Source organism: Cibotium barometz, chromosome 3, assembly GCF_041138505.1.
Source record: "Cibotium barometz isolate CiBa-2024 chromosome 3, ASM4113850v1, whole genome shotgun sequence".
In the NCBI taxonomy this organism is placed as follows: Eukaryota; Viridiplantae; Streptophyta; class Polypodiopsida; order Cyatheales; family Cibotiaceae; genus Cibotium; species Cibotium barometz.
This window is the reverse complement of record NC_141048.1, coordinates 33,624,179-33,696,267: the sequence shown is the minus strand read 5'-3', so window position 1 is coordinate 33,696,267 and position 72,089 is coordinate 33,624,179. Positions and strand designations below refer to the sequence as shown.

Sequence of the window (72,089 nt, the reverse complement as noted above, 5' to 3'; positions counted from 1 at the left end):
AATCCTCCAGGGCCACAACCTGCTCCTGATCCTAATCCTTTGGTGCCACATCTTGCTCCTGACCCTCCTCTTGACCCTCCTGCTGTGGATCCTCCTCCTCATCTAAAGGTGCCCTTGCGAGGGACTATATGACGGAGCAAGCGAGCCAAGTGACGGTAGCCTCTAGCTCATCAATTCTTAATACAAAATAATCTACCATGTCCTCTTCTATCTCGGATCTACTCAAACCGAGAGTTTGCAATAGTCTCTTGATGGCTATCAAGAGACCTGACTTCTCAAAGTATGCAAAAAGTAAGCTGAAGTGACCTAAAAATGGTCGAAAATTGACCAAACTGATCTCAAAAATTATAGAATCAGTTTGCTTGGTTAGAGGCTCACTTTTTCCTATAAATAGAAGCCTCCCCCCTTTGTATAAGCTTAATGGTGTTTATACACTATTACTCTACTCTCCTGTCCTAAGCCATCTACATTGAATTTCTTAATAATTCAATTGTTTTTGGCCTAATCCTCTCCAAAGTGAATTGGTAGACACTCTTGCTTCAAAAACAAGAGTAGAATCTCAATCCCTCAAGCCAAAGGAGAGTTTACAGGCTCCATGTAAGCTAATTTTCTTACTTATTTATAATTTTTAAATCTATGGTTTTCTTGATTTTTATGTTTTACAGTTGATTGAATTAAATTCAAATGCTATGCCTTTGATAAAAAGGCCACCCCTTCAGTTCTTTATATTCCAACCTTTCTCAATCGTAAAAAGATTAACTAAGGGATTAATTAAACTCTTCTTATTGTTTACCCTCTTAAATTTAGAAAATTGTGTAAATAAGAGTTCTATGAATCTAAATTGGGTTAAATTAAGTTAAATTAGAATGATAAAAATGAGAAATGTTTAGCCATACAAAGCAGGTTATGGCAAAATTTTCCAGAATTTTGTGGAAAAGAAAGTTTTTTTAATGTTATTCCAAAAGAGTAAATCCCACCATTTTTGCATCTAATTTTTTTAATTATAAAAGTGTTATTCTTATTAAATTTGATTTCTATGCATAGAAATATACACAATGAAAAGTATTTTATTATAAAAGTGTTATTCTTATTAAATTTGATTTTTATGCATAGAAAGATGCATAAAGGAGTTTTTTTAATTTTAAAAGTGTTATTCCTATTAAATTGATTTTATGCATAAATAGATGCATAAAAGGATTTTCTTTTATATAAAAGATTTATTCCCATTGAAGTTGATTTTTATGCATAAATGGATGCATAAAGAATTTTTATATCAAAATTAGAATTCTCTTAAATTCTATGTTGAAATTCTATGAGTATTTGATAAATGAATAATTAAATACTCTTAGAGAGAAATTTCTATCGTTTTATATTCATACGAAAAAATAAAATTCAGGAAATCTATCGAGATCAAAATATTCAAATAAATGATTATTTTATTCCTCATTGGAATTCGTAACTAATTTAGAAATCAGTTAAGTGTATATTCAAAGAAAGAAATTCGGTAAAATAGTAACTGAATTATCAAATCTTTTCGAGAAAGATAGTTTAGGAAAAATCTTATCTGACTCGAACCTTGAATCAGACTATGACCAAGACCAAACTCTTTTGTCAATTTCGAGGAAAGAAGGTGTGACCAGTTTAGAAAAATACTCTCAATACTCTCGCCAAATCTGAAACTAAGTTTGAGACCCTTCGAAATGATCTGTAGATCAAGGTTATAGAATTCGAGGAATTCTAGTATGAAATTCAGAATTGCGATCAAGAAGTTTTGGGCATACTGATTCAAGAAATACTCATTGTATTCAAAAGAAACCTTGCCCTGCACGCAGCAAGAGGAAGCTACTTCTGCTGCTACTAGCAACTGGGAATCCGGTGCGCGGAGGGGGCAGAGGGGTCTCACAATCGTGATATAGGTAAGATGTCCAAGGACAAAGGACCCCTGCTAAAGTCGTATGACACTTTTGCATTATTTCACTTATTCAAACAATGTTCAGATGTAAATCCATTGCATTTTTAATTACTTGGCATCAAAACACTAGATCCACAAATGATGTTATGCGTATGCCTAGTGAATCTTCAGCATAAAGACATATCAAAGAGAGAAGTGGGTGGAATTTGGGGAAGAGCCTTGTCATATTCGTCTCGGACTAGAAATGGATGGAGTCAATCCATTTATCTTAGGAAGTTCATCATGGAGTACATGACCCGTTTGCTTAGTGAATTATAACCTACCACCATGGTTAGCAATAAACAAGGGGCACCTTTTACTTTCCTTAATAGAGTTCCAAGAAAGTACAAGGTTAAGAACATGGACGCCTACTTGTTGGATCCATTTGTTGACGAGCTACGTACATTATGGGATGGTATCAAAGTTCATGATGCATCTAAGCAGTTTGGAGAAAGGGTTGCAACAATGTGAGGAATACTTGTGTGAACCATGGGCATAATTGACTGGGCTATGAAGAGTGCTCTGGTAAGTTAATTATTCTAAGATGACTTGATTTGATTTAATTTCATGATTTTGGTATTTTTGTATTATTTGCATATCTCATCACAATGATTAGCATTTTTGCGAGGGCTTTCAATATCTGTGGTTATAATGCATGCCCTATATGTGGGCCTATATTAGAGGCTCGATACGCAACAATTTTGAAGAAGGTTGTCTACAAAGGCCACAAAAAGTATCTCCCTGACAATCATGATTTGCGAGAGAGATTTCCTCCTCATGTGCTAAAGCCAAGTGGTTGGAGGAGGGCATGGAAAGTGGATCCAAGTTGTTCACCTTCTAGAATGAAGCGGCTATCCATCTTCCATCTACACCCATATTGGACTGATCTTCTACTCAATCATCTTCTTAACCCTATGCACATTTTTAAGAACATAGCCGATATGATTTGGAAAACCATCACAGGTGCTAAAGAGAGCAAGGCACAAAGGGATAATCTATAAGAGGTGGATCATATGCAACACTTATGGGCACAGAGTAAACTTGATCGGAAGGTGATTCTCCCTAGAGCACCTTGTTGGGTCTTAACCAAAGAAGAGCAGTGGTGTATACAGAAGTACATCAGTGAGTCTTGTACTCCCACAAATTGTATGCATTACTTGAAGGGAGAATTCACAAAGGATGAAGAGCTTAGTGACTTGAAGTCTCATGACTGGCACAAAGTCTTACACTTTGTGCTGCCAATAGCCATTAAGGCTTACCTCAACGAAGACATAAGAGAGACAATAAGAGAGACAATATACAAGATTAGTGTAGTGGTATGATGGATATAAAAGAAGGAGATAAAAATAAATACGTTGGAAGCATCTCGTCTAAACTCCATTGAAGTAGTTACAATGGCCGAGAAATTCTTTGCAACAAGTTTCGTGACCATTCAATTGCACCTTCTTGTTCATGTGGTTGACGAGATTGCTATAGCAGGTGTTGTTCATCGTCGATGAATGTTTTTACTCGAGAGATTTACGAAGACACTAAAAGGTTTTGTTCGTTTCAAAAATCTCTCCTTGAAGGTAGTATGGCAATGGGATGGCTTGTTCAAGAATCTCTTGTATACATAAGATACTTTCTTAGTATGTCAGACCCAAATATGCCACGATTATTTATACAAGAAGAGGATGATCGGCTCATTGGGAAAGATCGTCAACAACAAGGGCTTCAGAGAACAATAGATATGGCATTGCGAGAGAAGGTTAATAAATTTTGCATCCTCAACTCAAGTTCTATGGGGAGAAAAGAGGGAAAGAGAGCAAGATCATTTGAATTTTAGAAGATTAATAAATTTTGCATCCTCAACTCAAGTGCTATGGAGAAATAGATCAAGAGGTATAACCTAGCAAAGAGGGAAAGAGAGCAAGATCATTTGAATTTTATAAAGAGTCAAACAACTAGAACATCGCCATACCCAGATTCGCTTGCTCAACTTCAATGATACCCAACATGCTATCACACATGTTGGGTATGGAAGTGTACCATTGGTTATGCACAATGGTGAGACAAAGTCTATGGCAGATGTCTTGTATGTGCCTTCTATTACAAAAAGTTTGGCCTCAGTTGGTCAAATGGTTGAACAGGGTTTACAGGTTTGTTTCAACGAGCATGGTTGCTTCATTGAGGATTTCAAAAATGGATGTAGAGTCATTGGCCAAAGGCAAGAAAGAAGGCAGGTTATTTAAGTTGGATGCTTGGATTCCTGAGTTGAAATCAGCCATGTTCTCTCGAAAAGCCGAAATGTGGTATAGGACATTGACATGTGGCATAAAAGGATTGGACATGTGAACATACAAAGGTTAAAGAACATGCAAAGGTTAAAGAACATGCAGACAAGAGGCATTGTTAGTGGGCTTTCTAGACTCTAGTATGATGGGAATATGCATGTCTGTGATTCTTGCCGGTTTGGAAAGCAAGCAAGGTTGCCGTTTCCTAAAGAAGGCAACATGAGTAGCAGGCCACTTGAGATAGTTTATAGTGATGTATGGGGTCCTGCACAAAACCCATCCATTAAAGGCAGCTTGTATTACGTGACATTCATTGATGATTTTAATGACTTGGATTTACTTTATGACTCGAGAGAAAAGTGAAGTGTTGGGAAAGTTTATGGACGTCAAAACTTTTGCAGAGAAGCAATATGGATTTTGGATAAAATGTTAGGACAAATGGAGGTGGTGAATACACCTCACATGCTTCTGAGAGTTTCTTGAGAAAGCATGGCATAAGAAGGCAGTTAACTTGCAGGTACACACCTTAGCAAAAGGGTGTTGTTGAGAGGAACAAATAGAGTCATTTGTGATGTGGCCAAGGCCATGCTCAATGAAAAGAGCATGCCAGACTATTATGGGGCAGAAGCGTGTGCCACAGCGGTGTATGTACTTAATAAGACACACCCACAGAAGCAGCCATACATGGAAGTACGCTGCCAGAGATGCGTTATAGGTTTTAGGCCAGACATTGGACACCTCAAAGTGTTTGGTTACATAGCTTATGAGCATGTACTTGAGGGAGAAAGTTGGATCCTAAGGCAGAAAAGTGCATGTTTGTTGGGTATGCATGTTGAAATGTCAAGCTCGTATACAGCTGGAGGATAGCACATGGGTGCTGTGACAGGGTGACAGTATGGTAGATAGATATCATGTGGTGTGTTTATGACCGCGTCCAGCTGGTCATGTGTGGTGTGGACATTACATTAGGTTTACTTTGTAGTGTGGACATAACACTATGTTGTGTTCTCCTTTGTGTGTGTGAGAGAGATGGTGACTATGGCTACTCTCCTTCTTTATGATTGATGGATATGGATTAGGGTTTGATTCTCTTGTGTGTGTTTCATCCTGCTTCTGTTTTTTATCATGGTATCAGAGCCAAGAGCTCATTAGCTGTGTTGTGAGAGTGAGTGAGAGAAGAGGGAAGAAGAAGAAAAAGCTGTGAAGGGAGCCATTGGAGCTTGGAGCAAAGGAGAAGCTGTGGAGCACACATCGGCATCAGATCTGAGAGCTAAGGACCATTGGTGAGTGTAGCAAGACCCCCTCTGTGGATTGCAGGTATCAAAGAGCAAGTTCAGTGAAGATTGAAGTGCATAAAACAAGCAAAAAATTTTTGGTTTTGAAGCTTTCATGGAAAGCTTGTGAAGGAATGTATTTTGTCAAAAGTATTGGGAAAAATACAAAGGAAACACAGAGGTTCTCATGTATTGTGAAAGGGTACATGTATTAGCAACACTGGAGCAAACCATTGCATGAAACATTGATGTATTTTAGGTGATTTGTGAAAGAAAAATTCTGGTTTTTTTGACTCTTGCAAACCAGAGAACATATGCCCCGTGGAGGATCAAATGTGGCAATTCTACTCAAAATTGGAGCTAGCCCTTCATACCCATGATAGATTAGGTCATTGCTAAGAGATCTATCAACTCAATAGTGATAACCCCTCTCTCCTAGAGCTCCAGGAGCAGGCGGCGCATTCTGGAGCAGAATTGAAGATAGTTTGAATAGAATTCATGCCATTCACTCATTACTAGTCCATTTGATGCCATTCAAAGCTTGGGGAGTTTAGCAAAGACATTGCTAAGGCCTTATGATGCCTGGTTGCAGCTCATTTGATGTATTTGGAGCTCATTGAAGTCATTTATCAGAGGTGTGCAGGTTTGCAGAAAGTCTGTCCAGAAACAGAGCATTTTTAATCAAGGCATTAATCCTTGTCTATATCAAATTGGGGGTGGTTGCAAGATCAGGGTGCCCAGTTTTGTCCACTCAGGTACCTTGTAAACAGTAAAAAAACAGGCATTACCTTTAGTGGCTAATCTCTCCTAGTAAATGAAGGAATTTTGTTTCAAGTTCTTTTGTTGGAACATCATATTCAAAGTTGGAAATATAGTTGCATAATTTGATTAAGCATTAGATAGTCAAAAATCCTCATTTTCTTAGGTACAAAGTCAATGTGAGATCCCTGTTCCCACCGAGCAACGGATTCGGGGTACTAGCAGCGGAAGTAGCACTTCTCGCGCGGGATAGGGGTCCCACACTCGGGGCCTCGCCCACGGATATCCGGACAAGAGACTAATCCGTCGGTTTGTCCAAAACCGAAACCGGAAAAATTTCCTTTACCCAGAAAGCACGGGTGATTCCACCAGGATAACTCTTTACTCTAACGTAGTCAAGATCATTACTGATCAAACTGATCTGACTGCACCTTTAACGGTACTTGGTCAAATCAAGGAAGAACTTGCACTTGGATCATTGGGATCAACGCTTTTTTCCCCATCAAGAGGCACAGCCGTTGATTCCTATCCATAGAACAATTTCTATCTGGGATTTACTTCATCTATCGTAATAATAGAAATTAAATCTCGATTTACGGATCCATCAGTCCAGCCTAACCCCATCCGATCCCATGGGTTAGCCAACCGCCCAACCACTGTAGTGATGGGATCCAATTTGAAATTTGGTTAGGTTTTGTCCCGGGTACCAAGGAAAAGAGTTCCAAGGCCCCCTAGCCGGAAATTCATGCAAACATAAAACTAGCCACACCACTTACACACCCAATATGAAAATTACCTTTTTCTTAGCATCAGCTAACTTTAAAACAATCCTTTAATGAAACCATAGTACCATTGATCACAATCTTCCAATTTATTCAGTTGATTCATAATTTCCCATCATTCCTTCATCAGAGTATCTATGGCATCATTGGCAAACTAGAACGCTCACCACCTGTCCACACAGAGGCCGTTTCCATAGTTCCTAGCCCATAATACTCGGCAATATAATCATTTATCAAGATGGACTCTCGTTGAAGATCAGCAAGATCAACCAACAGATCCATATAAAAGAGCCATGGACTCATCCGTTGAGGACCAGCAAGGTCAGTCAACCAGATCCATGCCCGGTTTCACAAAACAACTCTTACTCCTTGTTCCAATATCTTCCTCGACGCACGCGTGGGTATCCTAGGCGACCCAGAGCCCGAGCACCGTATGGTCAGCACCCTCTAGGATCCTTCGCAGGTGACCTAGCGCTTCACTCATAGGCCGCTTCCTTGGTCCCTCATCCACCGTACCGGAAGCTCACCATTTTAATCGCACCGAGGCTGGTCAAGACCTCGGCCGACCTTGCTACGCGAGACGTCCTTCATTGACTCTCCGTCAGCAGTTGCAACTTTATCAGTTAGGTCCACAACCTTAATCACAAGACGGTCAAAATGCTCCCCCAGCATTCTTGACATAAAACAGTCATTTACAAACAGCATTTACAAACAGTTTACAAAACAGTTTCTATATTAACTCTCATTTTTTCACATTATCCCTCATTAATCCACATTAATGAGGGATAACTGTTTGTAAACAGTTTGTAAACAGTTTACAAAACAGTTTCTATATTAACTCTCATTTTTTCACATTATCCCTCATTAATCCACATTACTTATTCCACATTCCATTTATATATGTACTCATCCAATCACATCATTTTCCATCTCTTCACTTCAGATTCCTTCACATCACATATCATATATTCACATCCATATCCACATCCACATCCATATCCATATCCACATCCATTTATATATGTACTCATCTAATCACATCATTTTCCATCTCTTCACTTCAGATTCCTTTACATCACATATCATATACTCACATCTATACATCCACATCTACATCCACATTCACATACATCCACATCCACATTTCCATACATCTACATCCACATTCGCATACATCCACATCCATATTCCCATTCACATCTATACATCCACATCCACATTCCCATTCACATCTATACATCCACATCTACATCCACATACATACATACATCCACATCCACATCCACATTCCTATTCACATCTATACATCCGCATCCACATTCCCATTCACATCTATACATCCACATCTACATCCACATACATACATACATCCACATCCACATCCACATTCCTATTCACATCTATACATCCACATCTACATCCACATACATACATACATCCACATCCACATCCACATTCCCATTCACATCTATACATCCACATTCATACATACATCCACATCCACATTCCACATTCACATCTATACATCCACATCTACATCCACATTCACATACATCCACATCCACATTCCCATTCACATCTATACATCCACATTCACATCTATGCATATACATTCTCATGCATACATCCACATTCACATTCACACATCCACACTCCCATCTCCACATCCACACATCCACATACGTACATCCATTTCCACATTCCCATTCATATAACCCCATATGCCTTCACATCTAATCTTTTACATCACATCCATTCTCGCCCTATCACAACCCTTATCCTATCACATACACTTCTTACCTCATCCCATACACATCTTAATTCATCTTATCACCTCCTAACTTATTTCATAAGCATCTTATCACCTCTTATCACATCTTATACACTTCTTATCACATCCTATCACCTCTTATTTCTATTTATAGAATACAAGAGAATTCTTATATTTGATATAAGATTTCTTTACACATTTATTTATGCATAAATTCCATTTAAGGAGATTAATACTTTCGAAGTAAGAATCAATCTTTTATGCATCTTCCTATGCATAAATTCATTTTAAATGAAAATGACACTTTTGAATTAAAATTCAATCTTTCATGCATCTCCCTATGCATGAATTCAATTTAGATGAGAATGACACTTTTGAATCTATCTTTTATGCATCTTCCTATGCATAAATTCAATTTGGTAGGAATTACACTTTTAGAATAAAAGAATTTCTCTTATGCATCTAAGTTATGCATAAAATCCCTTTATGATGAAAATCACACTTTTAGTATAAAAAGAATATCTTTTATGCATACTTCTATGCATGAAATCCAAATATGATAAAAGTAACACTTTTATAATAAAATAATCAACTCTTATGCATACTTCTATGCATGAATTTCAATTGTGATATAAGTAACACTTTTATAATAAAATAATCAACTTTTATGCATACCTCTATGCATGAAATCCAATATGATAAAAGTAACACTTTTGATATAAAATTTTTTCCTTTATGCATACTTCTATGTATGAAAATTAAAAATGATAAAAGTAACACTTTTGATATAAAAATTTTCCTTTATACATACTTCTATGCATGAAAATTAAAAATGATAAAAGTAACACTTTTGATATAAAAAATTTTCCTTTATGCATACTTCTATGTATGAAAATTAAAAATGATAAAAGTAACACTTTTGATATAAAAATTTTTCTTTATGCATACTTCTATGCATGAAAATTAAAAATGATAAAAGTAACACTTTTAATATAAAAAAAATTTCTTTTATGCATATTTCTATGCATGAAAATTAAAAATGATAAAAGTAACACTTTTGATATAAAAATTTTTCCTTTATGCATACTTCTATACATGAAAATTAAAAATGATAAAAGTAACACTTTTGATATAAAAATTTTCCTTTATGCATAATATTGAAATTCAATTTCTCCATGATTGTAATGAAATTCTTTCAATTAATCTAGGATGATAATTCCTATAATATGGTAGGAAGTCCTCTTTTTATGTTTTGAATGAAATTATTTTATGCATAATTTTTATAAAAATTTTGCCATAGCTCCGCTGCTATGACTGATAAATCTCAATTTTTCTAAGGGATAAAGCTTATCATTAAGAAAATAATTAAAATGATCTCTAATTGGATTATCAATCCATAATGGATTGAATCATTAATATACATAAACTAAAAGCATAGAAAAAAGCCATTAATTTGGCCTCAAGCATAGCTTAATCTTGGGTTAAGGAAAAGCTTTATGAAAAGCTTGATTTGGATTGAGAACGGTTCATGAGTATGACCATTTCTTGAGTGAGAGAGAGAATTTACATAAAAATCATTATAATTTAAACATAAATGAAAATTAACTTCAATAGCATTATGTAACTCTTCACTACTATTCAAACTTCAATAGTATTTAAAAAAAAACCATACCAATTAAACTTCTCAAGCTTGAGAGGGGTTGAGAAGAGAGAAACATTGAGAAATTATAGAAAGATCAATATTCACTAATTACCTTACAACTTGCTTGATTCTTTGTTCACGGTAGAGGCCCCCAACCAATCAATTGGTTAAGTATGTTGATGGAGCCACTAATAGGGATTGAAGAAAGAGGGAAGCTCCAAAAACTAGTGAATTATTAAATGAATTCACAGTTCTTGGCTTAGGTGGAGTAGAGTAACGATGCATAAACACTATATATTTTTCAACAAGGGGGAGGCTTCTATTTATAGGAAAAATTGAGCTCCTAACCAAACAAACTGATTCTAGAATTTTCTAAATCAGTTTGGTCAATATTTGACCATTTTTAGGTCAGTTAAGCTAACTTTTTGGAACTAGACTTAAATGAGGAGAGAGGAGAGATGAAATATCTCAATTTTTATGAGTTTAAAACTCATTCAAGCATGTGAAATATGCACCTCCTTTAAAGAACTCCTCTTCCTTACATATGTGTCATAATGGAATCATTTTAATATTGCTCATAGTTTTTTTTTACTAATAATCCTTGTACATTTTCAACTCTTCACCTTATGTGAAATATGCACCTCCTTTAAAGAACTCCCCTTCCTTACATATGTCATACTTTTAATATTGCTCATAATTTTTTACTAATAAACCTTGTACATTTTCAACTCTTCATCTTATGTGAGCATTTACTCATTTTTGGGTATCTTCTTTTTCAAATTGGATTTATCTCCTCCCTACACATGGATTGATGCTATTGGCCCATAGGAACCTTAATTGGACCATAATCCAAAAATTTCTGAAAATCTAGACCCTTAGACTAAGGTCCTTTATACACATTTCTAATTAATTCCAATTGCACATTGGAAAGTTCTTTTTAAATTTCTGTTTCAGGGGAACTCATCTGAATTATAAGAGATATTTTTCTATCCAAAAATATTCAAAATCTAAATATTCTCTCTCTAGAATATTTTCTCTCTCTAGGTTAAAACAGTCACAAACAAGATCTCTTATATTTCAGAAAAGGAATTGATTACATGGGAATATACTAGACATCAAAAAGGGGTTGGGAGAGGAATCTTACATTCTACCCCACTTAAAAAACGCGAGATGTCCTCATCTCGCAACTTGTGATAATTTCGCAAGATTCACGAATATGAGACTTAGAGAAAAAAAAATTTAATCAAGATTAACCACCAAGATAAGTCTTAAAGAGAGCAAGATTCAAAATACGAACAAGATTTAAACTTTATTCATTCTCGGAACTTATACAGTAAAGATAGAGGAACTCTTTACACTTCCATAAGCCCGTCCATCATATGGTCACAAAAGCAGTCCTCACAAGCTGCACAAGTATAAGGTAACTCATCTATGGGAATGATTCTGTGGGTTATTGCTGCGCCTATCTCAGTGGTATGAGGTGTTCTAACAAAAGGACCTCTGAGAGGCAAGCTAAAAACGGGGTAAAGGCATATCTTCTCATGAGGAAGAAAACACGCCAGTAAGAAGACCCGCTCAGAAAACCCAGGATGCCTTGATCTCATGACGCAGTAGTATCGGGGACCCAAACCCAAAGCTTCAATAACCATGGCCAAGCAGACATTGTTACGAAAGTGCTGCTGACCCCAGGGTGTTACCCTAGTTATGTTTTGATAGGTCCGCCATTTGGTTTGCGCTACAGAAGTTCCCAAGTGAGGGAAAAGTGAGCGCTCATACTGCTCTATAAAATCCTTCTTCACAGATTCACTTGCGTCTTGAAGGTGAGGAATCATTATGGATAAAACTAGTTCTTGTTGCCAAGCCATGAAGGAGATTAAGAAAGAAAGGAGATCGATGGAAGTAAGATTACTGTGAGCGACAAGTAAAAGTTACGACTTATATAAAGGAAGGAGCTAGCGTAACTTAGAAGCCAACGGTAACTTGCCACTGAAGTTTTCCCGTCTTTCCATGATTTGGGTTTGACACATTTTTCTATAGAAGGCATTAAGAATTTTGAGATGAAGAGATAAAAGAAGCTTGTAGGCTAAGTCACCTACTTTCATTGAATTCAGATATAAGGCTCACAATATTTGGGGGATAACTTCTTAAACTCCCCAATAGATAAAGAACTTCTTTTGGGCCGTACTCGAATGAAAACCAAAACCTTGGTATCCAAAACACCGATTTTCACTTCTGAACTCATTGTTCTGAATCCTTAAAATAGGCGTGACTCCTGAGAAGTATTCTAGGAAAAGGGTCTTCCTTTTTTAAACAGAAACTTTCTTTTATTTTAGAGAGGGAATAATTATAAGATCAGAAAGGGAGATTCTTACTCCTGTATACCTCGAAGATTGGGGAGGAATCTTACATTCTACCCCACTTAAAAAGTGCGAGATGTCCTCATCTCGCAAGGTAGAGGACAGCTCTTTTTCTTAAGATCCAATTTTATTCTGGGGTTCCTTATATTCTTGTCAACCCAACAGAACACTAGGATAAATATCCCTTATATAGAACTCATCATTAAATAACAATTCATTCAGATTATATCATTCATATCTTTAACATGATAATGGTCCATTAGACTGAAAAGTTTCCTTCGGAACATTCCTCCACGGAAATTCAGTCAAGCAAGTCCTCAATTTGACATCCCTTAACTTGATCTACCGATCAAGTATTAACAGCAGCAATCTGACAGCACAACCCACTAATCTCATAGTGATTTGCTGAATTCATTATCATCATTCTAGTTATGAATATCATCACAGGGACTCGTCCCATTCCCCCTCATTGTGGTTTCATTATATTTCAACTAATTTTTAAAAATCATCATTTTTCAATCAGAATTTTCAATCAGAATCCAAATCAATTCATCCATTCTCAAACAGAATTAAAAATCATATCAATCACATTCGAAATCATCATCTAGATAGCATTAACGCTTATAATTTCAAGTCTTAGATTTACTCGTATATACTGTCAGTAAAGAGCTGCAGTATACTCTCGGTATATACGGGTAGTCACGGCCCTTGGAATTATAAGGTAACTACTATCATGTCTAGGCCTCAAGGAAGTCAAGGATTCTATATAATTGCGGTACTTCCATCTGAAGACCCAACTACCAAATTACGAATTTCAGTTTGAATATCAAATTGTATGAATTATCTCACACAATTATAACCTTTTTGTGTTTCTTCATAAATTTTTGATATATTTGTCTTCTCAGTTGATCTTTATTAACCCAAATGCTCTGATACCAACTGTGAGATCCCTGTTCCCACCGAGCAACGGATTCGGGGTACTAGCAGCGGAAGTAGCACTTCTCGCGCGGGATAGGGGTCCCACACTCGGGGCCTCGCCCACGGATATCCGGACAAGAGACTAATCCGTCGGTTTGTCCAAAACCGAAACCGGAAAAATTTCCTTTACCCAGAAAGCACGGGTGATTCCACCAGGATAACTCTTTACTCTAACGTAGTCAAGATCATTACTGATCAAACTGATCTGACTGCACCTTTAACGGTACTTGGTCAAATCAAGGAAGAACTTGCACTTGGATCATTGGGATCAACGCTTTTTTCCCCATCAAGAGGCACAGCCGTTGATTCCTATCCATAGAACAATTTCTATCTGGGATTTACTTCATCTATCGTAATAATAGAAATTAAATCTCGATTTACGGATCCATCAGTCCAGCCTAACCCCATCCGATCCCATGGGTTAGCCAACCGCCCAACCACTGTAGTGATGGGATCCAATTTGAAATTTGGTTAGGTTTTGTCCCGGGTACCAAGGAAAAGAGTTCCAAGGCCCCCTAGCCGGAAATTCATGCAAACATAAAACTAGCCACACCACTTACACACCCAATATGAAAATTACCTTTTTCTTAGCATCAGCTAACTTTAAAACAATCCTTTAATGAAACCATAGTACCATTGATCACAATCTTCCAATTTATTCAGTTGATTCATAATTTCCCATCATTCCTTCATCAGAGTATCTATGGCATCATTGGCAAACTAGAACGCTCACCACCTGTCCACACAGAGGCCGTTTCCATAGTTCCTAGCCCATAATACTCGGCAATATAATCATTTATCAAGATGGACTCTCGTTGAAGATCAGCAAGATCAACCAACAGATCCATATAAAAGAGCCATGGACTCATCCGTTGAGGACCAGCAAGGTCAGTCAACCAGATCCATGCCCGGTTTCACAAAACAACTCTTACTCCTTGTTCCAATATCTTCCTCGACGCACGCGTGGGTATCCTAGGCGACCCAGAGCCCGAGCACCGTATGGTCAGCACCCTCTAGGATCCTTCGCAGGTGACCTAGCGCTTCACTCATAGGCCGCTTCCTTGGTCCCTCATCCACCGTACCGGAAGCTCACCATTTTAATCGCACCGAGGCTGGTCAAGACCTCGGCCGACCTTGCTACGCGAGACGTCCTTCATTGACTCTCCGTCAGCAGTTGCAACTTTATCAGTTAGGTCCACAACCTTAATCACAAGACGGTCAAAATGCTCCCCCAGCATTCTTGACATAAAACAGTCATTTACAAACAGCATTTACAAACAGTTTACAAAACAGTTTCTATATTAACTCTCATTTTTTCACATTATCCCTCATTAATCCACATTAATGAGGGATAACTGTTTGTAAACAGTTTGTAAACAGTTTACAAAACAGTTTCTATATTAACTCTCATTTTTTCACATTATCCCTCATTAATCCACATTACTTATTCCACATTCCATTTATATATGTACTCATCCAATCACATCATTTTCCATCTCTTCACTTCAGATTCCTTCACATCACATATCATATATTCACATCCATATCCACATCCACATCCATATCCATATCCACATCCATTTATATATGTACTCATCTAATCACATCATTTTCCATCTCTTCACTTCAGATTCCTTTACATCACATATCATATACTCACATCTATACATCCACATCTACATCCACATTCACATACATCCACATCCACATTTCCATACATCTACATCCACATTCGCATACATCCACATCCATATTCCCATTCACATCTATACATCCACATCCACATTCCCATTCACATCTATACATCCACATCTACATCCACATACATACATACATCCACATCCACATCCACATTCCTATTCACATCTATACATCCGCATCCACATTCCCATTCACATCTATACATCCACATCTACATCCACATACATACATACATCCACATCCACATCCACATTCCTATTCACATCTATACATCCACATCTACATCCACATACATACATACATCCACATCCACATCCACATTCCCATTCACATCTATACATCCACATTCATACATACATCCACATCCACATTCCACATTCACATCTATACATCCACATCTACATCCACATTCACATACATCCACATCCACATTCCCATTCACATCTATACATCCACATTCACATCTATGCATATACATTCTCATGCATACATCCACATTCACATTCACACATCCACACTCCCATCTCCACATCCACACATCCACATACGTACATCCATTTCCACATTCCCATTCATATAACCCCATATGCCTTCACATCTAATCTTTTACATCACATCCATTCTCGCCCTATCACAACCCTTATCCTATCACATACACTTCTTACCTCATCCCATACACATCTTAATTCATCTTATCACCTCCTAACTTATTTCATAAGCATCTTATCACCTCTTATCACATCTTATACACTTCTTATCACATCCTATCACCTCTTATTTCTATTTATAGAATACAAGAGAATTCTTATATTTGATATAAGATTTCTTTACACATTTATTTATGCATAAATTCCATTTAAGGAGATTAATACTTTCGAAGTAAGAATCAATCTTTTATGCATCTTCCTATGCATAAATTCATTTTAAATGAAAATGACACTTTTGAATTAAAATTCAATCTTTCATGCATCTCCCTATGCATGAATTCAATTTAGATGAGAATGACACTTTTGAATCTATCTTTTATGCATCTTCCTATGCATAAATTCAATTTGGTAGGAATTACACTTTTAGAATAAAAGAATTTCTCTTATGCATCTAAGTTATGCATAAAATCCCTTTATGATGAAAATCACACTTTTAGTATAAAAAGAATATCTTTTATGCATACTTCTATGCATGAAATCCAAATATGATAAAAGTAACACTTTTATAATAAAATAATCAACTCTTATGCATACTTCTATGCATGAATTTCAATTGTGATATAAGTAACACTTTTATAATAAAATAATCAACTTTTATGCATACCTCTATGCATGAAATCCAATATGATAAAAGTAACACTTTTGATATAAAAATTTTTCCTTTATGCATACTTCTATGTATGAAAATTAAAAATGATAAAAGTAACACTTTTGATATAAAAATTTTCCTTTATACATACTTCTATGCATGAAAATTAAAAATGATAAAAGTAACACTTTTGATATAAAAAATTTTCCTTTATGCATACTTCTATGTATGAAAATTAAAAATGATAAAAGTAACACTTTTGATATAAAAATTTTCCTTTATGCATACTTCTATGCATGAAAATTAAAAATAATAAAAGTAACACTTTTAATATAAAAAAAATTTCTTTTATGCATATTTCTATGCATGAAAATTAAAAATGATAAAAGTAACACTTTTGATATAAAAATTTTTCCTTTATGCATACTTCTATACATGAAAATTAAAAATGATAAAAGTAACACTTTTGATATAAAAATTTTCCTTTATGCATAATATTGAAATTCAATTTCTCCATGATTGTAATGAAATTCTTTCAATTAATCTAGGATGATAATTCCTATAATATGGTAGGAAGTCCTCTTTTTATGTTTTGAATGAAATTATTTTATGCATAATTTTTATAAAAATTTTGCCATAGCTCCGCTGCTATGACTGATAAATCTCAATTTTTCTAAGGGATAAAGCTTATCATTAAGAAAATAATTAAAATGATCTCTAATTGGATTATCAATCCATAATGGATTGAATCATTAATATACATAAACTAATAGCATAGAAAAAAGCCATTAATTTGGCCTCAAGCATAGCTTAATCTTGGGTTAAGGAAAAGCTTTATGAAAAGCTTGATTTGAATTGAGAACGGTTCATGAGTATGACCATTTCTTGAGTGAGAGAGAGAATTTACATAAAAATCATTAGAATTTAAACATAAATGAAAATTAACTTCAATAGCATTATGTAACTCTTCACTACTATTCAAACTTCAATAGTATTTAAAAAAAAACCATACCAATTAAACTTCTCAAGCTTGAGAGGGGTTGAGAAGAGAGAAACATTGAGAAATTATAGAAAGATCAATATTCACTAATTACCTTACAACTTGCTTGATTCTTTGTTCACGGTAGAGGCCCCCAACCAATCAATTGGTTAAGTATGTTGATGGAGCCACTAATAGGGATTGAAGAAAGAGGGAAGCTCCAAAAACTAGTGAATTATTAAATGAATTCACAGTTCTTGGCTTAGGTGGAGTAGAGTAACGATGCATAAACACTATATATTTTTCAACAAGGGGGAGGCTTCTATTTATAGGAAAAATTGAGCTCCTAACCAAACAAACTGATTCTAGAATTTTCTAAATCAGTTTGGTCAATATTTGACCATTTTTAGGTCAGTTAAGCTAACTTTTTGGAACTAGACTTAAATGAGGAGAGAGGAGAGATGAAATATCTCAATTTTTATGAGTTTAAAACTCATTCAAGCATGTGAAATATGCACCTCCTTTAAAGAACTCCTCTTCCTTACATATGTGTCATAATGGAATCATTTTAATATTGCTCATAGTTTTTTTTTACTAATAATCCTTGTACATTTTCAACTCTTCACCTTATGTGAAATATGCACCTCCTTTAAAGAACTCCCCTTCCTTACATATGTCATACTTTTAATATTGCTCATAATTTTTTACTAATAAACCTTGTACATTTTCAACTCTTCATCTTATGTGAGCATTTACTCATTTTTGGGTATCTTCTTTTTCAAATTGGATTTATCTCCTCCCTACACATGGATTGATGCTATTGGCCCATAGGAACCTTAATTGGACCATAATCCAAAAATTTCTGAAAATCTAGACCCTTAGACTAAGGTCCTTTATACACATTTCCAATTAATTCCAATTGCACATTGGAAAGTTCTTTTTAAATTTCTGTTTCAGGGGAACTCATCTGAATTATAAGAGATATTTTTCTATCCAAAAATATTCAAAATCTAAATATTCTCTCTCTAGAATATTTTCTCTCTCTAGGTTAAAACAGTCACAAACAAGATCTCTTATATTTCAGAAAAGGAATTGATTACATGGGAATATACTAGACATCAAAAAGGGGTTGGGAGAGGAATCTTACAGTCAATGTATACACCCTGTCCCAAATTTGAACTGATTCCATAAAATGCTAATATCTTTTACATATAAACTCATATGAGATTCCCACTTTGTACCTTAGATCTTCACATAATATGGAGCTTAACTTGATTTTTTGAGAAAATTTTAAGATATTTGTCTATTTTCTTTAAATATTTCAAGGTCTTTAAAGTGTTATAATATACACCACTTTTTGTACCCACAATAGCTACGACTTAAAATCCTCAATCTTGTAGATCAAAAGAGTGGGTAGATACTGAGACATTAGTAGAATGTGGTGGTTAGTAAAAATTGCAAATCCAATGGCTGGATTTTTAATGATCTCTTTTTCAAAATTCTTCCAGACTATCAGAAGGCCTGCAAATATTAATAATCTAATTAGTAAAATTACATTTTTGATGTGAATCATCTAAAACCTATAGGGACTAGTGTACTTGTAATGGTGCATCTATGGAAAAATAAATTGGATCACTCTAAGTATGGAAAGATCATTTGTTTATCATTTCATCATATTTTTAATTAATTTTGATTAATTAGATTAATTTATATTAATTTAAGTTATATTGGGTTAATTTAAGGGTAAGCGTATTTTCTATTATTTGCTTGATCTCATTTTAAGTACCTTGCCCCCCAAAATTTTCTCTGCAAGCATTGTCCCAGTCCAACTGGACACCCTAACCCTTGGCCTAATTCCTTTGGTACAAGTAAAGTCCTATGAGTTGCTAAACTTTTGATTCAAAAAGTTTTGGATTTGGATAAGATTTGAAGGAGATAGAGCACTTTTAGTGAGAGGTGGTACCTGACAGATGTAGAAAAAAGCAAACCAGGGAGCTACAAAAATTGGTGGTTCTCATTCATCTTGAAGAATTTGATCAAACCCTTCTAGGATATGTTGGAGCAATGTGTTGGGAAGCCAATGCAAGTTGAATCATTGAATTTGGACAAGATTTGAAGGATTTAGAGCATAATCTTGACTGGTTATTGGCGAGAAATTACTGGCGAGAAAAAAATCAGAAATTTTTTTGTGAAGGAGTATCATTTGGTTTCAACTTTGATCGAGTGTACATTGTTGGTGAATCATTGTGGGATATTAATGCACACAATTTGCAAGAATTTGATGTGATTTGGAGAGATTTGAAGCTTTTATAGGTCCGGCATACAACTTGTCAAAGGGGTACATCTACTATATTTTTGCAACAATGGGAGATGGTCCGATACAGATTGTTGGAGAGAAGCTTGACCGCACTAACTTTCAAGTGTGGAAGTTTCAAATGAAGAGTTTTTTGAAAGGCAAAGGTTTATGGAGTCTTGTCTCGGAGGAAGATCCGGAGCCATACCTACCTCTTCAACCAAATAATGCTTAGTTATTACTGGCTCACAAGCAATGGGTAGAGCGGTCTTTGAAGGTGTTGCATTATTTTTCCATATGTGTAACAGATGCCTTGCTTATTCACATCCAAGATGCAGATACACCAAAAGAAGCATGGGGTATATTGTGCCGAATGTATGAGACAGACACTGGTGCAAGGAAGATACAACTAAAGCAACAGATTCACAGTGTAACACGAAGGAATAGGAGTATACATGAGTATGTTCAGGAAATCAAGGGTTATGCAGATTCCTTGTCATCAATCCATGCCCCAATGGATGATGATGATTTGGTTGCTCTCACATTACGTGGTTTAGGCAAAGAATACAAATCTTTTGATACTTCCATCTCAGTAAGGTTGGGAGGAATGCCAGACTTTAATGAGCTTGTGTCATTGCTCATTGTGGGAAGAATTGAAGCTAGGACTTGGTGACATGAATATTACAGGTGGTGCATCCTCATCCAGTAATGATGAGCATGCAAGGAATCAGGCTTTTTACTCATCTAGAGGCTTTCGAGGCAGGGGGAGATTTACCCCTCGAGGCCGTGGAGGACGTGGTTGGAATGACAGGTCTACTCAATCGCAATCAAATTAGAATTTTCAGAATTCACAGTCATCATTTGGATCACGTGGAGGTCGTGGATTTCAATCCCATAGGGGGAGATTTGGAACAGGTGCTCGTGGTAGAGGACGATGGCAAGGTCCTCAACAAAATTTGAATGGGATTGAATGTCACTATTGTGGCAAACTTGGACATATGGCAAAAGATTGTTACAAAAAGCAAAATGATGTCAGGAATGGAAGACTACAACATGGAAATTATGCATCTACCAGTAACAATGATGGGAGTTCAAATCATCTTTTTGCAATGAAGCACGTTATGGGGACAATGGATTCTCAGAATACAGGAGATGAGTCATGGTATATGGATTCAGGTGCCTCAAACCACATGACATGTCATGGTGAGTGGTTTGAGAAGATGCAACCATTGGATACAAATGGTTATGTGGTCACAGGAGATGATACTCAGCATCTTATAACACATGTTGGCAGTGTGCCTTTGAGGATGCATGATGGAAATGTGAAGAATATGTCAGAAGTGTTATATGTACCATCCATCACAAAGAATTTGGCATCAGTAGGTCAAATGGTTGAGCAGGGATTACAAGTAAGATTCAATGAGAATGGCTGTTTTGTGGAAGACTTTAAGCATGGCTGTAGATTAATTGCCAAGGGTAAGAAGGAAGGAAGGTTGTTCAAATTGGATGCAGGCATACCAGAATTGAGCTCAGCCATGTTTTCAAAGAGCAATGGGATTGTGCAGGACATTGACATGTGGCACAAGAGGATTGGACATGTCAATATACAGAGATTAAAGAACATGCAAACAAGAGGCATTGTCAGTGGATTGCCTCGATTCAAATATGATGGACATATGCATGTTTGTGAAGCCTATCAGTTTGGAAAGCAGGCAAGGTTGAGGTTTCCTAGAGAAGGAAACATGAGTAATAGACCACTTGAGATAGTGCACAGTGATGTATGGGGCCCAGCACAAAACCCATCTATCAAAGGAAGTCTATACTATGTGACATTTATAGATGACTTCAGCAGGATGACATGGATATATTTTTTGAGAGAGAAGAGTGAAGTGCTGGAAAAATTCATGGATTTCAAAGCTCTTGTAGAAAAACAATATGGCTGTTGGATTAAGTGTCTGAGAACAGATGGAGGTGGTGAATACACCTCAAAAGCTTTTGAGCATTTCTTGTGGAAGCATGGGATAAGGAGACAGTTGACATGCAGGTATACACCTCAGCAGAATGGTGTGGCTGAGAGAAAGAATCGAGTCATATGTGAAGTGGCAAGGGCAATGCTCAATGAAAAGAGCATGCCAGACTACTATTGGGCAGAAGCATGTGCTACTGCAGTGTATATTCTGAACAAAACACCTACAGCAGCCATTCATGGAAGCACGCCAGAGATGCGGCTTACAGGTTACAGGCCAGACATTGGACATCTCAAAGTCTTTGGATGCGTAGCTTATGTCCATGCCTGATGAAAGAAGACGGAAGTTGGATCCTAAGGCAGAGAAATGTGTATTTGTTGGATATGCACAGGATCGAAAGGCCTACAAATGTTATAACCCTCAAACTAGACAAGTAGTCATCTCACGTGATGTGGTGTTTGATGAGCTTGCTAGTTGGTACAAAGCAAGAGATGAGGGAGTCATTGACACACTTGAGGCTAATGTGCCTGTGAACTTGCCATCACAAGCAAGTTCTAGTTCTACTACTATGTCTGGGCCAGCAGAAGCTGAGAGTAGCAGTGTACGTCCATGGTCAGGACGTTTGAGGCATGGGAGTGTGAGCACTGGGAGTAGTGCTATGGATAAAGGCAAGAAGAAAGTCGAAAGAATTGGGATCACAGGTTATGAGTCATCTAGTTCTGAGAGCTTGGATGAGGAGCTCGGCATACCTGTTTTACGCACACCTGGTGCTAGGCAGGACAGATATGTGCCACCACATGCTAGAGTTACAGGTCTACAGAGTGACCCGCATGCATTGCGGAGATCCCAGAGAGTCAGATATCCAGTTGAAAGATTGACATATAGAGATTTTGCTATGCACTATGCATACATGACATCTATGGTAAAGCATGTGGAGCCTACATGCTATACAGAGGCTATTGGAGAGCATGTATGGGAGAAAGCCATGGATAAAGAGATGGATGCTTTGGACAAAAATGATACATGGGAATTGGCTGAGTTACCTCAAGGAAAGAATGCAATTGGTTGCAAATGGGTGTATAAGGTAAAGTGCAAGTCAGATGGAAGCCTAGAGAGACATAAGGCAAGGCTGGTTTCCACTTACATGCATCATGGTCGCATCTTCTTTGGTCTACTCCTATCCTATGTTGCTTAGAGGAAGAGATGTTGTGTATAACCATGAAGAAAAAGATTAAGAGGATGAATTCCTCAAACACACTCTTGTAGTGTCTTTTGTATAACAATTGAATAGCATCAATATATTTTTTTGAATAATATTATTCAACTGTCTGGTTATCTTTTGTTTCCTATCTAAATTTGAATCATATTGCTTAGATGCAAGCATAAATTTTAAAATATCTCAAGATTGGTAAGAAATTTAACCTTGGTGCAATTTTGGCATGTCTTAGTTAGGTAAAATGGGACCCATTGGTGTTCTCTCCATCCCACCACGTATAATAAGGCAAAACATCAGCTTTGTAGGAATCGTCCATGAACCATGATTCAAACCTAATACATTTTACCTCAAAAAAAAAGGTAAAATTATTTAAATTCTAAGAGATATTCACAGTCAAAGTAGCTAGTCAAAACTTGGTCATATACATAGTTTGGAGGCCAAACTACATTAGATTCATGGAACATAAGTCAAACCATACATCAACACTCCGAAAAATTAGCGCAAGCGATAATTGAGAATTTTTACTCATGAATTGAAACCTAAGAGAGGTTGAATAAAAGTGCAAGATTTTTTTTGGTAAACTAGTTTTATATCTATATTATACTAACAAAAATCTCACAATCGTTACATACTAAAGGAAGAGACTCTCTTCATAGTGCATAGCTAAAAATAAACAAGGAGGGGGCCATCTGTTGTAGCTTTTGTGACTTTCAACAACATACTAGTCTTCATCAAATGAAATATTTTGAACAAAGTTGTCTCTTAGAGAAAAATAAGCCCTCTTCATAGTCACACCCAAATCCTTACCAGCTCTGACCATATCCATGACACGAAAACTCTACAAAGTGTGCTCAGTGTACCTCGATTTCTTGTACAACTTGAATGTGACCATTACTCTTCCATTAGGATCCACCCTTAGGGACATATTTCTATAAGCATTTTTATAAGGATACATCAAATTTTGTGCACATATACTAAAAAATCAATGGAAGTGGTATATATGTGTATAGGGAAGCAAGAAGGTTTTGTATAGAATGGGAAGCTGTATAATTTAAAAAAAATTCAATATGCATCTTTCTATGAATAGAACTTAATTCTATTGAAAATCACTCTTTTATAATTAAAAGAATAATCAATATGCATCTTTCTATGCATAGAATTTAGTTCTATTAAAAATCACTCTTTTATAATAAAAATAATCAATATGCATCTTTCTATGCATGAATGAAAATGACACTTTTAGAATACACAAACGATGGGGATTACAATAAAAGATGAAATTTATTTCACAAATTTTTAGAAAATTTTGCCATAACCTCCTTTGTATGGCTAACCATTTTTCAAATTTTCAAAACTTAATCTACTTAGGAATTGTCCCCAATTGGTTTAAAGCATTCTAAACTAATCAATTTTCACTTTTAAGAGAGAAACAATATGAAAAGTTCAATTCCAATAATTAGATCACTTAACTAGGATAAAGAAGGGCTGATTTTAAGAGTGAGAGAGGGGGAAAGCCTTTCCAAGAAGGCATAGCATCTGTTTATCATTTTAAGATAACAAACAATTTAGAAAACCATTAAAAGAATAAGAAAAAATAAGATTTCGTACTTACATGAAATTCTGGGAGCTTTCCTTTGGCTTGATGGTTTGAGGAATCTACTCTTGTTTGCAACAAGAGTGGCCACCAATTCTTAAGAAGAGGGAATGGTCAAAAACTAGTGAATTATCAAGAAATTCACAGTTCTTGGCTCTTGGGAGGAGTAGAGTAACAGTGCATAAAACACTACTAAGCTTCAACAAAGGGGGAGGCTTCTATTTAAAGAAAAAAAGTGAGCTTCTAACCAAGCAAACTGATTCTAGAAATTTCCAAATCAGTTTGGTCAAGTTTTGACCTTTTTTTTGGACAGTTTAGCTTACTTTTTGGAACTAGACTTGAATTAGGAGAGAGGAGAGATGAAATATCTCAATTTTTGATAATTTTAAACTCCACCACACATGTGACGTAGGCCCCTCCTTCATGAGGGGGGAATTCCCATTGTGAGGAGTCAAAAATCCATTTTTTTAGTAATTCCTTTGGTCCTTAGTCCACACTTCATCTTATGTGAGTATTTACTCATTTTTGGGGTTATTTTTTATTTCTTCTATTTATCTTCTCCACACATTTGGATGAATCTGATTAGCCCCTCAAAACCTTAATTTAATTTTTTTTAAAAATCTGGACCTCTAGGATAAGGCCTCTTGAACAGATTATACTTGATTTCTACTAATGCACCTTCTGAAAATTATTTTAAACTTTTGTTTCGGGGAAACTTATTTTAATAAGAAGAGATATTTTGTTTCTCAAAATCAGCTTGTGCCAGTTGCCCTATGTGCTGGGTCATTTTAGGTAGTAACATGTGTGAGACATAAATGACCACCAGGGATTTCATTAACGTCTTCACAATTTCGTGATCACGTTAACAAAACCTAGTGTTAACATATTAAAACTTGTGATCACAATGTATATTCACATGACCTGAGAAATGACCTGCCGGAACCCACTACTCCAGTAACACCTCCGGGCTTTTATCTTTCCCGGCGGGCCCGCCGGGAAAGATAAAAGCCCAGCGGGCCCGTCGGGAAAAACAAGGAAAACCGGCGGGGTACTATTCTGTATATAAACACTGCCCGACACCCATCGTACAACTTTTGGGAAGATAGTCCTTGTTTTGGGGGCGTGATATCTCTCCTCAAAGTACTTGTAGAGCTCTCGAGTTGCTAGAAGTGTCCTCTTGGGAAGAACGTCCTTATTTTAGGGGCTGTCATCTTTCCTTGTAGGCACTCCTAAGGCTATTGAGCCACTCGTCCTTAGTTCTTTGAACTGGGGGCAGGGTGTGGTTCGTAGCTAATACTTGCGGAGATTTAGGGACAAATTTGGAGTCATTCAGCTTTGCATTTGAGCCACGTACGTAATCTACCTCATTCTGCTTTATGAATGGTTTGATGGAGCCAAGAGTCCTGCTTAGGGGCTTGTATTGGTTCTTGATACTTGATATAGTTTAGAGTAGACAAGGGTCTATTGTCCTATACTAGAGTATTGGGCAAGCATAGATCTTTGATTTTTTTTGTTAATGTTAAAGAAGGTCTATTGTCCTATACTAGAGTATTGGGCAAGTATAGATCTTTGATTGTGTAAAGTATCCTTAATTGGGTACAAAAGGCATCCTTCATTGGGGGTGCAATGTGCATGATAGTTTCGAAGTAGTTTTGTAGTAAGACCTTGCAAGATAGTTTGAAGTAGTTTTGTGTTATGTGATGATCTTTTGTATTTGTCAAGATAGTTTCGAAGTAATTTGTTTGCTAATGTATGTTTTGTTATACGTGAGTGATTTGTTGTTTTTTCATTTGTGTATTCATTGTTATACGCTTGGTTGAATAGGTTATCTGTTGAGATGGAGGACAATGTTGGATCCAGTGATACCTCCAATAGAGTCCAAATTTCAAATAGCAGGAAAAAAAAGGCACCTGGGATAGAGTGGCAATATGCAATTAACGTTGGTGATCGATTCATAGATTGGGAGTGTAAGCTATGCCATGCAGTAAAATCAGGTGGGGCTCCTCGACTAAGAGAACACTTTTTAGGCGGACCGAAGAAAAAGTCATGTACCCACCCCTCTGCACCTATAGTGGCCAAACGCATAAGAGAAGAAATTTAAAAGAAAGATTCAAGAAAACATGACACTCCTACCGTTAATGTATCAAGGCAGCAAGAACACTGTTGCTCTAATCATCAAACTCCCGCTACATCGCCTACTTGTACCCCGAACGGCAATGTGCAACCAGAAAGTAATCTACCCAGTGCATCTTCTTGCAAGCAAAACTTTGACGTAGGAAATATACCCATGCGTCAAACTTCATTGCAAGAAAGCCTACGTCAAGGTCGACTCGATGATGCACAACTCGTCCTCGCTGAAGCGATTTACTTTTCTGGGAGTGCTATGATGATGGTGGACAGTGACCATTGGAAGAGAGCATGGAAGAAAATTGGTGAGTTTGGACCAGGGTTTTCACCGCCTACGTACCATGCTATGCGAAATGATCTATTAGAGAAATGTTATGCGCAGGTAAAAGAACGTGTACAAAGAATAATTCTTAGCAATATAGAGCTTTCTGGATGTAGTATAGTAAGTGATGGATGGTCTAGTGTGCAAAGAAAACCATTAATTAATGTAATGGTTATTTCACCTAGACGTGAGACTTTCATCCGTGCCGTGGATTCAGCTGGTTCAATCAAAACTGGGGCTTACATTGCTCAAGTCATTAGCTCTGTGGTGATAGAGGAAGTGGGTGCCAAGAATGTAGTCCAAGTCGTCATGGACAATGCAAAAAATTGTAAAAATGCATCCAGAATCCTACAGCGACAATATCCACATATTTTTCCGGTAGGATGTAATACTCATAGTTTGAATCTTGTATTAAAAGATTGGTATAAATCTGATGATACCAAATGGTTTGCCTCGATCGTCGACACTGCTCGCCAGCTTGTGAAATTCATGCTCAAGAGACAGAGAGTTTTAGATATGTTTCGACCTCGCATGTCAGTTATGTTAAAGCTTCCAGCGGAGACTAGGTTTTGCACTCACTTTTACACTTTTGAGTCTCTTCTTAGAAATAAAGATGCAGTTTGTGAAACATTTACATGCATGGCATTTCATGACTGGGAGAACACTCAACTTGAAAAAGTGAAAGAGAAAATCAAAGTCTTGAAGGGAGCGCTTACGAGAAGAAGTTGGTGGAACAGTGTGATGGATGCATACCATGTAATTTTAATGAACTCAACATCATCCAATACATCATCAAACGTGAGAAAACAGCAATAAGTGTATCATTACTTATCAATGATCAATCAAAAACAGAATATATCAAACAACATTGTAACTGAACTCAACATCATGCAATACATTATCGAACATGAGACAACCGCAACAAGCGCATTATTACTTACGAAGTGTATACATTATCGAATGAGAGAGAGAGAGAGAGGGGGAGGAAGAGAGAGAGGTGTGACAGATAGAGAGAGGAAAAATTAAATGACATTTTTTATAGTTTTGTGGGTTCCTAAAGAGAGAAAAATAATGTTTTGTAATCCTAAAGCACTCCTCATCTACATACCTATCGTGATAGAGAGAGATGTGAAGTGTATCATGAGAGAGAGAGAGAAAGAGTTGTGAAGTGTATCATTGCGAGAGAGAGAGAGAGAGAATTGTGAAGTGTATCATGAGAGAGAGAGAGAGAGAGGAGAGGAAGAGAGAGTTGTTCATGAGAGAGAGAGAGAGAGAGAGGAGAGGAAGAGAGAGAATTGTGAAGTGTATCATGAGAGACAGATAGAGAGAAGAAACATTAAATGACATTTTTAATGTTTTTGTGAGTTCCTAAAGAGAAAAATAATGTATTGTTTTAATTTTTAAGTAAATAGAGGGAGAAAAAAGAAATTATTAAAAAATTATGTATATTTTAAGAGAAATAAAAAAAAATCATTATCTACACATGTATCGTGTTGTGAAGTGAATCATGAGAGAGATAGAGAAAGAGTTGTGAAGTGTATCATGAGAGAGAGAGGGGGGTAAGAAGAGAGAGATTCATATTTTTCGAGTTCAGAATCACGATATTATAAAATAAAACGTTTAGACAATATGATGTAAACTTTGATCCATGAAATACTAATGCCGCGTTAGCAACCAAGTATCGCATGGATCAAACACAATAAAAACAATACAAGTCAAATCAAACAAATTTACGATATTTATTCGATCGCGTTAACGATCATATGCCGAAATACGCAAGCAAATTTACGACACTTTTTCGACCGCGTTAACGATCAAATGCCGTAATATGCAAAAAACATTTTATGCACTAGCGGACGACACCAACTTGCCGTGTTAACGACAAAATGCCGCCCGATTCTATGGGAATACCAATAAGATACGAACATACATTGGCCGCGTTACTGACCATATGTCCGCATTTGACAAAGGGAAGGGAAGGGAAGGTGACATCGCCATAACGATACTATGCTTGCCGCGTTACCGACTAGTACCGCTACGGCGTGCCATGCTTACCATAGGACACAGACTAGCCGCGTTACCGACTAAGTGCCCCAGGGTAAGCACCATTCCGAAGAATGGCCTTACACACACACACCAGTCGTGTGGCGGGCCACCCAAATCCTGCCGCGCATTGCGACAATGGGCGGCTGCCCGCACGAACTCACACACACACACATCCCTCGTGTGGCGGACCACCCACATCTTGCCGCGCATTGCGACAGTGGGCGGCTGCCCGCACGAACACACCCACACACACACACACACACACACACACAAGTTTTTATTACCTGTGTATGCTGTCAGCAATGAAATCCCAAAGGGCCCCCCGGGCCCATATATATAGAAAAATGTACCCCGCCGGGATATGTGACGACCCCTCCGGGACCCGCCGGGCAAAGAGAAATCCCGGCGGGCCCGCCGGGCTTTTGCTATACCCCGGCGGGATTTTTCCCAGTTACCAGGTCGCTTGCCACCGGCTTTTTTGTGAACATGTTAACATGTGAACATGTTAATAACATGTTCACACATGTTATTAACAAAAAAAATTTTGTGATCACGTGAATATAAAATCCCTGATGACCACGTCCAGTTGGTCATAGTGTGTGGGCACTAGCTAGGGTTAGCTGTATGTGGACACAACACATGTAGCGTGTTGTAGATTATGGATTAGGGCTTTATGCATTGTGTGAGAAGGGAGATGGCTTCCCTCTATGGTTAGGGTTTGATAATACAATAGCTTTTGCTCCTCTATGTGTGTCTCCTCTCCCTCTACTTGTTTTTCATCAAGAAAGCCATTCAAGTGGAAGTGAAGTTGGCATACTTCATTACTGTGAAATGATACACAAGTCATTATCAAGGTTGGGTTTATAAAGTTTTCTATGTTCATTTTTTATGTGAAGTGGTTTAAGGTAGTACTCAAGGACCATAAGAAACCATGCGTAGAGATAAGAGCGGATTTGTTCAAGTAGACTCCATAAAGATATGGACAAACCAAAGGGACACATTTGTGCTACCAGAGCATTGTGAGAAGGACGTCTTCATGGTGGACTTGAGGTGGTTGTTTGTAATCCAAATTGATCCACGTAGTAAATAAATATTTGAAGATATGGAAATTTTAGATGCAATAGAGGTTGAGGAATCCACTTAAGCACAAAAAACATATATTCATCCGAGTTGAACAACTAGAAGAAGGATCAAATGAAGGTATAGTAATTCAACAATTACTAGCACTTGAACCAAAAGAAAACACAACAACTAATCTGGAATTCAAAGAAGAAATAGAAGAACAACTTTCAACACAACCACCTCTAATGGCTGAAATAGAAGAGGAAAATATGGAGGCTACACCTATTAATGAAGATGGTGATGGAGAGGTATTTCTGGAAGTAGATGTATTCAGAGCCATGGATCTCGTTGAGAATGAGATGATCGATGATCATCTAAAACATCTTATTTCAATTTTATTTGCTGATAAACACTTGGTTTTTGTCAATGTTATCTTTTTTTGCACACTTACTTTTTTTAAAAAGTCCAAAATTAAAAATTAAAAAAATAGTTTTTGACGCTTATTTTGACTTTTATTTTGATGCGGTTTTCAACTATTATTTTGATGCTTCTCTAACGATTATTACGACGATCATTTTGACAGCATATTTCGACATTTATATTGATGAGTATTTTGATAGCGTGAAAACTGTTGATACTAAGCGTTGGAAATGGTCATCTTGTAGTAGAAGTAGGATCTAAATATACAGTGTTCAAAAAACTTAGACTTGGTGTTCTCAAGATACAATAATAAGTATATTCAAAAGTTCCACCATTTGGAATTCCTAAAGTATAGGTAGTTTCCAAACTCCCTAGTATGGTCTTTGCATGTGACATCCCCCCTTGCGCTGAGCTTGATGAAAGAATCTAACTTTTTTTCTTTAACTTTGGATGAGTGTCATCATCGCTTTACTGATCTGGGATTCCAACTTTGCCATATACTTCTCCTTGGCAACTTAACTAAATCTCCTATTTAACCTCAATTACACTCCATGATTGTACATGTGTTCCAATGTTTTCCCCTTGCATGGATACCCTTTTTCCTGAATGCATTGACTTATGATTGATGAACTGAAGTTGATCAAGGTACCTAACTCAAGCTTCTCCTCTTATCCCCAGGAAGCTACTGAGGTATTCCCTCAAAGACCTAACTTCCAAGGCTGAATGCTGATGATTCATCTAATGCATGCCTAACCTTCTTGATGCTTCCTGATGCTTCTTAACCGCTTACATTTACCTTATTTGGACTTGTCATTAGGCAAAATATGAACTTAAAAAGGGCTTCTCCTCTTATCCCCAGCAGAGCAGGAACCCACTAATGTATTCCTTCAAGGACCTAAATTCTAGAGCTAATCTCTAATGATTCATCTAATGCATGCTTGACCTTGCTAATGCTTCTTAATAAATAGCATGGATGTGGCTACTAGTCCTTACAAGATTACTAGTGTTGATATGGAATCATTGCGTAGTTTGATGTGAAGTCATGGGACCTACATTTTGCATATTATGATGTGAAGCTCTTAACGTGCACTTTACATATTCTAATGTGAAGCTGTGGGACTTTTAATGCTTAGTGATGTGGTTGCACTTAATGCACTAATACCAATGTGACATAGCAAAAGCCTTTATGCCTTTAATCTCATAGCCCCACCTTGTAGAAACATTAATGCAAAACACACAAAAGAAGAGAGAGAGACATAGAGAGTTTTCTAGTATATGTATTATGTTACATTAAAATGGTAACTATAGGAAAATATTCATAAAAGAGACCTTGAAATTGTGTTAGCAGCAGCCAGACCCATGCTTCCATATCCATGTCCATAGAAGTATGCAAACCAAAACCAATCCACCAATAATCTAGAATTCATTCTTCCATCCTGAAGAACTAGTTGGGCATACCCCATGGACCATACTACATTGTTGACTAGTCAATGAGGGGGCCGAGCCGACCTATCACCCCCTCAGCCCCGTTAGGTGCTGCCACTTGTACCAAAACCCTCTCACTTCTCAAAGGGGGTGTCTACTCCCACGAGGTGGGCTAATTCACCGCACTAGCCTAGGCCTATAGTACACTAGGCAGCATTTCCATTGGCATAGGGGGATTACCCTGGGTCAACTCGGGGCCTTGCTACTATCTTTTCCTGGCTACATAAGTAAGAGTGGAGTTTGCTAGGGGGGAGACAATGTACCTACTACATATTAGTAATAAGATAACAAACATATCCATTGAAGTGAGGAAAACATTCTTTTCTTTTTTAACAATTCCTTTGGTAATAAGAGAGCAATAGACAAGAATGATCTTCTTGGCTAGTGGTCCTTGTAAAGAAAAAAGAGAATTATAAAGTATTCTAGGAACAAGATTACTCACTCATAATTTTGCTTATTACTAGCCTTGCTTCAGGACATTTAGGGGCATATAAGAGGAAGAAAGTAGCAATTCTCCATATTGGAGCCTTAATCTTTTAGACTACTCACTCAACTTAAAGCGATGCTTCTATGATGCTATTCATAATCGTTATATGTTTATGCAATAAGTACATAATCTTTCTAAGCCTAAGAATATTAGCTTAATGACCCAAGAGGAAAAAGTTGCTTATATTTAAAAGAATGAAAAATATGTCCAACCTAGTTATCATTTCTGTGTGATGATTTGCTTTTGAAGAAGCTAAGTTGTTTGCATGGATGCGTGCCTCATCATTTTTGCCTTGAATGTCACACAACTCTTCAATTCGATGGCATTTCTTGACCACAGTAGTGCCTTTATTTGTGGAGGATAGAAAGAGAGTGGGTGGGTGTGAAATACTAGGGATTGTTAGAAAAGAAACTTGTCCCTTCTCTGGTTGACACATGTGAGGTTGTCTAGATTCATCCCATATGCTTGGCTTGGATCCCTAATCCCTAGTATATAAGGTAGGATGCACCATTGGCCCCTCTCATTCCCCCACATTTTATGGCGGATTAAAGGAATTAAGGTGAGGGGGCCCCACCTGGCCTTAGGTTGTTTGGCCGACTCCTATTGGGGTTTGTGCTTTGTGCATCCACCTCTATGGTGTCCAATATGGTATCAAAGCCTGGTGGTGAGGGGTATGTCTTTCAACATGCTTGTGAGTGTGTTCATTGGCAACACTAGTGGGACGTGGCACACATGGTTAGGTTGGTTCTCAGGTGAGCACTGTTGGGACATGATACATGTGGTTAGGTTGGTCATCAGGCACGTGAATGTTGGTGGGGACATGGTTGTGCATCTAGCTAGTCGTGGTGGCCAGCAAGGGTGTTGGATAAGAAATCTCAGCCCTCCTCTAGTTGACACATGGTAGGCTTGCTAGATTTATCCCATATACTTGGCTTGGATCCCTAATCCCAAGTACATAAGGCAGTATGCTATAAAAAGGTTGCATTTATGCTTGGCCATAGGCCTCCCCAAAGGGCTACTGACTACTTATAACCAATCTTCAAAAAGGATAAAGATGAAATGATGTAAAAGATGTTGATGACGCTATCACCTTATTCTAGATGGTCATGATGACTGAGGAAAATGTAACATTAATTGAGCACTATGCTTCTTATTTGTGGGCTTTATGTTATCAACTATTCATATAATGTTGTCCATAGGGAACTACATGCCCTAAATGCACCCAAAGCTACCTAATGAGGGATTTAGATCTAGGATTAGCACATCCCCTCCTAGGAGGCTCAAGTCAGCTTAAGGTAGGCTTGGGGCTATATAATCTTAGTGAAATGAGAATGATGGTGGAAAGGGAAGTCAAAGGTTACCCACCAACACTCCTAAACCAAGCCCAATCAAGGTGGATCTATCAGTATGTGAATCAACTTTAGTTCTCATGCCATTGAAACCGACATTCTTATGCCATGAGAATATGAACCATAAAAAGGACATAATAAATAAGCTACACTTTCTAACTCTCATCATAGATTCTTGTTTATCACTAACTTAAGGGTCATATTCAGATAAGTATACCGACATCTAGTCAACATGCCCTAGAGATCCCAGATTCCCAATTACCCTTTGTCTTGGAAATAAGCTATAATCTCTTTCTCTTACTAGCCTAATAAAAACCAAGATGATTATTATCACTTTATTTTTATAAGAGGACGACACTACCAAAGACTCCACATAGTCTTTGGACTCAAAATAAACCGAATTTGACCCTCTAACTTTGGATGAAGAAGAGTTCACCTCGACAAAGCCTAGGTGGATAATCACTTAAAGGAGCTAGAAAGAGAGCTTAGAAAATCTCTAAAAGGAGCTAGAAAGAGAGCTTAGAGAATCTCAAAAATGAAGACTTGTTTAGGGAAGTACGTGGACTAGGTGGAAGGCCACATAGTCCTCAATGAGTTTCCAATACCTCTCTAGAAACCATTATCTTCTTGCAAGAGTCGGGATGCACCATGCAACACATTATAAATATCTTTTACATTTGTCACTTACACCTAAATACCCTAAATCATGCTTCAATAAGAGATCCACTTACATGCATCATGGTCGCATCTTCTTTGGTCTACTCCTATCCTATGTTGCTTAGAGGAAGAGATGTTGTGTATAACCATGAAGAAAAATATTAAGAGGATGAATTCCTCAAACACACTCTTGTAGTTTCTTTTGTATAACAATTGAATAGCATCAATATATTTTTTTGAATAATATTATTCAACTGTCTAGTTATCTTTTGTTTCCTATCTAAATTTGAATCATATTGCTTAGATGCAAGCATAAATTTTAAAATATCTCAAGATTGGTAAGAAATTTAACCTTGGTGCAATTTTGGCATGTCTTAGTTAGGTAAAATGGGACCCATTGGTGTTCTCTCCATCCACCACGTATAATAAGGCAAAACATCAGCTTTGTAAGAATCGTCCATGAACCATGATTCAAACCTAATACATTTTACCTCAAGAAAAAAGGTAAAATTATTTAAATTCTAAGAGATATTCACAGTCAAAGTAGCTAGTCAAAACTTGGTCATATACATAGTTTGGAGGCCAAACTACATTAGATTCATGGAACATAAGTCAAACCATACATCAACACTCCAAAAAATTAGCGCAAGCGATAATTGAGAATTTTTACTCATGAATTGAAACTTAAGAGAGGTTGAATAAAAGTGCAAGATTTTTTTGGTAAACTAGTTTTAAATCTATATTATACTAACAAAAATCTCACAATCGTTACATACTAAAGGAAGAGACTCTCTTCATAGTGCATAGCTAAAAATAAACAAGGAGGGGGCCATCTGTTGTAGCTTTTGTGACTTTCAACAACATACTAGTCTTCATCAAATGAAATATTTTGAACAAAGTTGTCTCTTAGAGAAAAATAAGCCCTCTTCATAGTCACACCCAAGTCCTTACCAACTCTGACCATATCCATGACACGAAAACTCTACGAAGTGTGCTCAGTGTACCTCGATTTCTTGTACTACTTGAATGTGACCATTACTGTTCCATTAGGATCCACCCTTAGGGACATATTTCTATAAGTATTTATATAAGGATACATCAAATTTTGTGCACATATACTAAAAAAGCAATGGAAGTGGTATACATGTGTATAGGGAAGCAAGAAGGTTGTGTATAGAATGGGAAGCTGTATAATTAAAAAAAATTCAATATGCATCTTTCTATGAATAGAACTTAATTCTATTGAAAATCACTCTTTTATAATTAAAAAAATAATCAATATGCATCTTTCTATGCATAGAATGTAATTCTATTAAAAATCACTCTTTTATAATAAAAATAATCAATATGCATCTTTCTATGCATGAATGAAAATGACACTTTTAGAATACACAAACGATGGGGATTACTCTTTTTGATTAATAAAAGATGAAATTTATTTCACAAATTTTTAGAAAATTTTGCCATAACCTCCTTTATATGGCTGACCATTTTTCAAATTTTCTAAACTTAATCTACTTAGGAATTGTCCCCAATTGGTTTAAAGCATTCTAAACTAATCAATTTTCACTTTTAAGAGAGAAACAATATGAAAAGTTCAATTCCAACAATTAGATCACTTAACTAGGATAAAGAAGGGCTGATTTTAAGCATGAGAGAGGGGGAAAGCCTTTCCAAGAAGGCATAGCATCTGTTTATCATTTTAAGATAACAAACAATTTAGAAAACCATTAAAAGAATAAGAAAAAGTAAGATTTCTTACTTACTTGAAATTATGGGAGCTTTCCTTTGGCTTGATGGTTTGAGGGATCTACTCTTGTTTGCAACAAGAGTGGCCACCAATTCTTAAGAAGAGAGAATGGTCAAAAACTAGTGAATTATCAAGAAATTCATAGTTCTTGGCTCTTGAGAGGAGTAGAGTAACAGTGCATAAAACACTACTAAGCTTCAACAAAGGGGGAGGCTTCTATTTAAAGAAAAAAAGTGAGCTTCTAACCAAGCAAACTGCTTCTAGAAATTTCCAGATCAGTTTGGTCAAGTTTGGACCTTTTTTAGGACAGTTTAGCTTACTTTTTGGAACTAGACTTGAATTAGGAGAGAGGAGAGATGAAATATCTCAATTTTTGATAATTTTAAACTCCACCACACATGTGACGTAGGCCCCTCCTTCATGAGGGGGGAATTCCCAATCCATTTTTTTAGTAATTCCTTTGGTCCTTAGTCCCCACTTCATCTTATGTGAGTATTTACTCATTTTTGGGGGGATTTTCTTTATTTCTTCTATTTATCTTCTCCACACATTTGGATGAATCTAATTGGCCCCTCAAAACCTTAATTTAATTTTTTTAAAAATCTGGACCCCTAGGATAAGGCCTCTTGAACAGATTATACTTGATTTCTAATGCACCTTCTGAAAATTATTTTGAACTTTTGTTTCGGGGAAACTTATTTTAATAAGAAGAGATATTTTTCCATCCAAAAAGAAGAGATATTCTTATTTTAATAAGAAGAGATATTTTTCCATCCAAAAATATTCAAAATCTGAATAATCTCTTTCTAGAACATTTTCTCTCTCTAGGCCAGGTAGAAACAAGATCTTTTATACTTCCGAAGAGGGATTTGATTACAGGAGAAGATGCTGGACATCTTGAGAGACTGGGGAGGAATCTTACATTCTCTCCCACACTTGAAAAATGCGAGATGTCCTCATCTCGCAAACTAGGGGTAATCCCGCAGCAACAGTTCGGCTTCTTTCTCCTAGGTGGCATCTTCAAAAGGATTGAACTTCCATTTGACCAATAATTCTCTGAGAATTCTGTTCATGAGAATCTTTTCTTGAACGTTAAGGATTTCTTCAGGTTGGAGTTCCATCTGCCCTTGGGTTGTTGAAGAAGTTAAGATTTCATCATCAAGCACATGATTCGGGCTTGGTACATACTTTTTAAGAAGGTTGACATGAAATACATTATGTACTTTGAGATGAGGAGGCAGAAGAAGCTCGTAGGCTAAGTTACCTACTTTCTTTGTAATTAGATATGGCCCACAATATCTGGGGGATAACTTCTTGTACTTCCCAAGAGAAAGAGAACTTCTTTTGGGGTGTACTCGAATGAAGACCATATCTGCTTCTTCGAATTCTCTGTCTGTCCTCTTCTTATCTGCATACTGCTTCTGTCTATCCTGGGCAGCTTTTATATCTTTGTTGCGAATTGACTGCATTTGCTGCTCCATGTCATCAAGCATCTGTCTGGACATCTCGACCCTAATCAATGGGTCAGACCAAGTTAATGGAGTTAAGCAACCTTGTCCATATACAAAGCTTTGAAAGGGCTCATCCCATTACTTCTGTGATAAGAAGCATTGTAGGCGAACTCGACTAGGTGTAGATAGGTTAGCCACTGCTTGGGTTCCCTGCCCCACAGCATGACCGAAGTATATCTTTGATTACTTGGTTTACCCTTTCTGTTTGACCATCGGTCTTAGGGTGCTGAGATCCAAGAAAGTTCCTAGTGCTTTAAAAAATGCAGTCTAGAATCTTGATGTGAATTTGGGATCTTGATCACTTACTGTTCTTCTGGGTAGGCCATGCAATTGACAGATTTCCTTGAGGAACACTCTGGCCACATCCACTGCAGTGTAGGCAACTTTGGTTAGTCTATCAACTACCACAAAGATGGAGTTGTAACCTGATTGCACTAAAGGTAATCCAGTAATAAAATCCATACTGATGCATTCCCACTTCATCTGGGGGATGTCTAATGGATGTAATTTCCCAGGCATTTTTACTCTCTCAACCTTGACTTTCTGATAGGTCAGACATTGACGTATGATTAAGCACATCCTTTTTTAGACGAGGCCAAAAGAAGCTTTTCTTCACAGACATGTAGGTTTTGATGAAACCTAGATGTTTTGCAATAAGGCTGTCATACATGGGCCTCATTCATAATTAGACCCTTAGTTCCCTCATCATTGGGAATGCATAGCCTGCGATTATAATACATAATTCCATCATCTAAGCTGTACCCTTGAACTCGGTTCAACCTCTGTGGAGTTTTGCTTTCCTGCATAACAATAGAGCCAAAGAATCTATCCTGCATGATCTTCTCTCTTGCTTCAATAATCAAAGGATTTGACACTACAGTAATTACAAACAAGGAGGCTTTTCTGTTGAGGGCATCTGCTACTACCACATTTTCTTTGCCTGGGCGATACTTGATTTCAAAATCAAATTCCTGTAGGGTCTGCATCCACCTTCTCTAGTGCATGTTGAGATCCTTCTTAGTGAAGATCCACTTTAAGCTCTGATAATCTGTTCAAAGTGAATCTTTGACCTAGTAGGTAATGTCTCCACAACTTCAGGGTATATACTACTGAAAGTAGTTCCAGGTCATGAACAGTATAATTCCTCGCATGCGTTCTGAGTTTTTGGGACTCATAGGAGGCCACTGCATGACCTTCCTGCATGAGTGCACCTCCCAGGGCAAAACCACTGGCATAAGTTATTACTACCTCAAAGGGTAGAGATAAATCTGGCAGCTTCAGAATGGGATTGGTTACCAAGGTGGTCTTCAGCTTATTAAAAGCACTCTAGCACTCGACAGACCATTGAAACGGGATATTCTTCTTGAGAAGATTAGTCAGGGGGGAAGCTATGAGAGCATACTTTGGTATAAAAATTCTATACCAACCAATCAATCCCAAGAATCCTTTTGACTTCTTTCACTGTCTTTGGTTTAGGTATGACTGCTTGGACTTTCGCGGAGTCTAAAGAAATTCCATCTTTGGATACCAAAAAGCCCAAGTATTCAACATGGTCAGCAGAGAAAGTGCATTTGCCCTTTTTTGCAAAGAGTTGGTGCTTCCTTAGAATCTCAAGAACTTTTCTGACATGAGCTTTATGGTCAGCTGCATTCTTTGAGTAAATCAGAATATCATCAAAGAAAACAAGAGTGAAATAATCAAGTATTCTCTGAGAATGTCCTGCATTAAGCGATTGAATGTAGCTGGGGCATTTGTCAATCCAAACGGCATGACAGTGAATGCATAATGCCCATACCGAGTATTGATGGCTATCTTCGGGATATCTTCCTCATTAATCCTGATCTGATAATACCCTGATTTGAGATCTATCTTTGTGAAGATCTGGGATCCACTTAGCCTGTCTAGAAGCTCATCAATTCTGGGGATAGGATACTTATTCTTAACTGTCAGAGCTGATTGAGACCTCTGTAGTCCACACAAAGTCTTAGCGTTCCATCTTTCTTTTTTTGAAAGAGAACTAGTGCACCCCAAGGTGAAACACTGGGTCTTACAAACCCTTGTTCTAACAGTTGTCTAAGCTATTCCTTGAGTTTGATGGCTTCAAGAACTGGCATTTTGTACGTGCGCAAGGCTACTGGCTGAGCTCCGGGGGTCAATTCTATGACATTATCTACTTCCCAAATTGGGGGCATCTCTGTTAATTCTGCTGGGAATAAATCATCATATTCACTTGACCATTCAGGTTCTTTAGCTTTTAACTTTGAGTCTATCGGACTCATTTTGACAAGATAAATGCGTTACTTCTTTCTAATCTATCGGACTCATTTTGACAAGATAAATGCGTTACTTCTTTCTAAGTTCTTTTAGTAACTTAGAGCTTTTACTAACTGCAGACTAGGGGATCCTGAAATTCTGGTTCCTTGAACTTTGGTTCCGTGAAGGTCACGGAAGGAGATGGTTCCATTATGACAGTGAATGTCAGCTTGATTTTTGTGGAGCCAATCCATTCCAAGGATCCCGTCGAAAACTCCCAAAGGTATAACTCTAAACTGATAGTCAGTTAAATTCCCATCTAAAATGAACTCAACACGACGTGTCTCAAGGTGAGTGAAAAGAATCTTCCCACTTGCCAATTCAACTTGCATAGGTTTCCCTGAATTCTGATCTAACACTAGCTTATGCAAACATCCAGGGGAAATGAAAGAATGAGAATTGCCTGAATCAATCAAAAGCTTAAAAGGCTTGCCCTGATACTCAGCTGGAGTATGAATGATGGAGAATTGACGGTTTGGCCCTTGGTTTTCAATTGCAGCATAAATCTGTCCTCTTTCCTCTTCCACTACTTCTGCAATTGTGATTGCTTTGGCTGCTGTAGTTTGAGGCGGGACTCTTTCTCTTTGGTTGCCCCAGTTTTGGAAAGGAGTTCTGAGGCTACTCTGGACAGAGACAGACGGCTGAGCTAGAGTTCTTTTGGGATTTCCTTGATTTGGGTGTGAGATGGACCTTGATTTGGGTGATAGGAAGGAGTTGGTCTTTGCACTCTCGGTCCTTGACTTCCTTGTCCCCTTGACGTGGCAGGAGTCGGGCAGTCTTTCAACTAGTGACCAAAACCCTGGCATCCAAAACACCAGTTCTCACTTCTGAGCTCATCTCTCTGAATCCTTGAAATAGGTGGGGCTCCTGAGAAAGTGTTCTGGGGTAAGGGTCTCCCTTCACTTCTGAAGCACCCTGATTTTGAATTGGACCTTGTTGCCTCTTTGGGGGATGAAAGTTTGAAGTACTTCTCGGGGTTTGGAATCTTTTAAAGTTAGAGGGTGTAGGCTTTGGCAGGACCTTAGCAACAAAGGCTTTGGCAAAGTCCTTTGCCATTCTTACTGCTTCGGCCATTGAGATAGGTTTGGCATTCTTTACTAAGGTGTCCAATGGCTCGTTCATTCCTCCAATGAACCTCGCCACATCAGTTGCTCTTCATCCAACTGAGGGGAATATTTGAGGAGAAGGGAAAAAGCTTGATGGTACTCTTCAATTGTCCAGCTATCCTGCTTTAATTCCAAGAATTCATTCATTTTAGTTTCAAGGAAGCCCGGAGGACAAAACCTCTTTTTGAGGTAAGCTTTAAGATCGGTCGAGGTTATGCATATTGATTATTTTTTATTACAAAAGTGTTAATTTCATCAAAATGGATTTTATGCATAAATAGATGCATAAAAGAATATTTTTTATTATAAAAGTGCTAATTTCATCAAAATAGATTTTTATGTATAGATAGATGCATAAACGAATATTTTTATTATAAAAGTGTTACTTTCATTAAAATGGATTTTTATGCATAAAAGAAAAAAAAATTTATTGTAAAAGTGTTACTTTCACCAATATTGATTTTTATGCATAAAATGATGCATAAAAGAATTTTTTATATTACAAAAGTGTTGCTCTTACCAATATTGATTTTTATGCATAAAATGATGCATAAGAGAATTTTTTTAATCAAAATAAGAGTTCACTTTAATCCTATGTTTAAATCCCATGAACATTGGAAAATGAATAAGTAAAGACTCAGTGAAGAAAAATTATACCGTTTCATATTCTCTAGGATGGCAATGAGAAAATTTAGAAAAACTATCAAAGTCAGAATTTAGATAAATGACTAATTTATTCCTCATAGGAATTCGTGTTTAGTTTTGAATTCAGTAAAGTAGTAATTGAAATATTACCTTCGAGAAAGATAGTTTAGCGAGAACCTTTCCAGACTCTAACCCTAAATCAGACTATGACCAAGACGTAACTCCTTCGTCAGTTTCAAGAAATGACGATGTGACCAGTTCAATAATCTACACTCAAATCACCCACCAAATCTGAAACTAAGTTGAGACCTTTGATTTTGATTTGAGGATCAAGAATTCAGAATTCAAGGAATTCTGCTTAAGAATCCAGACCTATGATCTCGAAGTTTTTGGATACAGAATCAAGATATACTCATTGTATTCAAAAGAAAATCAGAAGTGAAAACTTGCATAGAAACCCTGTTTTCTTAAAGGACTGTCTTATGCTAGAATGCTGGAGGGAGCATTTGGTATATGTGTTTTTCTAAGGGAAGTTCAGTCAACAGCTAGCGGGGAGTGTTCAAAGGACAGCTCATGCAGCAAAGCCTGCCCAGGTCTTGACCAGCCTCGGTATTGTTAAAATGGTGCACTTCCGGTACGATGGACGAGGGCCGACGAAGCAGTCCCTGAGTGAAGTGCCAGGACACCTAAGGAGGATCCTGGAGGATTCTGACCAGGAGAGATGCACGGGCTCGCGGTGCCGAGGACACCCATGCGTATGTCGTGGTGGAAGATATATATGTATGATGACGAGAAACTTATTGTAATCTATTATCAGATCTTTGGTACGATGGACGAGGGCCGACGAAGCGGTCCCTGAGTGAAGTGCCAGGACACCTAAGGAGGATCTTGGAGGGTTTTGACCAGAAGATGCACGGGCTCGCAGTGCCGGCGTATGTCATGGTGGAAGATATATATGTATGACGAGCTGAAACTTATTGTAATCTGTTATCGGATCTCGTTGTATGTTGCTGACGTGCTGGTCTCAACGGAGAGTCCAGAGTGATACTATTTTGTGAGAAACAAGGATTGAATAGAAATTTTGAGTTGTGACATCTGTACCCAGTAACTGTTTGTCAATGGATCTCGTTGTATGTTGCTGACGTGCTGGTCTCAACGGAGAGTCCAGAGTGATACTATTTTGTGAGAAACAAGGATTGAATAGAAATTTTGAGTTGTGACATCTGTACCCAGTAATTGTTTGTCAATGGATTGTTTTATAAATTAAAGTATAAAGAGGAGTGTGTAAGTATCTGTATTCTAAAGCAAAAGTTAAGAAAGGCTTTCAATTATGGGTGGGTGAGTACTTGTCTGGTTCTACTATTCCAGTGGTTGGGTGGTGGCTAACCCATGGGTCTAACCCATGGGTCGGATGGGGTTAGGCTAGAATCAGTATAGTTTTAATAATAAAATTGATTAATAGGATTACGCTTAAAACTCTAGTTAATTAAAAACCTGAAGACTTCTCAAATGAGTAGATGAAGGTTAGTTCAGTCTTGACCTCGTTAGAAAAATTCGTTAAGAAATTCAAAATGGTGGAATCGTCCCCGCTTTCCGGGCATGGGAAATTTTCTCGGTTTCGATTTTTGGAATGACCAGCTTGGTCTCGTGCTCGGACATTCGAGGGCGAGGCCCCGAGTAAGAAACCCTGCCCTGCTCAAGAGGAAGTTGCTTCCGCCCAGCAATTAGTAATCCGGTGCGTGGAGGGGGCAATGGGATCTCACAGCTGGTATCAAAGCACTGTTGTAAATTTACGTAATAGCAGTAGAAATTGCCTAAAAATTTTATAATGTTTTCGCTTATTAATATTATATTGAAGGAACTTCAAAAATTGAAAACTCATAAATTGATTTGGACATTTATAGATGGATATCCCAAATCTATCTGTCATTCCTGAACTCTCCCAGAATCAGGATATGATAGCCTTTGCATTCGACCACCTCATCAACTCTGCTACGACCCGAGTAAGCAGAGTGAGACTGGCACGTCATTTTGAGAGTCTTTACTTTCCTGATCCTCTTGAGCGACGTCGGTATATGTGGCTCTTTGGAGGACGATGTATTAATGTCAGTACTAGTCAGCATTAGAGGCTCAGGTAGAATATTTCCTTGGCCATGATTCTAATAAGGCTAGGGCTTGTTCAGCATGTGCAACTCTTTGATCATTCACCCAAGAACTTCAAAACTTCATGCCGCGTTTTTAGGCTTCTTAGCCGCTTTATCCCTAGAGAGATAGAATTACAACACCTCTTTTTGTAATGAATCGTGTGTACCATGGTATGTCTCCTTCGCAATTTCGCTTCTTTATGCGAATACGATTGAGGCTTCTATACATAGAATTTAATTGTATTGAAAATCACTCTTTTAAAATAAAAATAATAATCAATATGTATCTTTCTATGCATAGAATTTAATTGTATTGAAAATCACTCTTTTAAAATAAAAATAATAATCAATATGTATCTTTCTATGCATATAATTTAATTCTATTAAAAACCACTCTTTTATAATAAAAAAATAATCAATATGCATCTTTCTATGCATAGAATTTAATTCTATTAAAAATCACTCTTTTATAATAAAAAATAATCAATATGTATCTTTCTATGCATAGAATTTAATTCTATTAAAAATCACTCTTTTATTAAAAAAATAATCAATACATATCTTTCTTCTATTGAAAATCATTCTTTTATAATAAAAAAATAATCAATATGCATCTTTCTATGCATAGAATTTAATTCTATTAAATATCACTCTTTTATAATTAAAAAAAATCAATATACATCTTTCTATGCATAGAACTTAATTCTATTAAAAATCACTCTTTTATAATAAAAATAATCAATATGCATCTTTCTATGCATAGAATTTAATTCTATTAAAAATCACTATTTTATAATAAAAAAATAATCAGTATGCATCTTTCTATGCATGGAATTTAATTATATTAAAAATCACTCTTTTATAATTTAAAAAATAATCAATATGCATCTTTCTATGCATAGAACTTAATTCTATTAAAAATTACTCTTTTATAATAAAAAAATCAATATGCATAGAACTTAATTCTATTCAAAATAACTCTTTTATAATAAAATAATAATCAATATGCATCTTTCTATGCATAGAATTTAATTCTATTAAAAATCACTCTTTTATAATAAAAATAATCAATATATATCTTTCTATGCATGAATGAAAATGACACTTTCAGAATACACAAACGATGGGGATTACTCTTTTTGATTAATAAAAGATAAAATTTATTTCATTAATTTTTAGAAAATTTTGCCATAACCTCCTTTGTATGGGGGCTGACCATTTTTCAAATTTTCTAACCTTAATCTATACTTAGGAATTGTCCCCAATTGGTTTAAAGCATTCTAAACTAACCAATTTTCACTTTTAAGAGAGAAACAATATGAATATGTGATGTGAATCGGGATGTGAATGAATGAGATGTGATGTCATGTGAATCGGGATGTGAGTGAATGAGATGTGATGTGAAATGGATGTGATGTAAATTGGGATAGATGTGAATGGATGATATGTGATGTGATTAAATATGATGTGATGAGATGTGGATATGGGTAGATGCGAATGGATGAGATCTGATGCGGATAAATGAGGAAAGATGTGATGAGATGAAAAATGATGTGATGAGAATGGGAATACATATGAAATAAATGAGGATTGATGTGGAATAATGTGGAAAGACGAGAGTTCGTTATAGAAACTGTATTTATGACAGATTTTAAAATGACTGTTTTATGTCAAGAATGCTAGGGAAGCATTTTGACCGTCTTGTGAATGCATGAGCCTTATGCACATGAGCCTTATGCATTAAGGCTCTATGCATGCATTAAGGCCTTATGCATGCATGAGCCTTATGCATTAAGGATTTATGCATGAGGATTATACATGATGCTTATGCATTAAGGATCTTTGCATGAGGCTCTATATTGTATGCGCCTTATACATACAGGATTAAGGCTCTATGCATGAGGTTCTATGCCCTAGCTTAGTGCATAAAGCTTATGCCTAAGCTTCTTCATGTAAAAGCTTTATGCATGCCTAAGCTTATGCATAAAGCATAGAGCTAATGTATACATAAAACTTTTAGGCTTATGAATACAGATTTATGCATACAGATTAATGCATTTCTAAGCTTATGCATACAGATTTATACATTCCTAAGCTTATGCATTAAAACTCGATGTATTTTAAACTTTATGTAAGTTTTAAGCTTAGGCATTAAAGCTCAATTCGTAAGTTTATGCAACTTATGCATTAAGCTGTATGCATGCGTAGACTATATGCATAATAGATATGTTTTTAAAGTCCTCTAATAGATATGTATGTTATACACATAATAAGTTTCATACACATAACAGGATATATTGGGGATATCCCAATTTGTCTTTTTTTTGGGTTTTAACGTCGCTCAATGGCGCTTATAGTGACAATAAAAATAACAACGCTTATAATGGCGTTCACAACGATGCTTACACCATGAAATTTTTTTAGTTCCCTTTATAAAAGCCACACTATTAAGGGTGGCTACTCCTCTTTCTGTTGTACTAGTTTAAAGAAAGTACGGTTTAATATTGAAGTTAGTTAAACCATGTATATTGAAGTTCTCTCTATGTAAAACGCTTATTAATAGAAAAGGCAAGTTTACGGCACTGATATCACCATAATAATAAGCACACCTTTCCATTGTATGCACATGGCCCACATAGCCTAAAGTTCCATATACAAAATTAGAAGCTCATGGAGATGATATATCAGTCAATTTTTAGTGAGATATGCGAGACTGAGCGTCGTCGGCTGCTTGCCGGGCCTTGCTGCTGGCGGTGTCGACGCCTCTCTTGGCCGACGACGCCACATCTTCGAGACCACTTCCGGCAGATGATGAGGCGTCGTAGAAGGCGGACGAAGCCTTACCAGTGGCGTCGTCGAGGCCAGAGCGGGCAGACGACGAGGCGTCGTGAGCCGCGGACTTGGCCTTGTCAGCCGCGTCGTCACAGCCAGAGCGGGCCGATGACGAAGCGTGGTCGGCACGCTTCTGGGCCTCGCTTCCCGCCGCCTCGGCCTTGCCATTGGCAGAGGAGAGGGCGTCCTCGGTTTTTCCCTTCAAGTTCTCCGCGCCGGAGGCAGCTTCGTTCTGTTCAAAAACAAAGATGGTAAGTGTAAGATCGTGTGTCTGCAGAACAGCGCGGCAATATTGACACCCACCTTGACGTTCTCCAGCTTGGATCCCTGCTTCTGAGCCGCCCTCTCAAGATCCTCCCCGTAGCTCTGCGCCTTATCCTTCGCTTGTCCGGCCTTATCCCGGACACCCTCCCCCACGTTCTGGACAGTTTCCTTTGCATCTTTAGAGGTTCCGGTAACAAAGTCTTGAACCTGCTGCGCTGCGTGCTTCACCTGCGATCCCACCCTCTCTGCCGCCCCCTGCACATGCTCCGCGATCCCCTGCCAAAACCCAAAACAAAACCAGAATTCATTTCGTAACATTCTTCACTACATTAATCAGTAGCTCAAAACGAATATTAGAAGACCAACTCACCCCATCGTCTGCTGCCCGAACCCTAACGCTGCCCACAGGCCGTCGGCTCGCATAGCTCCGCTTGATAATAAGAGGCACGCCATGCTGCAACACAGAGCTAACTCGGACGTTTTTGATGGCAACGTTGTAGTTACTATTGCTCAGCTGACGAGCAGCTGCTGCCACTGCAGCGCCTTGAAATGCAGAAATGCTAGTCATTGATGCGAGGGGTTTTTAGGGAAGCTTTTGTTACTATCGTAGACTATTGAGTATTGCAAATGGTACACTTGAAGCATGTTGAGAGGGGAGTTTTATGAGAAAACCAGCCATTCACGAGAGCGCCACGCGACACGTGAAACATTGAGGCCGTGACAAGTGTGATGACTGTAAGCTAGAGAATTGCCCACGCATGGCACTCAACGTGGCAACATGCTAAAAGCCCCCTCTATCCAAAAATTATACAGCACCTATTCCCACCTTTTTAAGGTTCATATTACTACTTTTTTAAGGTTCACATGGTTTAATTTTAAACGCTTGTGATCACTCAACGATGCTGCTTACTCCTTTTGTGAGATCCCAGTCCCTACCACGCGATGGATTCGGGATGCTAGCAGCAGAAGTAGCACTTCTTGCGCGGGTCGTCAGGGTCCCACACTCGGGGCCTCGTCCCACGGATATCCGGACAAGAGACTAATCCGTCGGTTTTTCCAAAACCGAACCCGGAAAGCACGAGCGATTCCACCAGGATAACTTTTTACTTTAACGTAGTCAAGACCATTACTGATGAAGCTAATCCGACTGCACCTATAAAGATACTCGGTCCGATCAAAGAAGAAACTTGCACTTGGATCATTGGGATCAATGCTTTTTTTTCCATCAAAGAGGCACAGCCGTTGATTATCCATAGAACAATTACTATTTGAGATTTACTTTATCTATCGTAATAACAGAAATTGAGTCTCGATTTACGGATCCATCAGTCCAGCCTAACCCCATCCAGTCCCATGGGTTAGCCAACCGCCCAACCACTGTAGTGATGGGATCCAATTTAGATTTTTGGTTAGATTTTATCCCGGGTACCAGGGAAAAGAGTTCCCAGGCCCCTAGCCGGAAGTTCATGCAAACATAAAATTAGTCACACCACTTACACACCCACCAATATGAAATTGCCTTTTTCTCAGCATCAGCTAACTTTAAAACAATCCTTTAAATGAAACCATTATGTCACTGATGACAATCCTCTAAATCTTTGGTTGAATCCATATTTTCAATCATTCATTCAATCGGTGTACTTATGGCATCATTGGCAACCAGAACGCTCACCACCTGTTCACTTAGGGGCCTTTTCAATAGTTCCTAGCTCATAGTACCCAGCAATATTTTCACATATAAAAATCAAGATGGAATCCTTGTTGAAGATCAGCAAGATCAATCAACAGATCCATATAAGAGAGCCATGGACTCATCCGTTGAGGACCAGCAAGGTCAATCAACCAGATCCATGCCCGATTTCAGAAAACAACTCTTACTCCTTGTTCCAATATCTTCCACGATGCACGTGTGGGTATCTTCGGTGACCCAGAGCCCGAGCACCATATGGTCAGCACTCTCTAGGATCCTTCGCAGGTGACCTAGTGCTTCACTCATAGGCCGCTTCCTTGGTCCCTCATCCACCGTACCAGAAGCTCACCATTTAAATCGAATCGAGGCTTGTCAATCGACCTTGCTATGTGAGACGTCCTCCATTGACTCTCCGTCTCACAGCACTCGCAACTTTATCAGTTAGGTCTCCATGACCTTAATCCACAAGACGATCAAAATGCTTCCATATCATTCTTGACATAAAACAATCATTTACAAACAGGTCACAAAATACAGTTTCTATATCGAACTCTTGTCTTTCCACATTATCCCTCCTCAGTCCACATTACTTATTCCACATTCCATTCATATGTGTACTCATTCTCATCCATTCATATGTGTACTCATTCTCATCCATTCATTCATATCGACGACACATTATTTCACATACACATTCACATTCATTATTCTACATACACATCCATGTTCGTACATCCACATCATATATCCAATTCCATATCCGCATTCATACATACACATCCATATCCACATACATACATCCACATCCACATGCACATTCACATCCATACATCCACATCTACATGCATATATCCATTTTCACATCCTCATTCATACATCCACATCCACATACATACATCCACATCCGTATCCACATCTATACGTCCACATCCACATCCACATTCACATCCATACATCCACATCTAGATGCATACATCCATTTTCACATCCTCATTCATACATCCACATCCACATCCACATTCATACATCCATATCCGTATCTACATCTATACATCCACATCCACATCCACATTCATATCCATACATCCACATCTATATGCATCCATCCATTTTTACATCCTCATTCATACATCCACATCCACATACATACATCCACATCCGTATCTACATCTTTACATCCACATCCACATTCACATCCATACATCCACATCTACATGCATACATCCATTTTCACATTCTCATTCATATATCCACATTCTCATTCATACATCCACATCCACATACATACATCCACATCCGTCTCTACATCTATACATCCACATCCACATCCACATTCACATCCATACATCCACATGTACATGCATACATCCATTTTCATATCGTCATTCATACATCCACATCTACATATATACATCCACATCCGTATCTACATCTATACATCCACATCCACATTCACATCCATACATCCACATCTACATGCATACATCCACATCCTAACTCATCCCATACTCATTCTTATCACATCTCATATAACTCTTAACTCATCCTATCACATCTCATACGCATCTTATCACATCCTAATATCTATTTATAGAATACAAGAGAATTCTTTTATTTGATATAAGATTTCTTTATGCATCTATTTATGCATAAAGATTTTTTTATGCATCTATTTATGCATAAATTCCATTTTAAGGAGAATAACACTTTCAAAATAAAAATCAATCTTTTATGCATCTTCCTATGCATAATTTCATTTTAAATGACACTTTTGAATTAAAAATCAATCTTTTATGTATCTTCCTATGCATAAATTCATTTTAAATGAGAATGACACTTTTGAATTAAAAATCAATCTTTTATGTATAATTCTAATTTAGTAGAAGCTACACTTTTAGAATAAAAGAATTTCTCTTATGCATCTAATTTATGCATAAAATTATTTATGATAAAAATCACTCTTTTGAATTAAAAATAAAATTCTTTATGCACCTTTCTATGCATAAAATAAGAATTAATAAAAATAACACTTTTTAGATTAATTTAAATTCTTTATGTATCTATCCATGCATAAATCCAATTTAGTAGGAATTACACTTTTAGAATAGAATTATTTCTTTTATGCATCTTATTTATGCATAAAATCCATTTATGATGAAAATCATACTTTTAATATAAAAATTATATCCTTTATGCATACAATTCATTTATGATGAAAATCATTCTTTTAATATAAAAGAATTTCTTTAATGCATCTAATTTATGCATAAAATTATTTATGAGATAAAAATCTCACTTTTATAATAAAGTATTTCTAGAATACATTTTTCTATACCTAGAATGAAAATTAACCCTTTAAGAATACTCATACGATGGGGATTACTCTTTTTAACATAAAATTTAATTACTAGAAATCCTCTTTTTCTTAATTTATCAATTATGCATAACATAAAAATTAATTTCTCCATGATTACAATAAAATTCTTTTAGTTAATCTAGGATGATAATTCCCAGAATATGGTAGGAAGTCCTCTTTTCATACTTTGAATGAAATTATTTTATGTATAATTTTTACAAAAATTTTGCCATAGCTCCGTTGCTATGACTGCTGATAAATCTCAATTATTTTAAAGGATAAATCTTATCATTAAGAGAATGATCCCTAATTGGATCATTAATCCATAATGGATTGAATCATTAATATTCATGAAATATATAAACTAAAAGCATAGAAAAAAGCCATTAATTTGACCTCAAGCATAGATTAATCTTGGATTAAGAAAAAGCTTTATGAAAAGCTTCATTTGGATTGAGAATAGGTCATGGGTATGACCATTTCTTGAGTGAGAGAGAGAAATTACATAAAAATCATTAGAATTAAGCATAAATAAAAATTTATGTAATTCTTTACTATCATCATTCATCAATTAACTTCAATGGCATTCATCAATTTATGTACTTCTTTACTACCATTCATCAATTAACTTTAATAGCATTCAAAAACCATTCTAATTAAGCTTCTCAAGCTTGAGAGGGGTTGAGAAGAGAGAAACTTTGAGAAATTATAGAAAAGATCAAAATTCACCATTTACCTTACAAATTGCTTGATTCTTTGTTCACGGTAGAGACCCCCAACCAATCAATTGGTTTAGTATGTTGATGAAGCCACCAATGGGGATTGAAGAAAGAGGGAAGCTCCAATTTCTTTAATTTGGAGAGAATTTTAGAGAATAGTAAAAATTAGCATTATTTCAGCATAATTCTAGTACAGTAAAATTCTAGTATTTTTTTAGCATTATTTTAGAATAATTCGAGTATAGTAAAATTCTCTTATTTTTTTCAAAGGACTCATGTTCTATTTATAGGAGAGGGAGGATCTAACCAAGACCAATTGGTTTCTAGAATTTTCTAGATTTCAGTTTGGTTGAATTTGGACTAGATTTAGACCTAGTTTGGCTCCTTTTTGATTCGGTTTGGTTGGGGGATTTTTCTTTTATTTCTTCATTTATCTCTTCCTTACATTTGGATTGATCTTATTGGCCCATACGAACCTTAATTTGAAATTTCGAAAAAATCTTTATCACCCCTAGGATAATGCCTCTTGAATCGATTATATTTAATTTCTAATGCACCTTTTGAAAATCTTTTTGAACTTCTATTTCAGGGGAACTTATTTTAATAATATGAGAATTTTTTCTATCTAAAAATATTCAAAATTTGGATATTCTCTCTCTAGAATATTTTCTCTCTCTATGCCAAAACTGATAGAAACAAGATCTTTTATATTTCTGCAGAAGAGGGAATTACAGGAGAAGATGTTGGACATCTTGAGAGGCTGGGGAGAGGAATCTTACATTCTCTCCCACTTGAAAAACGCGAGATGCCCTCATCTCGCAAATTGGGGCTAATCCCGCAAGATGCAAGAATATGAGACTAAGAGAAAATTTAATTAAGAGTAACGACCAAGAAAAGTCTCAAAGAAAGCAAGACTCAAGACAAGGGCAAGATTTCAACTTTATACACTCTTGGAACATATACAGCAAAGATAGAAGAACTTTTTACAATTCCATAAGTCTGTCCATCATATGGTCACAAAAGCAGTACTCACAAGCAGCACACGTATAAGGTAACTCATCTATGGGAATAATTCGGCCGGTTATTGCAGCACCTACCTCATTGGTATGAGGTGACCTAATAAAAGGACCTCTAAGAGGCAAGCCAAAAATGGGATAAAGGCATATCTCTGGTGAGGAAGAAAACACGCAAGTAAGAAGACCTGTTCAAAAAACCCACCATGCCTTGATCTCATCACGCAATAGTATTGGGGACCCAAACCCAAAGCTTCAATAGTATCGGGGACCCAAACCCAAAGCTTCAATAACCATAGCCAAGCGGACATTGTTACGAAAGTGATGTTGACCCCATGGTGTTACCCTAGTTATGTCTCGATAGGTCCGCCATTTGGTCTGAGAGCTACAAAAGTTCCCAAGTGAGGGAAAAGTAAGCGCTCATACAGTTCTATAAAATCCTTCTTCACAGACTCGGTTGCGTCTTGAAGGTGAGAAATCATCATGGATAAAACCAAGTCCTGCTGCCAAGCCATAAAAGAGATTCGAAAGAAAGGAGATCGATGGAAGTAAGATTACTGCGAGCGACAAGTAAGAGTTACGACTTATATAAAAGAAAGAACTAGCGTAACCTAGAAGCCGACGATGTATCTTACCACTGAAGTTTTACCGTCTTTCCATGATTTGGGTTTGGCACATATTAAGGCTTACATGAAATACATTATGAACTTTGAGATGAGGAGGTAGAAGAAGCTCGTAGGCTAAGTCACCTACTTTCTTTGAAATCAGATATGGCCCATAATATCTGGGGGATAACTTCTTATACTTCCCAAGAGATAAAGAACTTCTTTTTGGGCCGTACTCGAATAAAGACCATATCTGCTTCTTTGAATTCTTTGACTGTCCTCTTCTTATCTGCATACTGCTTCTGTCGATCCTGGGCAGCTTTTATATCTTTATGAATTGCCTGCATCTACTGCTCCATGTCGTCAAGCATTTGTCTGGACATCTCGACCCAAATCAATGGGTCGGACCTAGCTAATGGAGTTAAGCAATCTTGTCTATATAGAACTTTAAAAGGGATCATCCCAATACTTCTGTGATAAGAAGCATTGTAGGCTAACTCGACTAGGTGCAGATAGCTTAGCCACGTCTTGGGTTCCCTGCCCCACAGCATGACCGAAGTATATCTTTGATTACTTGGTTTACCCTGATACACTGCTGGAGTATGGATGACTGAGAATTGTCGGTTAGGCCCTTGGTTTTCAATTGTAGCATAGATCTGTCCTTTTTCCTCTTCTACTATATCTGAAATTGCGACTGCTCTGGCTGCTGCAGTCTGATGCGGAATTCTTTCTCTTAGGTTGCCCCAGTTCTGGAAAGGAGTTCTGAGGTTATTTTGGACAGAGGCAGATGGATGAGCTAGAGTTCTTCTAGGGTTACCTTGGCTTGGGCGAGACGGACTCTGATTAGACTGGTATGAAGGGATTGGTCTCTGAATTTGGGATTCTTGCAACCGGAATCTTATTCTAGGAATTGATTGTGGAAAAGTAGAGAATTAATTCAATCATAAAAACCATTGCTTGTAAGCTTCAACTAAATCAAATCAATTGAAATTTAAACACTTAAATAAAATTAAAAATACTTAGCTCATAGACCATATTGGGTGCAATCTTCCCCCCTCTTATGCGTGGCCTCTCCCCACACAAGAGTATTTCTTTATTAGCTTTCTTTTCACCAAAATTAGGCCATAGCTCCCAAAATATACAAGATGTGCTTTTTAGAGAGCACGACACTCTTCTTTAACAAAAATAGAGTGTCAAATTGGGACTAGGGTAAAGCCATAGGCTTTAATAAATTCCACATAAATAAATGTATCTTTCCTAAAGTGCAAAATGGAAAAATCATTTGATAAGATTACAAGCTACTATGCTTGCCAAAAATGAAATGTGATGAACCAAGACATTTCTTTCAAAGTAAACTCTTCAATTTCCATAGTCTTCATCACCTGAAAATATAAGCCCAATTAATTATTAAATTAATCCTACAAATATTAAACAGGCACAAATCATCACCAACTCATGACTACCAGGTGCCGTAAGTACCCCAGGAATCACCCTGCTATACAAACCTAACTGAAATAATCATAGGTGGCCTCAAACATACATCATATACCGCACGTATTAATATTTATAGTGGTGTCACCCACGATATTAACTTAGTCGGCATGACGTAAGAGTAATCTAGGCATCCCCAAATTACTCAAGAGGGGATAAATAATATTTTTCTAAAGGACTTAAAATATATTCTCATGAAATCCCTCTTGCTTGAGTTTGCAATTGTCCTCAATTACGGATTTGCTGGGTTTGAAAAGAATGAAGAATTTCAGGGTAGACTCGGATAAATTTCTTAGGTATCCATTTAGCATCTTCTTGAGGATGATTCTTGAAAGTCAAAAGATACTTGAAGTATTGATTACCTGTCCTTGTTGTTGTTATCTCTTGGTCAATGATAGCATCAGGAACTAAGACTTCTTCCTCTCCTTCAATAAGAGGTGGTTCCTCATATGTTGGGTGAGTAGGAAGTGTTCCTCGGAAAGGTTTCAAGAGATGGATATGAAAAGAATTGTGGATATTCTAATTAGATGGAAGCTCTAGTCTATAGGCCACATCATTAATCTTTTTGAGGATTTTAAATGGCCCATAATATCTAGGCGCTAGCTTCACTGCAGGGAATTTTTCCACACTCTTTAATCGACGTTTTTCAATTCTCAAAAGTACATAATCACCTTCTTGAAATGAAAAATCTTTGCGCTTCCTATTTTCTTGAGATGTATACTTCTCTTGAGCTCTTGCAATACAATTATGCACTTCAGATAGAATGCGATCAAAGTCTCTAACATATTGGTCGGCAGCTTCAATCTTATGAGAGAGTCTAGTAGCCGGAATAGGCAATTCCATAGATAATCTCAAATGGTGCTCGGCCAGTAGTAGTATGAGGAGTATTATTATAAGCAAATTGGGGTAGGTGTATGTACTTATCCCATGCACTAGGTTGCTGGGAAACATAGGCTCTAAGCATATCTAAGATAGTGCTATTTGTAACTTCGGTTTGTCCATTCGATTCCGGATGGAAAGCCGTGGAAAAATCTAACTTAGTGCCTAAGTTTGAGAAAAGAGCAACCCAAAAGTGACTACAAAATTTAGAATCTCTATCAGAAACTATCACTTTGGGTAGACCATGATAAACAAAAATTTGCTTAACAAATACGTTCGCGGCTTGCTGAGAAGTTAGTGTCTTTTTACATGGAATGAAATAGGCTTGCTTACTAAATCTATCCACTATTGCCCAAATCATGTCATGGTGACTGGAAGTAGTAGGGAAGCCAGTAATGAAGTCCATAGACACTTGTTCCCATGGTCTATCAGGAATAAGTAGAGGCATAAGCAATCCTAAAGCTTTGCCTTTGTAGCTTTTAATTGTTTGGCAAATGTTACATTCAGCTACAAATTTAGCTACATCATTCTTCAAATGAGGCCAATAGAATTCTCGAGAAACTACTTGAAGTGTTGCGGAAACTCCTCTATGTCCCACAAATGGTGGTTGGTGCATCTCTTCCAAGACAAGCTGTTTGTAAGGTTGAGTAACACACAATCTTTTCTCAAAGAAAAGATAGCCATCATTATGAGAATAACTTCCTTGAGGTGTCCAATTGTTTTCACACAATTTGATCCATATTTGAGAAAAATCTCGATCAACTTCGTAAGTTTCTTTCATAAGTATAAATGGTTCACTTTCAATTATGGAAATGTTGTTGATATTTGGTCTTCGGCTCAAAGCTTCGGCAACAACATTTCCTTTTCCAGGTTGATATTGAATCATAGGTTGGAAACTTTGAATGAAAGTTGCCCATTTGATATACCTATCTGAAATAAGAGGTTGCGTAAGCAAATGCCTAATGCTTTGTTGGTCTGTCTTGATAAGAAATTTAGAGCCCATTAGGTAATGCTTCCAGATTTTCAAAGCATGCACTACTGCTGCTAATTCCTTGTCATAAGTGCTATAATTTTGCTCTGCAGGCTTAAGCTTTCTACTTTGATAAGCAATAGGATGGTTGTCTTGCATAAGAACAGCTCCAAATCCTTTGCCACTAGCATCAGTCTCACTACTATAAAGAATGGTCTTTGAAAATCAGGTAGTGTTAGAACTGGTGCTTGTGTTAAAGCATTCTTGAGTGTTGCAAAAGATTTATCTTGCTTTTCAGTCCAATTGAAATTTGTAGCTTTCTTAAGGAGTTCAGTCAAAGGATGAGCAATATAAGCAAAATTCTTGACGAACTTCCTATAATAACTACATAAGCCAAGAAAAGATCTAAGATCATGTATGTTTCTAGGTGTAGGCCAAGAAGCAATACACTCAATTTTCTTAGGATCTACACGAATCCCTTCAGCCGACACTATATGACCTAAGTATTCAATCTCCTCTTGAAAGAAAGAACTCTTTTCAGGATTGACATACAATTCATTTTCTCTCAAAAGATTGAACACTTGTTCCAAGTGTTGTTCATGCTCTTGTCGATCCTTGCTGAAAACAAGAATATCATCAAAGAACACTATAACAAAACTTTGAAACTTAAGGAATATGCGATTCATCATATGGCTGAAAGTAGCTGGAGCATTGGTAAAACCAAATGGCATAACCAAAAACTCATAATGACCAGTTTGGGTTCTAAAAGCTGTCTTGAAAATGTCAGATTGAGTCATACGAACTTGATGATACCCAGACTTTAGGTTAATCTTGCTAAAGACCTTTGATCCTCTAAGCTTGTCAAGAAGATCATCTACCCTCGGAATAGGATATCTGTTCTTGACGCAGTAATCTTATTCAATGCACGATAGTCTACACACATTCGGTAAGTTCTGTTCTTCTTCTTAACAAGAAGTACTAGAGCTCCAAAAGGTGAACTACTAGGTCGAATAAGGCCTCTCTCTAGCAAGTCTTCTATTTGGCTTTAGATTTCTCTTTGTTCTAAATTGTTGACTCTATAGGGAGCTTTACAAGGTGGGGAATTTCCAGGCAATAAGTCAATACTATGATCCTCAGGCCTAGACTTAGGTAATCCTGGAGGCAGATCTTCCATGAAACAGTCACTAAATTTAGAGATAAAAGAATCAAACTTTGGTCTTTTGGATGTGTCCAACTCAGCATCAAGCTAGTTAACCCATACCATATAAGTCTTGTCTCTTTTTCTTAGAGCTCTCTTTGCTTGAGTGTGACTCAACAAAGGACTCATTTCTCCTTTGACTTGACACTGGTTGAGGAGGATAATATTTTCATTGTCCTTCCTTAGAGAAATGCTATGAGTGTCATAGTCTATAATAGGATTGTATTTGTGTCTCCAAGGCATACCCAAAATTATATCTACCCCTTGTAAAGGTGCAACTAAGAAATCCCTCTTTTCTGTTAAAGGTTTGATGCATAAATCCAAACTTTTCACCTCTTGCATGTAATTGTACTTTGTTCCATTAAATGCTGCTTTGACTTTATAGTGCGTAGGTAAAGAATGAAGATTTAATGCTTTAAGTATCTTTTCAGAAATGAAATCATGTGTACTACCATCATCATGCAAAATAAGAACTTCATGTCCATTTATCGTTCCTTTTATTTTAAGCAAAGAATGAACATGAGGTTTACCTTCTTGTTATGAGTAATCTGGATCGGAATTACCCTCTTGCTTGAATGATTCTTCTTCGTTGTCGTCTTCTTCAATCATGTTGACTCGAGCTGCTGCTGCTCTGCTGGATTCTTGGTACGCTCCGGACAATTCGGTGCTATGTGACCTTCTTTGTGGCACTTGAAACATTTGATAGGAGATGTCTTCGGTTTGCCACCATTTACTTTCTTATTGGTACTCATGTTGCCTTTAGCCTCGTCCTTGCCTTTGTCATAACCTGGTTTATACATCTTCTTTGAAGCATAAAAAGATTTAGTAAATGGTTTAGAAGAAGTACCCTCATGTGCTTTAATCTCTTTAGGAAAACCATTTTTACGTTCTGAATTAGTTGCCAAAGATATTGCAGAAGATAGTGAATGAGGTCGAAACATATTCACATCGGCCCTAATGGTAGATCTAAGGCCCGATATGAACTTCCCTTTGTGGTCTTTCTCACTGACTCTATCCACAACCTGCACCTGTAATAAAGTATTCCAGAACTTTTCTACATATTGTGACATAGTTTCCTTTTCCAACTGATGCAAAGTGTCCCATTGGTGCCTAACTTTGGACTTGAATTGAGAGGGTAAAAAGTGCTTTTTAACCAGCCGTTGAAATCTTTTCCAAGAATCTCGCTTGTCACGACCTTGCTTGACTACACTCCACCATAAAGCTGCACTGTATGATTGACTGCACATTTAATCTTATCATAAAGCTGCACTGTCTACCAAATGATTGACTGCACATTTAATCTTATCATTCTCTGAAAATTTTTCTCCAGAAAAATAGTCATCTAGTTGACTAAGCCAAGCTAAAATGACCCTAGCATCCTTCTTTTCATCATAATTTTGAAATGTGAAAGCTTTCCGACTAATCTTGGATTCTTTTTGTGACCTTTGTGCTTGCAAGGTAGCATTTACAGCCCTTTGAATAGTGTCATCTTCGTCATCAAAAGATAGCGAAGAGTCACGCTTGCGTCTACGACTCGAGAGATGTCTCTCCAATTCAATACGCTTCTCTCTTTCTTCTACAATTTGATGTTGTAAAGAAAGGAGTTGCTCTTGAATTGATGGCGAGATAGGCAAATCTGCCATAGTGCTTGTGCAAATGATATAGATAAATAAAATTTTACTTTATTTGATGTAAATAAATAAAGCAAAAATGAGTACTTATCTTGTTTTTCTCTCGCAATTTGATCTTGGTTGAAGCTGAACAAAGACGTTCAATGGTTGAATTGAATTCTCGTCGCCTCAAACAAATCTCGAACGATTCCGCGTGATTCAAGAGTCTTGGGCTAGTTGAATTGTTGATGAAATAATTTTTCTGCACTTTGAAACCTGCTGAAACAGTCCTGTAAACCTTGCCCAATCTCTGTAATATTTTTTGAAATTTTTCAGAAGCGATTTCGGAAATTTTTGGCCTTTTCTAGGCAATTTTCAAGCCTTTTAAAACCTGTAAATCACTTTTCTGCACTAAAAAATTTTCAGAATTGGAAACCTTTGAATTTCTCTTCAAATTTGAAAATAGGGAAAAGTAAAGGTTCAAAAAGTGATGTGACTTGCATGGGCATTGGGAAAAGTAAGCTTGATTAACTTTAGGATTAGGGAGTGTTTAGGCTTATGAAAGCTTTTGAATTATCATTATTTTTTCTACTCCATGCGTTGATTAACTTTAGGATTAGGGAGTGTTTAGGCTTATGAAAGCTTTTGAATTATCATTATTTTTTCTACTCCATGCGTTGATTTGTGCCGGCAGGCTACCGCCGTGCACCTCCTTCTCCAAAAGTTTCTTGAGATTTTTTTGATGGCTTTTACATAGATTTATCTGCTCCATCCATTATAGATTTGTTCATTCTTGAAGCTTTCTGATTTCTGAGAGATACCCGTGAGGTTTTTGGCTATGAGGATTTCATCCATATGGTCAGATTTTGATTTCACTGAGTATTTGGAAAAACCACTTTTTGATAGAGAGGGATGGTTTTGCAGGGTGGTGAGTGGGTTTGAGAGTAGATCTAGTTTTGAATCTTTGACCTTTGGGTAAAGACCTACAAAACACCCTTCTATCCACTGGATAAATTCTTGCACTTTCTTGATTTTTGAGAAGTTGAAGCCCTTTCCTACCTTCTCCACAAATCTCCTAGCCCAAGCTCTGATACCACTGCAACCGGAATCTTATTCTAGGAATTGATTGTGGAAAAGTAGAGAATTAATTCAATCATAAAAACCATTGCTTGTAAGCTTCAACTAAATCAAATCAATTGAAATTTAAACACTTAAACAAAATTAAAAATACTTATCTCATAGACTATATTGGGTGCAATCTTCCCCCCTCTTGTGCGTGGCCTCTCCCCACACAAGAGTATTTCCTTATTAGCTTTCTTTTCACCAAAATTAGGCCATAGCCCCCAAAATATACAAGATGTGCTTTTTAGAGAGCACGGCACTCTTCTTTAACAAAAATAGAGTGTCAAATTGGGACTAGGGTAAAGCCATAGGCTTTAATAAATTCCACATAAATAAATGTATCTTTCCTAAAGTTCAAAATGGAAAAATCGTTTGATAAGGTTAAAAGCTACTATGCTTGCCAAAAATGAAATGTGATGAACCAAGACATTTCTTCCAAAGTAAACTCTTCAATTTCCATAATCTTCATCACCTGAAAATATAAGCCCAATTAATTATTAAATTAATCCCACAAATATTAAACATGCACAAATCATCACCAACTCATGACTACCAGGTGTAAGTACCCCAGGAATCACCCTGCCATACAAACCTAACTGAAATAATCATAGGTGGCCTCAAACATACATCATATACCACACGTATTAATATTTATAGTGGTGTCACCCACGATATTAACCTAGCCGGCATGACGCAAGAGTAATCTAGGCGTCCCCAAATTACTCAAGAGGGGATAAATAATATTTTTCTAGAGGACTTAAAATATATTCTCATGACAGTTCTTGACTTCCCTGTGCCCTTGACATGGCAGGAGTCGGGCAGTCTTTTAACTGATGACCAAAACCTTGGCATCCAAAACACCGGTTTCTCACTTCTCAACTCATCGTTTTGAATCCTTAAAATAGGTGGGGCTCCTGAGAAAGTATTCTGGGAAAAGGGTCTTCCTTTTTAAACAAAATCTTTCTTTTATTTTAGAGAGGGAATAATTATAAGATCAGAAAGGGAGGTTCTTACTCCTGTATACCTCGAAGGCTAGGGGGAGGAATACATTCTACCCCACTTAAAAAAAATGCGAGATGTCCTCATCTCGCAAAGTAGAGGACAACTCTTTTTCTTAAGATCCAATTTATTCTAGGGTTCCTTATATTCTGGTCAACCCAACAGAATACTGGGATAAATATCCCTTATATAGAACTCATCATTAAATAACAATTCAGTCAGATCATATCATTCATATCTTTAACACGATAATGGTCCATTAGACCGAAAAATTTCTTTCTGATCATTCCTCCACGGGAATTTCAGTCAAGCAAGTTCTCAATTTGTCATCCCTTAACTTGATCTACCGTGTCAAGTGTTAACAGTAGCAATTTGATAGCACAATCCACTAATCTCATAGTGATTTGTTGAAATCATTATCATCATTCTAGTCATGAATATCATCACACAGGGACTTGTCCCATTCATCCTCATTGTGGTTTTGCTCAGGTTATTATATTTTAACTAAATTTCAGAAATCATCATTTTTCAATCAGAATCCAATTCAATTCATCAGTTCTCAAACAGAATTAAAAATCATATCAACCACATTCGAAATCATCATCTGGATAGCATTAATGCTTATAATTTCAAGTCTTAGATTTACTCGTATATACTGTCGGTAAAGAGCTACAGTTATACTCTCGGTATATACGGGAAGTCATGATACTTGAAACTATAAGGTAAATACTATCATGTCTAGGCCTCAAGCAAGTCGGGGTTCCATACAATTGCGGTACTTCCATCTGAAGACCCAATTACTAATTTACGAATTTTCAGATCGAATATCAATTGTATGAATTACAACCTTTTTATGCTTCTTGATAAATTTTTGACATATTTGGCTTCTCAACCCATCAAGAGGAACTGCCGTTGATTCCTATCCATAGAACAATTACTATCCGGGATTTACTTTATTTATCGTAATAACAGAAATTGAGTCTCAATTTACGGATCCATCAGTCCAGCCTAACCCCATCCAGTCCCATAGGTTAGCCAACCGCCCAACCACTATAGTGATGGGATCCAATTTAGATTTTTGGTTAGGTTTTGTCCCCAGGTACCAGGGAAAAGAGTTCCCAGGTCCCCTAGCCAGAAGTTCATGCAAACATAAAACTAGTCACACCACTTACACACCCAGTATTAAATTGCCTTTTTCTCAGCATCAGCTAACTTCATCCATTGAGGACCAACAAGGTCAATCAACCAGATCCATGCCCGGTTTCAGAAAACAACTCTTACTCCTTGTTCCAATATCTTCCACGATGCACGTGTGGGTATCTTCGGTGACCCAGAGCCCAGCACCGTATGGTCAGGACCCTCTAGGATCCTTCGCAGGTGACAGTTCTTCACTCATAGGCCGCTTCCTTGGTCCCTCATCCACTGTACCGGAAGCTCACCATTTAAATCGAACCGACGCTGGTCAAGACCTCGGTCGACCTTGCTACGCGAGACGTCCTCCATTGACTCTCCGTCACAGCAGTTGCAACTTTATCGGTTAGGTCTCCATGACCTTAATCCACAAGACGGTCAAAATGCTTCCCCAGCATTCTTGACATAAAACAGTCATTTACAAACATGTCACAAAATACAGTTTCTATATCGAACTCTCGTCTTTCCACATTATCCCTCCTCAGTCCACATTACTTATTCCACATTCCATTCATATGTGTACTCATTCTCATCCATTCACTCATATCGACGCCACATTATTTCACATACACATTCACATTCATTATTCTATATACACATCCATGTTCGTACATCCATATCATACATCCAATCCCCATATCTGCATTCATACATACACATCCATATCCACATACATACATCCACATCCACATCCACATTCACATCCATACATCCACATCTACATGCATATATCCATTTTCACATCCTCATTCATACATCCACATCCACATACATACATACATACATACATACATACATACATATCCTCATTCATACATACATCCACATCCGTATCCACATCTATACATCCACATCTATACATCCACATCCACATCCACATACATACATCCACATCCGTATCCACATCTATACATCCACATCTATACATCCACATCCACATCCACATTCACATCCATATATCCACATCTACATGCATACATCCATTTTCACATCCTCATTCATACATCCACATCCACATACATACATCCACATCCATATCTACATCTATACATCCACATCCACATTCACATCCATACATCCACATCTACATCCATATCTACATCTATACATCCACATCTACATCCATATCTAGATCTATACATCCACATCCACATTCACATCCATACATCCACATCTACATGCATACATTGACTTTCACATCCTCATTCATACATCCACATCCACATACATACATCCACATCCGTATCTACATCTATACATCCACATTCACATCCATACATCCACATCTACATGCATACATCCATTTTCACATCCTCATTCATACATCCACATCCACATACATACATCCACATCCACATCCACATTCACATCCATACATCCACATCTACATGCATACATCCATTTTCACATCCTCATTCATACATCCACATCCACATACATACATCCACATCCGTATCTACATCTATACATCCACACCCACATCCACATTCACATCCATACATCCACATCTACATGCATACATCCACATCCTAACTCATCCCATACTCATTCTTATCACATCTCATATAACTCTTAACTCATCCTATCACATCTCATACGCATCTTATCACATCCTAATATCTATTTATAGAACACAAGAGAATTCTTATATTTGATATAAGATTTCTTTATGCATCTATTTATGCATAAATTTCATTTTAAGAAGAATAACACTTTCGAAATAAAAATCAATCTTTTATGCATCTTTCTATGTATAATTTCATTTTAAATGAGAATGACACTTTTGAATTAAAAATCAATCTTTTATGCATAATGCTAATTTAGTAGAAACTACACTTTTAGAATAAAAGAATTTCTCTTATGCATCTAATTTATGCATAAAATTATTTATGATGAAAATCACTTTTTTGAGTTAAAAATAAAATTCTTTATGCACCTTTCTATGCATAAAATAAGAATTAATAAAAATCAAACTTTTTGGATTAATTTAAATTCTTTATGCATCTATCCATGCATAAATCCAATTTAGTAGGAATTACACTTTTAGAATAAAATAATTTCTCTTATGTATCTTATTTATGCATAAAATCCATTTATGATGAAAATCATACTTTTAATATAAAAATTATATCCTTTATGCATACAATTCATTTATGATGAAAATCATTCTTTTAATATAAAAGAATTTCTTTAATGCATCTAATTTATGCATAAAATTATTTATGAGATAAAAATCTCACTTTTATAATAAAGTATTTCTAGAATACATTTTTCTATGCCTAGAATGAAAATTAACCCTTTAAGAATACTCATACGATGGAGATTACTCTTTTTAACATAAAATTTAATTACTAGAAATCCTCTTTTTCTTAATTTATCAATTATGCATAACATAAAAATCAATTTCTCCATGGTTACAATAAAATTCTTTCAATTAATCTAGGATGATAATTCCTAGAATATGGTAGGAAGTCCTCTTTTCATACTTTGAATGAAATTATTTTATGTGTATTTTTTACAAAATTTTTGCCATAGCTCCGCTGCTATGATTGATAAGTCTCAATTATTTTAAAGGATAAAGCTTATCATTAAGGGAATGATTAGAATGATCCCTAATTGGATCATTAACCCATAATGGATTGAATCATGAAATACATAAACTAAAAGCATAGAAAAAAGCCATTAATTTGGCCTCAAGCATAGATTAATCTTGGATTAAGAAAAAGCTTTATGAAAAGCTTCATTTGGATTGAGAATAGGTCATGAGTATGACCATTTCTTGAGTGAGAGAGATAAATTACATAAAAACCATTAGAATTAAGCATAAATAAAAATTTATGTAATTCTTTACTATCATTCATCAATTAACTTCAATAGCATTCATCAATTTATGTACTTCTTTACTACCATTCATCAATTAACTTCAATAGCATTCAAAAATCATTCCAATTAAGCGTCTCAAGCTTGAGAGGGGTTGAGAAGAGAGAAACTTTGAGAAATTATAGAAAAGATTAAAATTCACCATTTACCTTACAAATTGCTTGATTCTTTCTTCACGGTAGAGGCCCCCAACCAATCAATTGGTTTAGTATGTTGATGGAGCCACCAATGGGGATTGAAGAAAGAGGGAAGCTCCAATTTCTTCAATTTGGAGAGAATTTTAGAGAATAGTAAAAATTAGTATTATTACAACATAATTCGAGTATAGTAAAATTCTCCTATTTTTTTCAAAGGACTCATGTTCTATTTATAGGAGAGGGAGGCTCTAACCAAGACCAACTGATTTCTAGAATTTTCCAAATTTCAGTTTGGTTGAATTTGGACTAGATTTGGACCTAGTTTGGTTCCTTTTTGATTCAGTTTGGTTCCTTTTTGATTTGGTTTGGTTCAAGAGACAGGAGAGATAAAAATATCACAATTTTTGAAGATTTTAAAACTCAATTGCAAATGTGAAGTAGGCGCCTCATTCATGAGGGGGAAATCACTATGCGGAGGTGTCAAAAATGCATCATTACTTCTAAATATCTGCCCTTTTTAACTATTAGCCTTGTCCTTAGTCAACTCTTCATCTTATGTGAGCATTTACTCATTTTTGGGAGATTTTTCTTTTATTTCTTCATTTATCTCTTCCTTACATTTGGATTGATCTTATTGGCCCATAGGAACCTTAATTTATCTCTTCCTTACATTTGGATTGATCTTATTGGCCCATAGGAACCTTAATTTGAAATTTCAAAAAAATCTTCACCCCCTAGGATAATGCCTCTTGAACCAATTATACTTAATTTCTAATGCACCTTCTGAAAATCTTTTTGAACTTCTGTTTTAGGGAAACTTATTTTAATAATATGAGAATTTTTTCTATCTAAAAATATTCAAAATCTGAATATTCTCTCTCTAGAATATTTTCTTTCTCTATGCCAAAACTGATAGAAACAAGATCTTTTATATTTCTGAAGAGGGAATTGATTACAGGGGAAGATGCTGGACATCTTGAGAGGCTGGGGAGGAATCTTACACCTTTTTTTGGGGAACATTATTATAATTATATTTATAAACTGTCCAGTTACATATACAAACTACTTTTTACAGATGCCCATTCATATCCCATCATATCACATCAGAAGATCTAGTATAACTCTTCACTATCTATTAAGTACACCACAAATCTGATCCCACCTCTCATCCTTCCACACAAAAGATGAATGCTCCCAACAGATGTGGTACCTTTGCTGCAAGCCAGCCAAACTCAGTGGTGCACCTCGTAAGACTCTACTCCTCCATAAACTCTTTCTTGGTCCAAATCTTCACATCACGCCAACATGATTCTCTATCAGCACTATAAAGGTGTGAACATGTTTCTTCTCCTTCAGATACCATCTTTGTGTGTTAGGTCTAAACTTTGGCAAGCCTTTCTTCAAATCTTTCCCTGCGTATCCATGTCTTATGCCATTAAATGGTTAGGGTCCTCAAGTATGTGTAATGCCCATCAAAGCAGCAAAAATGTTATCATAGATAGACCTCCCTTTTATAAACCCATATTGCCTTTTGGATATCACCTCTTGTAGAATATGGCTAATCCTCAGGCAATGGCCTTGGCCAAGATCGTATATACATTGGCTAAACCTGTGACAAGCTTCCTGCTTGGGTATCAACTCACAATCCCCTCTTTTAAGTCTTTATCCATCCTACCTATGGCAAATTGCTCCTTGCATGTGACCCACACTAGATCTTTTAAGGATGGCCAAAAAGCAATGAAAAACTCCACAGTCAAACCATCCCACCCTCGGGAATTTTCCTTCCCAAGCTTTTGTAGGGCTATCCAACATTCTTCCAACTCCACATCTCTCTCCACCCGCTTAGCTCTATCAAACTTCATGCCCTTATTGATCATATCTAGCAGGATCCCCTCTACTTGGAACCTCCCTTGAGAACTCCCTTCCTTCAGATTGAGGGTAGCCCCTAGAATCTCAACCCATTTATGAGCTATCTGTTTGATATCTCCAATCTCATGACCCCTCTCATCCCTAATCTATCATATCACTTCCTTGACACCTTTCTCTTTAGCCAATCTGAACAGGTACCTAGTAGATTTCCTCCTATTATTAAAAGCTCTTCACTTATATTGGTCAACCTCACCTTCAGACAAACCACCCGCTTTGCCTCATCCCTTAAAATTTCTCATTAACTCAATCAGTTCCCTCCTTACCTGCCTTTTCTCTTCTGCCCTCAGCTTCCCTATGCTCCTAATAATTCCTTGCATTTCATTTGCTAACCCTCTCTAGGATCCATCCTCACTACCCCTACCTCTCAACCTTCTAATTGCCTCTTTAGTAAGAGTTACAAACAAATCATCCTTCAGTAATAGGTTATTCACTCTCAGTTTCATGATGATAGGAAATTGTCCCAGGCCATCATCCCTCCATTCAACCACATGCCATCCCCATTTTAGCTACATGTGATCAGATAGAGTTGAGTAAGGGTCCACTTTAGTGTAAAAAGTATGAGGCACCCAAGTGGCTTGTTGACTAAAGAAGACTCTATCAATCCTTGTTGATGAAGACCCAAAATACTGCAAGCTAAAGTAAGTGTGCCCAAGTTCAGATCCACACACCCCCAACTCTCTACCATCAATAAGACCTAGCTTACCTCTAAGAATTTTCCACTTCCTCTTCTCCTGTTCCATCAACACATCGCTTCCACCACACCTATCCACCTGCTTCTCCACCATATTAAAATCTCCCCATAAGAATGCATGGACATTGAATATCTAACCTTGCAATCCAATCCCATCAACACAACGTTTCCACCACACCTATCCACCTGCTTCTCCTCCATATTAAAATCTCCCATAAGAATGCATGGACATTGAATATCTAACCTTGTAATACAATCCAACATCTCCCCTCTTACCTTATGATTATGAGCACCATATATTCCCTATCTCATCTGTATAGATAAACCTTCCCTCAGACCCAAAATAATGTTGAGGTTTGATTTAGCAAAGATAAATGTATTTTGGCTAATCCAAATAGCCCAATGGTATTTAACATATGTTAAATTCAAAGTACACATGCCATTGGCTTCACCTAATAGTTCAAGCTTAGGTTTTGGGGATGAGATAGCTATATGCAGAAGTCCATAAATTTTAGAGTTTCCCTACTAAACACATAGACGATGAAGAGATTGCTAATAGTCTCTTCAGATTTTTTGCATTGCGCTAGTACCTAATCTCAGTCTGAAGTTTGTCTTGAGTGTCTGATGCAGGATGAACAAGATGTAGGCAAGATTTTTTTGGGGGGGATGATAGGGGACCGAATCTTCTAGAATCTAAAACTCCATTATTTTCTATCCCACAAAATATGACATGTGTATAGGTGGCCCAAGATTCACGAAGGGGGATTAGGAGAATATATTCAGACAAGTCCCACATGAACCTTCTCAGCGTGAAGTTCCCCCTTTGCATTGTATAAGGCTGGCTGTATCAACCTACCATAGGTTTATTCTATGCTGGATCGCATAGAAGTCTTCTCCATCGAGTCTAAAAGAGGATTGGAAGGTTTTTTTGATTAATCTAGATTTTTCAAGCCTATAATCATAGAGGTTAGCCCAAGTTCTTAGTCCCTTTTTGTGGAGTTTGTGAGCTTTTTTCATATTATCTAGACATATGGATGTATTTAGCTCTAGGAAAAGCGAGATGGAGTCTAAATGAAGAATATGATATTTGAATCAAAAGTCATCTACTAGCTAAGATCTATGCTTGATTCTCTTCTAGCCATTCTAGAGTGACTTGACCAAGGGACTACCCTTCGAAGTTATTTGGGATAGTGGGAGGTTTTCCCACTTTAATTTTGAAGCCTTTGGCTAAGTAGAGGTGTAGGTTCTTGTGCAAGAGGATGGCCTAGCCTTCCTCAAGATGCAATAAACTTCTAATAATCCATAAAATCCCAACTATTCTATCTACAACAAGAAGGTCGAGGTTGGGGATTCCCAATCCACCTCATCTTTTGGTCTTATATAGATGTGCCATGAAACTTGGGGGATATTGGAGGTACATGCATCCCTACCAACAAAAAGCTCTTGAAGAAGGCTTCAAGGCCTCTCAATTCATTGGTTGAGGGCCACTATAGCATGCAATAAAGAAAACCATAGATGACATCAAGATATGTTTCAAAACTAGGATCTTGTTACCCATCCCATGTTGAAAACCTTTCCATTGGTCAAATTTACTCTGAATTTTTTTCATATCCTAGAGCTATCTCTAATAAAGGGTAACCCCAAATCCCATAGGGATTCTAAAAATTCTAAAAATTGTGCATTCTTGAATGACTTTGCATCATTTTTGGAGGAGTTGGTGAGGAGGCTCCTCCAATAGTGCCCTATTGATGCCTGTTTTGTTGTGATTAACCTTTTACCCCGATGCTAGACAAAAAATTTATAGGCATTCCCAAAAGGTGGAGATATATTGAATGATCATTATGAATCAAGAGATTGTGGTGTCATCTCAGTAGAGAGCTATAGACACATTTGTGCACACAACATCACTTGACAACTTTATCCCTTTTAGGGTCCCAACAACCATAGCAAATTTTATCAGCTAGCCTAGGGCATCATCCAAAATGGCAAAGAGGAGAGGGGCTAGGGGGTATCCTTGTTTAATCGATCTTTTCAGATCAAAGACCTCTATGAGTAGTCCATTGACTAAAACTCTAGCTCTCTTACATTGCCAAAGAGGGTTTTTGTGCTTCTAATAAACAAGGCTACTAGCTCCATATTGGTTAGGGATTAGAGAATAAAGTCCCATTCTATCCTGTCTCATAGGCTTTATCAAAACCAATTTTTTATCTCATGTCTCACCCAATCTTTAAGGTGACAGCCTAATTGGTGAGGGTCTTGGCAAAGATCCTATAATAAGCAGTAGTGAGCATAGCACTTGTTCTAGATTAGGGCCTTTTTCTCTCTTTTGAGGATTAGTTTAATAACACCCTCATTGATATTGGAAGGGAGAGATTTGAATATTTTTGCTTCTTCACAGACAAGAAGAAGGGGGCATATGAGAACAACTTTAAAGGTTTTAAAGAATTTAGCTGGTGGTAGCTAGTTTAAAGAATTCAGCTGTGGTGGTAGCTAGTTCTTCCCTAGTAAAATCAGCTTCCAGTATGGTAACTAGTGAGAAAAGGATCACTTTTTTATCTACATTTAGAAATTGTGGCATAGGACTAGGCTCTCTCTTGTGATGTGTCTATGGGAGCACTAAAAATGTTAGCGAAGTGGTCCTCTACTAGTCTAAGATTTTCCTCTAACATTTCCACATTGTCCCCTTGATTATTTTTGAGAGGAGGATTGTTCTTGACAGGTATAATGAAACATAAGCTAAGTTCCAAAACATGTAAATAATGGGCCATGAACAAGGATACTATAAATAGGGCCTTGGGTTCATTGTAGGGATCTTTTTGTCATTCATCACTAATTAGACATTTACATGTACTCTTGGCTCCTTTCTTGGAGATGGCCACTCATGGTCTAGGGCTCATGGAAAGCTTGATAGTCATCCTCATGGTGGTGAGAGGTTAAATCACTTATGCACATACCTCCTTTGCTACATGTGCATATGGATTTCCTCTATTTCCATCATAATCTTATGTATTTCTCATTATGTATTTCTCATGCGTGTTTGTTACCATCAAATTGATGCTAGATTTGGACTTTTGTGTGTTGATTTATTGATTCTTGGACTAGATATATTTCAATTAATATGAGAGCTTTTCTTTTGATCCACACTCTTGAATTTTGTTGAAAATCTTCTGAATTTTCTTGATTTTCTTGATTAAGAAGATGGGTATGGTGACTTTGGAAGGTTGAATCTCTTTGTCTTTGTTTTGTCCTAAGATTT

The 72,089-nt window shown here is 37.0% G+C and overlaps 1 protein-coding gene across 1 annotated transcript; it reads right to left on the bottom strand.

The window, feature by feature from the left end:
* Window positions 1-46,845: 46,845 nt before the first annotated feature.
* Window positions 46,846-47,966, bottom strand: LOC147639979 (uncharacterized). Its single transcript, XM_086822744.1, has 3 exons — window positions 47,724-47,966; window positions 47,393-47,629; window positions 46,846-47,321 (listed from the first exon to the last, which is right to left on the bottom strand). The coding sequence occupies exons 1-3, from the start codon at window positions 47,919-47,921 to the stop codon at window positions 46,953-46,955; spliced, it is 804 nt and encodes a 267-aa protein (XP_086678870.1). The 5' UTR covers window positions 47,922-47,966; the 3' UTR covers window positions 46,846-46,952.
* Window positions 47,967-72,089: the final 24,123 nt, after the last annotated feature.

Bases quoted from the DNA above. Each gene is read 5' to 3' on its own strand.
- LOC147639979 (XM_086822744.1), bottom strand. From the start codon at position 47,921: ATGACTAGCATTTCTGCATTTCAAGGCGCTGCAGTGGCAGCAGCTGCT. The intron at 47,630-47,723 runs GTGAGTTGGTCT...GGGTTTTGGCAG, and splicing joins TTCGGGCAGCAGACGATGGG to GGGATCGCGGAGCATGTGCA. The intron at 47,322-47,392 runs GTGGGTGTCAAT...GTTTTTGAACAG, and splicing joins CCAAGCTGGAGAACGTCAAG to AACGAAGCTGCCTCCGGCGC.